The sequence below is a fragment of the Capsicum annuum genome, chromosome 4 (assembly GCF_002878395.1).
Source record: "Capsicum annuum cultivar UCD-10X-F1 chromosome 4, UCD10Xv1.1, whole genome shotgun sequence".
In the NCBI taxonomy this organism is placed as follows: domain Eukaryota; kingdom Viridiplantae; phylum Streptophyta; class Magnoliopsida; order Solanales; family Solanaceae; genus Capsicum; species Capsicum annuum.
In genome coordinates, this window is record NC_061114.1 from 169601579 (window position 1) to 169673667 (window position 72089).

General features: G+C 36.4%; 2 protein-coding genes across 4 annotated transcripts; both read left to right on the forward strand.

The window, feature by feature from the left end:
• Window positions 1-2294: 2294 nt before the first annotated feature.
• LOC107853331 (probable inactive ATP-dependent zinc metalloprotease FTSHI 4, chloroplastic) lies at window positions 2295-31039 on the forward strand. Of its 2 annotated transcripts, none has more exons than XM_016698334.2 (17): window positions 2295-2582; window positions 4827-5082; window positions 5679-6054; window positions 7400-7658; window positions 21848-21979; window positions 23756-23830; window positions 23913-24038; window positions 24147-24256; window positions 24327-24405; window positions 24492-24629; window positions 24728-24839; window positions 27046-27209; window positions 27287-27392; window positions 27543-27619; window positions 28871-29014; window positions 29096-29259; window positions 30506-31039. In XM_016698334.2, exons 1-16 carry the CDS (start codon window positions 2379-2381, stop codon window positions 29237-29239), a joined length of 2502 nt encoding a protein of 833 aa, XP_016553820.1. In that variant the 5' UTR covers window positions 2295-2378; the 3' UTR covers window positions 29240-29259; window positions 30506-31039. The 2 variants fall into 2 exon arrangements, with proteins under 2 accessions (XP_016553820.1, XP_016553819.1); XM_016698333.2 differs by having other exon boundaries at window positions 2308-2582; window positions 30502-31039.
• Window positions 31040-41900: 10861 nt separating this feature from the next.
• LOC107853338 (serine/threonine-protein kinase CDG1) lies at window positions 41901-49546 on the forward strand. Of its 2 annotated transcripts, XM_016698347.2 has the most exons (11): window positions 41901-42698; window positions 44024-44160; window positions 45147-45244; window positions 45717-45841; window positions 45938-46045; window positions 46743-47192; window positions 47266-47426; window positions 47654-47727; window positions 47831-47978; window positions 48113-48262; window positions 49294-49546. In XM_016698347.2, exons 1-11 carry the CDS (start codon window positions 42491-42493, stop codon window positions 49381-49383), a joined length of 1749 nt encoding a protein of 582 aa, XP_016553833.1. In that variant the 5' UTR covers window positions 41901-42490; the 3' UTR covers window positions 49384-49546. The 2 variants fall into 2 exon arrangements, with proteins under 2 accessions (XP_016553833.1, XP_016553831.1); XM_016698345.2 differs by having other exon boundaries at window positions 41909-42698; window positions 45717-46045.
• The last annotated feature ends 22543 nt before the right edge of the window (window positions 49547-72089 follow it).

Here is a 72089-nt window from a genome sequence, read left to right on the forward strand (position 1 = left end):
TGGGGGTGGGGTGGGGGAGCAATTTTCTTTTCTTTTTCTATTTCTTTTCTTTTCTATTTCTATTATATCGAAGAGGTGGTTTCGACCACCTCTTATACAATTACCAAAAAATCTCTCTATTTCCACTTAATTATATATCATACCTCAATATATAATAATTTTATTGTTTCATAATAATGGTTTAAATATTTAATATATTTTATTAATTTATATTAATTAACTATAACTACATATTGGAAGTAAATTTTTTTTTATTTAATTGGTTATCATGTTCAAAACTAATTTGTTACCACAAATCACAATAATTAATAATTTAAAATATTTAAAAGATATATAGAAATTTTATTGACTCTCATTATTTTAGCAATGCCACATAAATTGAGATAAAAGAAAAAGTACTGCAAATCATAATAATTAACAACTTAAAATATTTAAAAGATATATAAAATTTTAGTTGACTCTCAAAATTGAATCGAAACCACATAAATTGGGACACAAGGAGTAAATATATTATTTGATAAATACGTAAAAATTATTATAAATCACAATAATTAACAAGTTGAAATACTTTTTTTAAAATAGATAAAAGTTCTATTCAACTCTCAAAATTTTATCGATGCAGCATAAATCATGAAAAAAAAATTATTTTAATTAATTGCAACTAAAAGTAAATCAATTTTATTATTTTAATTGACTTTTATATAGAAAATTAATATTTTTATTTATTTATTTATTTAGTAAATTTAAATTTTAAAATTATTTTTTCTTATATTGAAATACTAATATTTAAATTTAACTTTAAATTTTGAAAGTACAAAATTAACAAATTTAATTTCTAATGAATATTTTCTTAGAATTTATGTTGGCTCAATATGTATCAAATTAAAAAGAAATAAAGAAAAATATATAGTAAAAATTTATTATTGTGAAAGATAAATATAAGACACTATCCAATAATGTGTAATAATATTATATTTTGCATATGCAAATATAGCATCCCATATTTAATTAATATACTATTTCGGTGAATTATCGATGATTACTATTGAATATGATAAAATTATATTAATTTTTATAATAATAACATAATCAATCGCTCTTAATTAATTATTATGAGTTATCTAGGTATTAAGAAAATAAATAATATTTAATAAAAAATAAAATAGACATAAAATGTGAAATTAACTCTTAATGTTTTAAATTAAATTTTCGTCTTTCGAATAATGATTTTACTATATCACTCCTTATTATAAGTCATTTATATATTAGAAAAATAAGAATAACAAAATAATATGTCAACATAAAATATTTGATTGACTATCAAAATTATATTAGTGCCACATAAATTGGGACGAAACAAAAGAAGATATAAAGTAACATATATTATTTGGAAAGAAAAAGGTCCGCTCTTATAGAAGAGCTGCAGAGGCGGATGTGGATTTAATCCGAGCTAAGTTCATAGATATTTTAAATAAAAAGTATTGTAAATAACAATAATTAACAAAAAAAATTAAAAATTGACTGATTTCTACTTCAGCTGCTTCAATCGTGATTTTAATATACAGTGATGTTTAAAGAAGGTAAAATGACACAATGAGATTTAAAAAGGATAAAATGTATGTAGTAAAGTTTGAGAAGAATAAAACATAAGTAAATTTTATTACTATATTTTAAAGAAATTAAAGAAAAAAAGTATAAAAATTATTTGCAAAAGATTTTTACAAACTAATTTAAATATAAATAAAGTAAATTTAGGTACAAAAAACGTGTATCTATCACAAATTTGCTACCAAATACTTCACACTTTCTTAACATTAGCAAATTTTCTATCAAATATGTCTAGCCATCTTTCTCAACTTTTTACAGCTCCTCAATATTAATTAATATTTCTCCGCTTTAAAAATAAAACAAAGAAAAGAAAATCTAAACTCTTCCTTCTTTATTAAAAAACAACACTCTTTTCCTATGTTAAAAATAATAATTAAATAAAACAATAGCGAATGTAAGGTGTGTATTCTCTTTATCAGGTAAGTTTACATGATTCTTAATTTTTGCTCTGTTGAAAATCAATAATCTACTGAATATTTGATTTAAGCCATTTTATTAGATTTAAGCCTCTTCTTTCTTTATATTTTTTATCGTAAAATTCAACAAGAAGATTAAAAAAAAATTTCAATTGTGATACCCACGGCTCAATTGTAATAATTAAAATATTTTAATGGTCAAACTTTCGAAAACTTAAAAATTGCAATCACGTGTTCTACTTTTGTCTTGCACTTCTAATTACGTATAGAAGTGAAGTTGAGTTGTATTTTTTCATTTTCAGAAAAGATAAAGAGGGAGAAGGGAGGTATGAGCCTATGAGGTAATGTTAGAAGATGACATCGAATATTCATTTGGTTAAACCCTCCTTCCCTCCTAAAATCCTACCAAGCAGATATCCTCCATCTCCATTCACCGCTTTTAATTTGCACCTTAAACTTCGTCGGAATCCCCTATCTATTCGCTCCAATCTCCAACTTTGTCAAGCTGCCTCCACTTCCAATTCTGATGAAGATGAATCAGCTCAGCAGTTTTTTGAGGTTTTTTTTTTTTTTTTTTTTGGTTAAAAAAAATAATAATAATAATTTGGTTTTGCGCCTACTTGCATTGATGCATATGTGAAGAATCTGTTTTAGTTTTAGCTTTTTCCTGCCTTTTTTAAAATAATAACTTGGCTTTCAAGGTAAAAAATTATGGAATTTGGCAGTCGATTGATTAACATAACACTCCGATATACTTGTTTTTTTGCTTGCTGCGGAAACAATTTCACAATTGTAATCCCAAGGGTGTGGCCTTGTGGTGAATGAAGTGTTTGAGAAACACAGAGTTCTTATATTCAGATTTCAATAGAGACAAAAACATTAGGTGATTTCTTCCCATTTGTCTTAACAACCTTGGTGGACAGAGTTAGTTAGTACTTGTTGTTGTTGGGAGGTGGTAGGTAAGCCGTGAAATTAGTCAAAGTGCGTGCACAAGCTGCCTTGCAAATCACGGTTGTATAAAAATATAGTACTTATGACAATTTGTCATTTCAAAATCCCTATAAGTGTGAAGAAGATAGCATGAATTATTTTGTTGAAAGAATTCCATGAAACTTAACACAAAGTTGAGTCCTTTTCGTTTCCAAATACTCCAGTCTGTTGAAGAATTTATCAGTTTAGGCGTAATTACCTTTACAGGGAAGAGTGTTAGTTTTTGCTTGTTTTTTCTCTGCTAATTTGCCGATTGGTATGCTTTCAAGTGTACTATCTTGGCGTTCAAGGTCACAATCACAGAATTTGACCATCGAATAATTAATTAAGTCTCCTGATGTAATTGTTTTTATTCTTTCTGCCGAAACATAGTACTCCCTTTGTTTCAGTTTGTTTGTCTGGTTTTGGCTTGGCAAGGAGTTTTGAGAAAATTAAGAGCATTTTTAATTTTGTGATCTCAAATTGAAGATATGCAAGAATGTACCAAAATGCTTTTTAATCATGTGGTCTTAAACATGTGATAAAACTAAGTGTGTATCAAGAGATTCAAGCCAACACAAGGACAACAAGATGATCAACAAAGTGCTAGTGAATCGAAAAGGGCCACACACGGCTTCACTAGTCTTCCAACACTTGGTTTTGTAACTAGAAAATGAGTTTACCAACAAGAACCACAATAACAGCAATGCTAGTGAATCGAAAGAGCCCCACACGACTTCACTAGACTTTTAGATTCAACAACACAATGATAACAAGATTACAAGAGATAGAAACTTGACACACAATATTCAATGATCTAAGAACCCTAACAAGAGAAAGAACCCTAAGATTAATGAATATCAATACCAAGTTCTTACTTGGACCAAGAGGAACTCAAAGAACCCCGAGATCCTAGTTTCTAGTCAAGATAAAACACTAGTATTACTCTACTAGTGAGTTTCAGTTTTGGCCTCTCCAAATGAGAAAGAGAAGTCTCAAAATATTACAAGTGTTTGTTGTCTTCAAAATATGAATGAACTAAAGAGGACTAGCCCTAACACATGGCTTATGTAGTCAATTACAAAAGAGGGACAAAAGACCAAGACACCCTTGGCATTAAGTGGGTGGGTTTGGGGTGCTTTGGTGGGCCTCTTCACACTTTAATAAGTATAGGCCCTTAGATGTGCTCACAAGGGCCTCACACACGGCCAAGGATGTGAAGAAGGCTTGGAGTCGTTGCAACTCACGTGCTTGGCTTCGTGTGAAAGGTCTCGAGCTAGGAATTCCCCTATCAACATGCCTTATGGAAAGTAGAAATTAAAGAGTTGTCAAAAACAGAAAGAGGCGTTCTTTTTGAAATGGTCTAAAAAGGGAATTAAGACAGACAAATTGAAACGGAGTGAGTAGTTATCACAATTGGGCAACTGAAAACCCCTGTGTGAAGGAGATTGCATAAATTATTTTGTTGAAAGAATTCCATGAAACTTGATACAAAGTTGTTCCTTTTGGTTTCCGAATACTCTAGTCTATTGCAGAATTTGTATGTTTTTGGGTAATCCCTTTACAGGGAGGTGGTAGCTTTTCAATCCCTATAATAATTTGGAAAAAAAGAAAAATTCTTGTTGTAATTTCGATTGTATATTTAACAATTTCAAGTATGATTATGATTCCCGAGATAACCATATTTTACAGGAAATTTTACATTATTTGGATTAAAAGTATGTGGTAAAACAATTATGGCTTAACGAAAAAAAAAAGCAATGATGACTTGTTGCTTCAGGTTACATACAGGAAATTGCTTTTAATACTATGTTTTGTTTAATGGGATCTCAGAAACTGAAGGAGGCAGAGCGTGAACGGATAAATAATTTAGAGGAGTTTGAAAGAAAGGCAAATGTTCAATTGGAGAGGCAGCTTGTGTTGGCTTCAGAATGGAGTAGGAAATTGCTGTCCATGCAGGGAAAGCTGAAGGGGACAGAGTGGGATCCTGAACATTCTCATAGGATAGACTACAGTGAATTTCAAAACCTTCTGAATGCAAACAATGTGCAGTTCATGGAGTATTCGAACTACGGGCAGACAGTATCAGGTTAACTATTCTCAATTTGTTTCTTGTTTTCATATTGTTTGATGATAGATCGAGATTGTACGCCATATGCCAAGCAATAAGAGGTCTTGATGCCTTTGAGCATCTAAAAGAATTTATTTCTTGGTAGAAGACAACTTTCCTGTCCAGTACACATGGTAAAAATTGGGTGCATGTGGTTGGAGCAACTCTCGTATGGTTGCACCTTCCAAGAAAATTAACAGATCGCCAAACTAAGCTACTGTCTGTGCATTTGGGTAGCAGGTGTACAAATTGAAATAATATAATTCTAGGTATTAGTACCTTTGGTAACCTCTGATAAAATTCTAGGTACTGGAAGGTTTCATTGTTACTATCTATTGTTAATTACTCGAGCCGAAGGTCTTTCGGAAACAACCTCTCTACCTCCACGAGATAGGGGTAATCGTGGGTAAGGTTTGCGCACACTCTACCTTCTCCAGACCCAATGGGACTACACTGGGTTTGTTGTTTTTGTTGTAAGATGTTTTTTCACTAATTATCAGTTATGCAATATTATCTGTAACTAATATCTTACAGATTTCCCAAGTTTGTTTATTTGGTTTCCGGTCTATTTGTAGTGATTCTGCCATATTACAAGGATGGAAAAGCAAATCGTTCAGGAGGGGACACTAAAAAGGAAATTGTTTTCAAGCGTCATATTGTTGACCGGATGCCAATAGATAGCTGGAATGATGTTTGGAGGAAGTTGCATCAACAGCTTGTAAATGTTGACGTGTATAATGCGAATACCATCCCTGCTGAAGTTTACTCTACTGTCGCGACAGCAGTTGTGTGGTCTATGCGGCTGGCCCTTTCAGTTCTATTGTACATTTGGATTGATAATAAGATGAGACCAATTTATTCGAAACTAATACCTTGCGATTTGGGAAGCCCTCCCAAAAAGATAAGAGAGCCACTCAAGCAGCGTGCGCTTGGTTCATTAGGAAAGAGCCGGTAATTGAAAACTTTTGCTGCTTGTTATCTGTTTATTGGCTTTGAACTTCCTTTCAATTTTTGTATGTTCTAGAGAAGTTGAATTTATACCTTTCCTCACATTTTATCCAGTTTCGTCTTTGTCACTGTAAGGCTTGAAATTATGTATGTTTTGAATCAGATCGGTTTTACTGTGAGCATTGATAGGTCATCGTTTTCTTTTAGGACCAGTTTCCTGAAAACTTTTGACTTGTCTATGGAAGTTAAAAAAATCTGAAATGCTGCACAAATTCAAAGTTCACATGGGGAGAATTTACCGATAATGTGGCATTTAGAGTAGGAGGTGGAGGAGAGTAAGCTTTTGGAGATATAAGTAGTGAGGGGATAGTGCTTTGTACATTACATACCCCAACTTATATAGATTCGAGCCAAAAGGAGATGACTTCCAGCGAGTTTGGAAATTACAAGATGGGGAAGCTATTGGGAATTTGCAGTTTAGGAGAAATTTTTTTGAGACTAGGAAGAGGTGGAGTTCCTAAATTTATTAGATTTGCTACACAAACAAGGATGCTCACTGAGGGGACATGATGTATGGGATGGGATTGGGGAACAATAGAATCTCTTATGTCAAGTCACATTGTGAGAATATGTTGACCAGGAAGGAGATTGACTTCCCTTATGGTTTGATTTGGATTTCTACGGTTCCAAGTGATGTGTGTTTTTTTTTTTCACACGGTTAGCAGATAGAGGGGTGATCTTGACGCCAGGAATTTAAGAAAGAGAAACTCTCTTATATCAGTTAGTGGTATATGGGCAGGGTTTGGGTAAAGATGTTGGCCATCTACTTCTTCATTGCTGGTGTGTCTCGACTCTTGAGATTGTGATGGGAAATTCTGGCATGGTTTGGAGCACAATGGATGATGTCTGTCACTATGAAAGCAATGTTTGTCCAGCTGTAATTGTGGCAGAGGGAGGAAAAGGCATACGGCTTGGAACGTAGCTCCATTAACACTTAGTGGGTTGTGTGGAGAGAGAAATAGGATTGTTTTTGAAGGGATGATGATGAATTTAGTGTTGAAGACTAGCCTCTTATCCCTTATTGCTTTTTGGTGCACCCATGAGATCCCGTAGGTATAGAAGATTGGGTGCCTTTGTAGAAAAATATTTGTTTCTGTAGATTTTCTACTTTTTGTCATGTCTTTTGTGTTGTATGGGCGTTTGTTTTTTTCCTGAACATCAATAAAATCTTTATTACTTTATAGAAAAACACTGTGCAATTCATAACCCCCCTACCACCACTTAGACTGCAGTTTGACCCCATAACTCAGTATTAAATTCTAATTTTCTTTTTACCATCTGCCATCAGTGCAAAATTCATATCAGCAGAAGAAAAAACTGGTATAACTTTTGATGATTTTGCTGGCCAAGAATATATTAAGAGAGAACTTCAAGAGATTGTTCGGATACTGAGGAATGAAGAAGAGTTTCAAGACAAAGGGATTTATTGCCCAAAAGGTGTGCTTCTCCATGGTCCTCCTGGAACTGGCAAAACACTTCTGGCAAAAGCTATAGCTGGAGAAGCAGGACTACCTTTTTTTGCTGCTAATGGTACTGATTTTGTCGAGGTGAGAAGTACTTGCAATTTGCAACCTTCAAATACACTTAAATGGAAGAGTAAATTCCAACAGCTGCAAGATTATTAAAGTTTCTTTAGTGGATTTTTGTTTTGGGTAACAACATCTACTTACAGGGTTAAACGCAGCATCTATGACTATCTGCTATAGTGGACTCTCAAAATGAAAGCTACATTCCACTTATGTTTGGCAAAACCAGATATAGCATTTTCCTGATTTCCCTGTTGATCTGGGTAATTGCTTGTTAAAGATATATCAAGGTTTTTTACTTTACATTTCAAAATAGACTAAGAAAAGATAACAAGGTTTCATTAGCTTCTTTTTCTTGAACCTGTTTCGTATTTCTTGTAAGCACTTGCTAGTTTGTTCATTTCTCTCTTTGTTAACCTATAAACCTCGTTTCACTTTTCAATTTTGATTTAGCTTATTGTCTATAGGTCCTTTAGATCTGAAAGAAACATTGTGGGATATCTTTTTGGATGCTATGATTTAGCACGTCTCAATTAATGTCTTAAGTTATTCCTTCCTGCTAATTGACTTTTCGTAAACATTTACATGCCTTTTGCACTATATTTGCGATGCTAAAAGCTGGGCTGTGGACCTTCAACTATCAATATTAGCTCCCCGCAAAAGCAGGGATATACTCTAATATGGGTTCTTGTAAAGCATAAAGATGATTCTTTGATGGCCAGTCCTATGTTGTGGTTTCCCGGGGCATGATATAATTGTTAATGTCCAAAAGCTCCTCAGAAATAATAACCTCATGTGTGTCTGATGATCAGTTAGCAAAACCAAAACATCTAAAATATGTGTGAACATTGTCTTTACTTTCTATACTACATCTCTAGGAAAATTCACCCAATGGCTAACCTATGTTTGGTGTGGAAGTATTTGTGCATTCAATCCAAGACATTAAGGTTAAGGATGAAGTGACTTGGGATATTTTCAACCCTCGCACAACTAATGAGGAAGAAATGTATACTCTTAACTCACTCCTTACACATGAACTGAAGAATTTTCTTGTTACTATTAGTTTTTGAAGAGAGAGAGAGTAATGGGTGTGTTTGGAACAGTTTTAGTGGCTCAATGGGTTGAATTGACAGAGAGATATAAAAGCCCAGAATAGCTTCTTAGGCTGTATTGAGAGAGAGAGTGAAGCCATAACGATAGAACAAGAAGAGAGAAAGCAACTGGCTCAAGTGTTCTAAATGGAGAGGGACAAGCCAAGTGCCATAGGAGAGAGAGAGAGAGAATAATGGGTGTGTTTGGAACAGTTTTAGTGGCTCGATGGGTTGAATTGGCAGAGAGATATAAAAGTGCAGAATAGCATCGTGGGCTGTATTGAGAGAGAGAGAAGCCATAACGATAGAACTTTATATCTCTCAATCTCCCCACTTGGCTGGAATTTCACTGTGTATACCCATTTACATTTAGATCCCACAGTCTTCTTTCCCGGAGGTAAATCAACAATCTCCCATGTCTCATTCTTCTTAGAAGAGAGAAAGCAAGTGGCTCGATGGTCCTACATTGAGAGAGACAAGCCAAGTGCGATAGGACATGAATATAGAAAATGGTTGTAAAAACGAGTTCTCTCCGTTGTGGTTTCATGATTAAAAAACGGTGGACTTTGTGCTTAAATCAACCTCAAAAGTTAGCTCATCTGATGTTGCCCAAGACTGTATAAGGAGATGATGATGCATTCTATCTACCAATTGTTGTAGACCATGTATAAGAGTCAAGCCCAAAATACTAGTTTAAGATGATTATAGATTTCAACATGGTATCAAAGCAGCTAAGAGATAATGGTTCAAATTTCTCACTCGCTCAAAAAATGCTTTTTTCCTCTTATTTGGCCCATGAAAAAAGAATCTGACATTAGGAGGCGTGTTGGGACATAACAATAGAGTAACTAAAGTTGTGCTCTTTCTAATAGTTCAAGCTTGAAGATGAGATGGTCGCTCAATTTACTTAGTTGGGGATTGTAAAGAGTAAGGGTTTGAGGAGTGGAAGTAAATGTGGGAGGGGAAGGATCACTTCCTACATTTGGCAAAGAATATAAAAAGGAGGTGGCTAAAGTAGAGACTTTGGGTAGCATCAGTCGTCTTCTATTTTGAAGAGCTTGTTTACTAGAATGTTGTGTACAAGTTCCTTACATCTCCAGGAGAGTGTTACATTCTATTTTATAATACATCTTGTCTCATTCATGCAGACATCTAAGGCTTCGATATGATTGAAACTGGTAATATTTCGTATTGGGGCTGGTTGGTTGAAATAAAGGCTCGCTTCGGGAGTTTTATGTGATAAGAAGGTGCCCCGAAGCTTAAAGGGAAGTTCTACAGAGTGGTAGTTTGTCCAACATTGTTGTATGGAGCGAAGTGTTAGCCAATTAAGAACTCCCACATCCAAAAGTTGAAGGTGACAGAGATGAGGATGTTGCGATGGATATGTGGCCATACCAAGAAAGATAGGGTAAGGAATAAGATTATTCGGGAGAAGGTGGGAGTGGCCTCGGTAGAGGACAAGATGCTAGAGGTAAGGTTACGTTGGTTCGGGCATGTGATAAGGAGGGACTCTGATGCTCCAGTGCGGAGGTGTGAGACACTGGCTATGATGGCTTTAGGCGGGGTAGAGGTAGGCTGAAGAAATATTGGAAGGAGGTGATTAGGCATGATATGGAGCAGTTACAACTTACAGAGGACATGACCCTTGATAGGAAGGTGTGGAGAACGCGGATTAGGGTAGAGGCTTAAGGGGTGAGAGTACGTTGGTAACAATAGGGGGCGGTCTTTATTTGTGTCTGAAGTTTCTTGTTCGTGGTGTTGAGTGTTGTCTATGGTTTCAGATAGATAATTTTTAGTATTATCTTGTGGTTGTAGTATTATTTTATGGCTAATGACATTAGTTTATTTTGCAGATTATACTAGTTTATATGCATTTATGTTTAGTGTTTGTTATATTGCTGTCGGTGCTAAGCCGGGGTTCTATCAGAAACAACCTCTCTACTTCATCTGAGGTCGTAGTATGGTCTACGTACACTCTACCCTCCTCAGACCCCACTGTGTAGGAATACACTGGGTATGTTGTTGTTGAATTGCCTATTTGAAAGTGCATGTGGGTCCGAAAAAGGTGACAGAATTTTCCACCTTTATATCCCCTGCCACTATGAATAGGTAACAGTTTTCTTTGATATTCTCCTTTGCGTGTTGGAGCTTGGGCGTGCTCTGTTAGTCAGAATTCCTTATTTGTCTGTCTGTATGTATAGGTAACAGTTTTCTTTGCTTCTCCTTTGCGCGGTGGAGCTTGGGCATGCTCTGTTAGTCAGAATTCCTTGTTTGTCTGTCTGTAATAGAGATGCATCATGTCCTCAAAATAATGTACCTATTCTCCCAAATATTAGTATATTTTGCTCTCCTTGTCAAACTGAGTTGGTGACTTCAGGAAATATGCTTTTAACAGTCGAACCTTCAACAATGTGTAGCCAAAGATAGGAAAAGGAAGTGGGGGGAAAGTAGAAAAAAACAGTAGCATGTTTCTTAAGGCCCTTAGTGTTCTAGTAAGGTCATTTGGCCAACTCAAGATGAGAATATGAACATATAACTAAGTTATAGTACAACAAGTTTATCCATGCTTAACAAATATACACTTAGCATACATAACCTTCTGTATTTCCGTAGTATGCCCGCCTCTCCTAAATAAGTGGTGTTTTCAGCTTGGAAACACCCCTTAAGAAACTACTCATTCCTGGAAAACAAATAGTGTTTTTACAAACTTATCCTTAATAATACCTTGAAAAAGATTTCTCTTTAGTAGTTCCTTGGTTATGTATACCCACTTAGCTCTCTAACGGCTCTCTCTCTTCCTCTACCCTCTCTCTTGCTCGCACCGGTCACCGGCCACCGTCGCCGTCGCCGACCGTCGGCGCCGACCGACCCGATCTCCGGTCCCGACCTCAGGTCCCCGGCGCCGACCTCCGGCGCCGCCCTCTGACGCCGCCCTAACGGTTCTCCCTCTCTCCAACGACTCTCTCTCTCTCTCCCTACCCTCTCTCCCTCTCTCTCGCACCGGTCCCCGGTCCCCGGCGCCGTCGCTGACCTTCGGCGCCGACCCGACCCGACCGCCGGCCCCGACCCCCGTCGCCGCTCCCCGCGACCCTCCGGCGCCGACCTCCGGTTCCAAGCCGTTCCCCCCCCCCCCCCCCCGGTGTTCATACCCCCCACCCCTCCTTCTCCGGTGGGGTACACCAGCCCCCTCCCCCACCTCGGCCTTCAGCCAGCCGCCGCCCGGTCTCCAGCCGTCAACTCGGTCTCCAATAGCCGAAGCTCGGTCTTCAGCCGCAACTTCGTCTGCACCCGCTGCTCCGTCTCCAGCAGCCGCAGCTCCAAGCGAAATCCGGTGACTTCTAACCTTTGTTATTTCGTTATTTCATATCTCATTTTATTTCATTATTTCATATTCCATTCTTAGTATTATGCTAGTAGTAGCCCCTGTACCTTGACTTGCGTGGGATTTGTGGACATTGTCTGTTGTTGCTGTTGCTGTGGTCGTTTCTTCCACTGCTTTGGATTGGGTTATTGGCTGGGAACCTGTATTTGGGGCTGTGGGTGTTGAGTCCAGCGGTGTTTGCCCCCTAATTGAGTATAGTTTTGTTTCGGGAGTATTCCTTTGAATTTGTGTGAGCCTTGTATTTCCTTGCTGCTGCTTTGATACTACCACCGTGTATATCTTTATATTTTCCTATACTTTCGTGCAGTTGTGGCTGTGGGCGGTAATGGGTGGATAGGGTCATGTCCGAGGGGGTTGGGGCGTGGGGCCGTGGTGGGGGCGGGGGATGAGGAGAGGGCGGGAGTAGGAGGGAGGCCAAGGTTTGGCCGCGGGGGGGGGGGGTAGTGGAGGGCGTGTGGAGAGTGACGGTAGGCTGAGGGTTGGGTCTTGGAATATAGGGACCCTTCAGGGTAAGTCCATAGAGCTTGTGAAGATTCTTAGGAAGAGGAGGATCAACATTGCGTGTGTCCAAGAGATCAAGTGGGTAGGGTCTAAGGCTAGGGATGTGGATGGTTACAAGCTGTGGTACTCTGGGAGCGAGAGGCGTAGGAATGGAGTTGGCATCTTAGTAGATGAAGAGCTTAGAGGTCAGGTAGTGGAGGTGAAGAGGATCAACGATAGGTTGATGACTATTAAGTTGGTCATTCGGGGGTTTACCCTGAACGTGTGTAGTGCTTATGCGCCGCAAGTGGGATCGGAGGGGGAGGAGAAGATGCGGTTTTGGGAGGCTTTGGAAGAGGTGGTGAGAGGCGTGCCTAGTTCGGAGAAGATTGTTGTAGCAGGGGATTTCAACGGGCACATCGGGGCGCTACCGGGAGGCTTTGGTGATGTGCATGGTGGTTTTGGTTTTGGGGAGAGAAATGAAGAGGGGGCGACCCTATTGGAGTTTGCGAGGGCCTTTGGGCTGGTGGTGGTGAACTCGGGCTTCCCGAAGAAGGACAAGCACCTGATTACCTTTCGAAGCGCGATAGCCAGGACTCAGATTGACTTTTTGTTGCTTAGGAAAGGGGATAGGGCGTTGTGTAAGGACTGTAAAGTCATCCCGATTGAGAATCTTTCGACCCAGCATAGGCTCTTGGTTATGGATTTGGGTATAAAGAAGGATAGAAAGAGGAGGAGTAAGGAGTGTAGACCGAGAATTAAGTGGGGGCGGCCTGACGCCAGTGAATGCGTAGGAGATAGGGGAGAGGTTGGCGGGAATGGGGGTGTGGGAGTGTAGGGGGGACGTGGATAGTATGTGGGACAGGGCGGCAAGGTGCATCAGGAAGAATGCAAGTGTGGTGTTGGGTGTTTCTAGGGGCCGGGCCGGGCACTATCGGGGGGATTGGTGGTGGAATGAAGAGGTGGAGAAGAAAGTGGGGACCAAGAAAGGGGCGTATGCTAAGTTGGTGGAAAGTAAGGACAAAGAAGAGAAGCGGATAAACAGGAAAGAGTACAAGCTAGCGAGGAAGGAGGCGAAGTCAGCAGTCACGGCAGCTAAGACGGCCGCTTTTGAGAGCTTGTATGCAGGGTTACAGGGGAAAAGAGGGGAGAAAAAGTTGTTTAGACTCGCCATGGCTAGGGAGAGGAAGGGTCGTGACCTCGATCAGGTGAGGTGCATTAAGGGGGAAGACGGTAGAGTGTTGGTGGAGGACGGCCACATTAAGAAGAGATGGCAGTCGTACTTCCATAGGCTCTTGAATGACGAAGGGGATAGAGCTATTGTGTTAGGGGAACTGGAGCACTCAGAGGGGTGTCGGGATTTTAGCTATTGTAGATGTTTTAAGGTAGAAGAGGTTAGACAGGCTGTCCGCAGGATGCGAAGGGGTAGGGCGACGGGGCCGGATGAGATACCGGTGGAGTTTTGGAAGTTCGTTGGAGAGGCTGGTGTAAGGTGGTTGACTGGATTGTTTAATGAAATCTTCAGGTGGAGTACCATGATCCCTCTCTATAAGAATAAGGGGGACATTCAGAGTTGCAATAACTATAGAGGGATTAAGTTATTGAGTCACTCTATGAAGATCTGGGAGAGAGTGGTCGAGGTGAGGCTAAGACGGATAGTGTCTATTTCGGAAACCCAGTTCGGATTTATGCCCGGCCGCTCGACGACGGAGGCAATCCACCTGGTACGGAGGTTGGTGAGCAGTATAGGGAAAGGAAGAAGGATCTGCACATGGTGTTTATCGACCTGGAAAAAGCTTACGACAAAGTCCCCAGGGAGGTGCTTTGGAGATGCTTGGAGGTGAGTGGAGTACCGCAGGCATATATCAGAGTAATTAAGGATATGTATGATGGAGCGAAAACCCAGGTGAGGACGGCGGGAGGAGACTCAGAGCATTTCACTGTCCTGACAGGATTGCATCAGGGATCTACTCTTAGTCCCTTTTTGTTTGCGTTGGTGATGGATGTGTTGACGCGGCGTATTCAAGGGGAGGTGCCGTGGTGTTTGCTTTTTGCGGACGATGTAGTTCTGATAGATGAGACTCGAGGGGGTGTGAATGACAAATTAGAGGTGTGGAGGCGAACTCTTGAGTGAAGCTGGAAGCACAGGAGGTATGTAAGAGGAATAAGTTCAAGTATCTTGGGTCCGTGATCCAGAGTAACGGTGAGATTGACGAGGATGTCTCGCACCGTATTGGGGCGGGATGGATGAAGTGGAAACTCGCGTCGGGGGTGCTGTGTGATAAGAAGGTGCCGCCCAAGCTTAAAGGCAAATTCTACAGGGTGGTAGTCCGTCCGGCCTTGCTGTATGGAGCGGAGTGTTGGCCAGTTAAGAACTCCCACATTCAAAAAATGAAGGTGGCAGAAATGCAGATGTTGCGCTGGATGTGTGGACTGACTAGAGAGGATAGAGTTCGGAATGAGACTATCCGGGAGAAGGTTGGTGTGACTTCAGTGGAGTGCAAGATGCGGGAAGCACGATTGAGATGGTTCGGACACGTGAAGAGGAGGGGCATGGATTCCTCGGTCCGTAGGTGTGAGAGGCTAGCGTTGGATGGTTTTAGGCGGGGTAGGGGTAGGCCGAAGAAGTACTGGGGTGAGGTGATTAGGCGGGACATGGAACAGTTACAGCTCACCGAGGACATGGCCCTAGATAGGAAGATCTGGAAGACGCGAATTATGGCAGAGGATTAGGGCCAGTTTGCGTCGCTAGTGTAGGGAATTACTTGGTGGGGGTTTTATTCCTGTTATGATTCCGTGTTCCGTGCTCCATGTTTTATTACGAATCTGTGTGCTTTCCTCTGCTTTCCTCTGTTTTATAATACTTTTGGGTGCCGTATTTATGTTATGTAATCTGTTTCTGTGCTTTACTATGTGTTTGTGTGGTATCTCGTGCCTTGAGCCGGGGGTCTTTCGGAAACAGCCTTTCTACTTCATCAGAGGTAGAGGTATGGACTACATACATCTTACCCCCCCAGACCCCACTAGGTGGGAATACACTGGGTTTGTTGTTGTTGTTGTTGTAGTTCCTTGGTTATGTAAAACTCTCTTTATGTAATGGGGAAGAAAAGGATAGTCAAAAACCAATTGCTGGACTGGAAAACAGACATTGTTTGCTTGCAAGAAACAAAACTAGAAGGAGATTGTAAAAGATCACTTCAATCAGATTGGGGGAGGAAGATGGTCAAGATTTGCGACCCTGGAAGCTAGTGGAACAAGAGGGGGGATAATTATGATATGGGATTATCGAGTATGGAAGGGTGAAGTACTGCAGATTGGTGCATACTCTTAAACCTGCAGATTTGAATCTCTTCTACAAGATTTCTCAGGTCACATACTGGCGTGTATGCACCAAATGGCCAAGTGGAAAGAAGACTAGTATGGGATGAACTAGGGGCTGTGAGAGCTCTAATGGAGGGCCCTTGGGCGATCTGTGGTGATTTTAATGTTTGTAGATTCTTGAAAAAAGAAATTGCAGCAGGAGATCATCAACAATGCATCAACAATGCTGGAATTCTCGGATTTCATTGTGGATATGGAGCTAGTTGACACACAACTTCAAGGTGGAACATCTACATGGTTCAAAGGAGACAACCTAGAGGTTGCTTCAAGAATAGATAAAATCCTCCTCTCTCCTGTATGGGATGAGTGCTTCAGAAACATTAAGCAAATTCCATCACATAGGCTAATAGCTGACCATGTGCCTATTGCACTTCAATGTGGTAGTTGCGAAGTAACAAAATCCTATTTCAAGTTCCAAAATTGGTGGCTGACAACTGAAGGCTTTGTGGATAAGGTTAGTGTCTGGTGGAGTTTTTTTGAGTTTACTGGGAGGCCTGATTTTATTTTAGCTTCCAAACTCAAAGCACTCAAAGCAAAGCTTAAAGAGTGGAGTAAGAGTGAATAAGGAAATTTGAAAATGCAAAAGTCTAGATTGATCAATCAAATGGAAGAACTTGAATCTATCTTGGAAACCAAGTCTTTGACAGAGGAGAAATCATCTAAGAAGTCGGAGACTTTCCTATAGTTGGAGGAAGTTCCGAAAAAATGAAGAGAATGCCTGGGGATAAAAACACCAAGTTTTTTCACCAAGTTGCTAATGCTCACTAGAGGTACAACCGCATAGACCAACTTGATGTGCAAGGGAAATTATAACAAAGCCATCAAGAATCAAAGAGGAGATGGTAAAGTTTTACAGAAAGCTATACACTGAAGAGGAAGAGTGGAGACCAACAAGAAATATAAGCAATTTCCCCACCATCTCAGAAGCAGAGAAAGCAACTTTACAGGAGAAATTTGATGAACAGGAAGTGTATAATTGCCTCAAACTGGGTGCAATAGACAAAGCCCCAGGCCCTGATGGATACACAATGGGATTCTACCTAAAGTGCTGGGAGGCATTTAAGTATGACATTACGGAGGCTTTTCATAATTTCGATATTCAAGAAATGTTTGAAAGATGCTTCAATGCTACTTTCATAGCTTTGATCCCAAGAAGAAAGGGGCCAAAGAACTAAAAGATTTCAGACCAATAAGTCTTATGGGAGTTTCTACAAACTGATTTCGAAGGTACTAACAGAAAGGTTGGAAAAGTGGTGGAATCTTTAGTTGACTCTCAACAGATGGCCTTCATTAGAGGAAGACAAATTATGGATGCAATTTTGATTACTAGTGAAGCTGTAGATTCCTGAATTTCACAAGGGAAGCCAGGATACTATGTAAAATTGATATCGAAAAAGCTTATAATCAAGTCAATTGGGGTTACATCCTAGCAGTCTTAGGGCAAATGGGCTTTGGTGCTAAGTGGATCAACTGGGTGTAATACTGTATCTATTGTGAAATTCTCAATTCATGTTAATAGAGAACTTGAAGGATTTTTTGATGCTCAAGGGGGGATCAGACAAGGTGACCCCCTGTCCCCTTTTCTCTTTATCTTGGCAATGGAAGGGCTCAATAGCATGATTAAGGGGGCCAATACTCATGGTTGGATGCAAGGCTTTGAAGTGGCTAGAAACAACAATCAAAGTATGGAGATAACCCACCTTCAGTATGCTGATGACACCTTAATTTTTTGCGATTCAAAAGAAGCGCAACTGAAGTTTTTGAGGGTGATTTTAATCTTATTTGAAGCTTTATCAAGTCTCCACATTAACTACATTAACTGGAGAAAGAGTCACATTTACCCCATTAACATGTGCCAAACATAGAACAACTAGCCATTATTCTAAGAGAAGTGGGTTGTCTTCCCACTATCTACTTGGGTATGCCGCTGCGAGTAAAGTCAAAATCCAAAGGGATATGGGATTAAATTCTGGAGAAATGTGAGAAAAAACTCTCAAGGTGGAAGCCTCAGTATCTATCCATAGGGAGAGATTAACTCTGATAAATGCAGTCTTAGATGCATTACCTACGTATATGCTATCACTCTTTCCTATTCCATCAAGTGTTATTCAAAGACTAGACAAGATCAGGAGGTCCTTCCTATGGCAAGGAAACAAGGAGAAAGGAGCTTTTCATATAGTTACATGGAAGGACATCATAAGAAGCAAAAAACAAGGTGGCCTTGGCATTAGGAATCCCAAACATCAGTGCAAAGCTTTGAAGAAGAAATGGCTATGGAGATATGCAAAAGAACCCCAAACTTTATGGGGCAGTGTCATTAAAAGAAATTATGGAGAAGAAGATTGTCGGGTATCAAGGGAGGTCACAACACCTTATGGAGTCGGTCTGTGGAGATCAATCAGGGCCTTCTGGTTCCTTAAAAATCATTTGAAGGTCAGTGTGCACAATGGAGCCAAGACTTGTTTCTGCAAAGACAAATGGATAGGGACAAGGTCTTTATAAGATCTGTTCCCTGATTTACTTGACCTGGCCCTATTTCAGCACATAACAGTTGCTTAAGTGTGGACACTACAGGGATGGGACCTGAGATTCAGAAGAGGATGAATGATTAATGATTGGGAGATCCCATGAGTGGTTGAAATATTCAAGCATCTAGAAAGCTTCCAAGGGATCCAAGAAGGTGTAAACTGCTAGTGGCGGAATAGACACCCCAAAGGATTGTATAAAGTCAGTTCAGGGTACAAACAACAACTGAATCACATAGAATCACAGATTACCATGCGGCCATGGAAACACATCTGGAAGATTAAGATTCCTTAGAAAGTAGCATGTTCTACTTGGCTTCTTGCTAAAGGAGCTGTCTTGACTCATGAGAATTTGCTTAAGAGGAAATATCACTTTGCTCAAGGTGTTTCTTATGTGAAAAAAGAAGCTGAGACAGTGAATCACCTATTCGTGCACTGCAGCATCACAGATCAACTATGGAAGATTTTCATCAATCTCAGGGGCATTAATTGGGTAATGCCAAGAAAGATTGCTGGCACTCTTTTTAGCTGGGAGGAAGATGGAGCTGGAGCAAGGAACAAGGAGAGATGAGGATCATTCCTTCATGTATATGGTGGACAATTTGGAAGGAAAGGAATGATAAGATATTTTGAGAATAGAAGCAATTCAACACAATAGATTTTTTTTGAACTTGGTTACTTTGTATGATATCACCAAACAGTACATAGGTTGTACTGAAACCTTATCTACTAGTGGTCCCCAAATCTTACTGCTTTATGACTAGATTGAGTCTAAAACATCAATTATAGAGACAGTATCATTTGAGTACAACTGATTACACCAAAAACATAACAGTAGAATGCAGTTAAGCTTCACATTCTGGACACTATTCTCTATGCTCTCAAAACACCTAAAATTTCTCTCTTTCCATATTGCCCACTATATAGCAGCAGGGATAAGTCTCCATCTGTCTCTGTCCTTTGCCTGTTCTCCTGCTTCTTCCTAGCTCTTTAAAGCCTCAGAAACTTTCCTGGGCATAGTCCAGGAAATGCCTTTAAGACTAAAAAAAATTCTCCATAATTGTTGAGTGTACTTACAGTGTAGAAACAGATAGTTAATAGTCTCTAATGTTTCCCCACAAAGAAAGCATCTAGAGCATAAAGTATCTAGAGCATAAAGTTATCCCTCTCTTCATAACATTATCTTGAGTTAGGACTGCTTTTTTGGCCAGCAACCAGACTATGCATGATACTTTGTGTGGTATTCTACTTTTTCAGATATGTTTCCATGGCCAATTTATATTCTGCTGATTTGCCTGATCCATCAACTTATAAGCTCTATTCACTTTGTATACTCCTCTATTGTTTCCTTTCCACCAAAAGATATCCTCCCTTGTTTGGAGTCCGTTGAATGGTTCCATTGTGTTGACAAATTTAGCTATCCTCTGAACTTTTCAGTCATTAAGTTGTTTCCTGAAGTTGAAGTTCCAGCCCTGCATTGTCCATAAATCTGCTATATACCCTTGCTGAAATGTGACTAAGCTGTAGATGTCAGGAAATAACTCTTCCAAGTTGCCTTTCTCATGCCAGTTATCCTTCCAGAACTTGGTCTTGGCCCCATCTAACACTTTCACCTTTGAGTTGCTTTTCACTTCATCCCACAGGTTCTTGATGGATTTCCAAAGGCTGACCCCATAGGGAGAAGTCACGACTTTGGTCATCCATTTGTCTTCTGCTACATATTTAGCCCTAATCACCCTTTTCCATAACAATTGGTTACCATTGCATACTTCCATAACCATTTCATTCTAAGAGCTTTACTTTGCAAGTTTAGGTTCTTAATCCCCAGACCACCATTCTTCTTCCCAGTTATCACTGATTTCCACTTTACCAAGTGAAATCCTTTCTTTTCCTTATTGCCCTGCCACAAAAATTTTCTCCTAATGCTGTTCAACCTCTTGATCACCTTTACTAGAATGGGGAAAAGGAACATCATGTAAGTTGGAAAAGCGTCAAGTACCGAATTGATTAGTGTCGATCTTCCACCCATAGACAATTATTGTGATTTCCACCTGGATAGTTTTTGCTCACACTTCTCAATTACACTGTTTCATATATCTATGGATTTAGATTTAGCTCCCAAAGGTAATCCCAAGTATGTAGTTGGCAGAGTGCCAATTTCACCACCAAGGATTGTTGCTAATCAGCTCATATTGTTGACTTGATTAATAGGGTACATTAGAGTCTTTCTCCAATTAATATGCAAACCAGAAACCCCTTCAAACAAAATCAAGATTACCCTTAAATGCTTAAGTTGATCTTCTTCGGCATCACAAAAGATAAGTGTGTCATCCGCATATTGAAGGTGTGTCACTTCCAGGCTATCTACCCCTTCTCTGGCTACTCCAAAACCCCTCATCCAACCTCTCAATTTCTCTGTCTTGATCATATTATTCAGTCCTTCCATAGCAATTAGGAACAAGAAAGGTGACAAAGGATCACCTTGCCTGAGTCGAGAACCATTGACTAGAACTGAAAAGCTTACTGTTGAGATATATTGCTTCATCCATTTCAACCACTTCTGCCCAAAACCCATCATTTCTAATACTTTCACAGGGTATCTCCAGTTAACATGGTCATATGCTTTCTCTATGTCCAGCTTGCAAAGAATGCCTGGTTTCTTCTGCTTAACTCTGGAATCAACAGCTTCGTTGGCAATCAGGACTGCATCAATGATTTGTCTCCCTTTAATGAATGCCATTTGTTGAGAATCTACCAACTTGCTAATCACCCTTTTCAGTCTCTCAGTCAGTACTTTAGAAAGCAACTTGTAAATACTGCCAATTAGACTTATAGGTCTAAAATCTCTCAACTCTTTGGCACCTAGATTGAGCTAAAATTCTTGATTATCTAAAATCTATTCAACACAATAGATTAAGCTAAATTGTATTTTGTTATTTTGCTTTTGGTGTACTAAGTTGTACTCGGGTGATACAGAATCGATCCTAGATGTCCTAGATACAATTTAGGTTTGATTTGTTTTTGGTATACTCTGTATCTAACCTTATTCTTGTAAATATGGTTTTTAGTACTACCTAAGTACTGGCATGAATTCAAAATGTTACCTGTTTCAAAAAAAATGAAACTCTCTTTATGTAAAGAAGGGTAAAATTAGAAGTGCATCATTAATGTCCTCTTGATTATCTAAATAACCACTTATTTAGGAACAAAATGAAAAGGCTAAAACACCACTTATTTAGGAACAAAGGGAGTATGTAGATACCATCTATGTTCACACTCCGATATTTGATTCAGGAATTTCTCCTTTAGTTTGGTAGCATTTCTAGCTTCTAACCTTTTGCATCTATGCAGATGTTTGTTGGTGTGGCTGCTTCACGTGTGAAGGACCTCTTTTCCAGCGCCAGGTCATTTGCTCCTTCTATTATTTTCATTGACGAGATAGATGCAATTGGCAGCAAACGTGGTGGACCTGATATTGGCGGGGTATGATACACACACATTTTTTTTTTTTTCATTTTGCATATTAGAAAACTTATTCTCCCAGAAGCAATTTTGATTTTGAGGAATTACTCTTCGCTGGTAATTATTGTATGAAATGACGTTTAGGTTCATATGAAACTTGGATGCATGTAATCGTAACCTATTTGCATATGTTTCCATGCCCTTCTTCTATCTCTGTTCCTGCATGTTATTCTGTATTTTGCTTCGAAACCCATACAACCAACATACCTGAAAGGCAAGAAAGAGAGGGTGAGTTTTTTAGTGTGGCGGTTTAAATCAAGGGCCTAGATTAACTAAACGTATCTAGTGGAGAGTTTTTTTTCAGGTGCTTCTTTGTGAATTTGATGATCTTCTTTACTTTGACTATTATTCACCATTTTTGTATCGACAAATGCAATATATGATGTTATCACTACTACAATAACTATACTTCACTCCAGAACTAGTTGGGTTTGGAAATAGGTCTGCTCCATTGGACCCGTTTCCTTTCAATAGTTGTCTTTACAGATAAATTAGGGGTTTTCTAATGCTGGAGGTTCTCTGCATTACCAACATACAGTTCTCCTCTAAACAATCTAAAAAGAATCTTGAGTCTTGAGGAACACCAGATTTGATGCAAGTGTATCAACATTACGAAGCCTTAATCCCAACAAGTGGTACAACAACAAAATACCAGTGTATTCCCACAAAGTAGGTTCCGGAGAGGGTAGAGTGTAAGTCCTTAACTCTACCTCATAAGTGAGGTAGAGAGGCTGTTTCCAGTAGACCCTCGGCTCAAGGCAAAAACGGTCTAGAAAATTATGCAATGGAAGTACAAGAGACAATAGGTAGTAAAAGACACCAGATAGTAGCAGACAATACAACAACAACAGCATACCCAGTGTATTCCCACATAGTGGGGTCTGGGGAGGGTAGAGTGTACGTAGACCATTCCACTACCTCCGAAGAAGTAGATAGTAGCAGACAATACTACAACAAAATCATATTACAATCGAACTATAAAGGTCTTTTGCTTATAATGTAAGTTTTCTCCAAGTTTGCACGGACACTGGGAGATTGTAGCCAAACTTCTTCATTACACATGACTTTAGGTCTATCTCGTCTCGTTCTTAACACTTTTAATTATCATAATGTCATACTTATGGACCGGTATATTTAGAAACCTACACAGAGTATAGCCGAGCCATCTCAGACTTACCTTCTCGTTTTAGCCTTTGTATTTGCTACTTGTAGCTGCTATTGACTGTAATCTTTTCTAGTCATGTCTAATCTACAACCTTACATTTATTTTAACACCTGCATTTCTACAACACACATCTTTTAAATGTGTTGGGCCTTCTAGACTCAACACTCACCTCGTATAGCATTGCAGATCTCACAATTGTTTTTTAAATTTGCCTTTCACCCAGATAAATATCTTCCTGTTGCACCCTTCTATTTCAGCCATTCTATTTTATCTGTTATCACTTGATCTGTCATGCCAGTCATCCAGAATACCGAATTTAGATATCTGAATTGTCTAATTTAGGTACCAATCCTATCTAATCTCATTTCGGCTTTATTCTTGTTTTAACCTTTAGGTAGCTAAATTTAGAATGCATATATTCTGTATTACTTCTGATACTAAAACCCTTTTTCTCTAGAGGGCTTCTCTATAGCAATTTCTCAGTTGGTTCCTCACTAAATCATTAATAAACATATACCTGGGCTGTATTAGAATAATTTTATATAGTAAACGACACATATATTCTATCTTAGGGTGGTGCAGAGAGGGAACAAGGGCTTCTTCAGATTCTGACAGAAATGGATGGATTTAAAGTGTCAACATCACAGGTACATTATAGTTAAGATGATAGTTTCCCGTAAAGAAGTAATGGGAGCTTCTCAGGTTTTCTGTTAAATGCTGGGTTATCAGGTCTTAGTTATTGGTGCAACCAATAGATTGGATATTCTTGATCCTGCCCTGTTACGAAAAGGTCGTTTTGACAAGATTATTAGGGTTGGTTTGCCCTCAAAAGATGGTAGATTGGCCATATTGAAGGTATGTGTCGCTGCTCACTCGTGATTTGAGATCCGTTGATCATTTGAAGATTGTCTGGATTTCTCGTGTCAGTATGTTTTGTCTTGATTTTCATTTCAAATATCTCAGGTGCATGCTCGAAACAAATTTTTCCTGTCCGAAGGGGAAAAGGACACTCTATTGCAGGAAATTGCAGAGCAAACAGAAGATTTTACTGGAGCTGAACTTCAAAATATATTGTACATAATCCTTAACTTTTATTCGTTTTGATTCTTCATTTGGACGTACCAGCTTACACCTTCTGTGCAGGAATGAAGCTGGAATTTTGACTGCGAGGAAAGACTTGGACTATATAGGACGAGATGAACTACTTGAGGCATTAAAGAGGGTAGGTGCTAAAAATTGAGAAATGCAGCATCTGTTATATGTTTGAATTAGTACATTATGCTCATGTTATATCATTCAATATTACAGCAAAAGGGCACATTTGAAACGGGTCAAGAAGATAGTACTGAGGTACCTGAGGAGTTAACTCTAAGACTAGCTTACAGAGAAGCTGCTGTTGCAGTACTTGCATGTCACCTTCCAGATCCCCACCGACCATTCAGTGAGGTTATATTCATATAAATATCATATTAGTCAATCTTAAATATTTCTTAAATTTATGACATGCTCACATTTCTGCCAATTTGGTTGCGATATAATGACAGACGGATATCAAATCCATCCGTAGTCAACCCAATATGCAATTCGTGGAGATTGGAGGCAGAGTGTTTAAAAGGAAAGCAGATTATGTGAACTCAATAGTCCGTGCATGTGCTCGTAAGTTGGAAAATAAAATAGTATTTCAGCTCAATATTTCTGTTCTATAAACACTTAAGTGAATCTCTCTCATGGATCTTATGTTTAAAATCTCTGTTTCTCGTATTCACTGTAATCTCTGTTTCTCGTACACTGTAATCTCTGTTTCTTGTATTCACTGTTCCTATCCAACAAAGATATTTTACAATAAGACAGTTAAGTGATTTCTTACGTTTTCTGCAGATTCCTTCAACTTTATTATTTAGATAAAGGGAATATCAACGGAAAAACCTTCTTTTTTTTTTTTGATACGGTAACATTTCATATTGATTCCAAAGAAACCATGAAGGTTATATATAATCACAAGCTATATCTAGGCTTGGTTAGCAAAAGTAAAAAATCTATAGGGACTGTAGAAACTGTACCTGTGTCCTGGTATCTACTATAAACATTCCAAATGCAAAAATTGAATACAATTATGCTTTTTCTTCTGGGTGGAGTTGCTAATGTTTTCAAAACCTCTTAAGTTCCTTTCCTTCCAGATGGTCCAACATATGCATCCTGGGATCATTTTCCAGATCTTCTTTTGGGCTCTAGTTCCTCCTCTCCTGCTCCAACTGTTGAGTACATCCAGTGTATTGAGGGGCATTGTCCAGCTTAAACCAATATTAGCTAGAAAGATGTCCCACAATTGATTAGTCACTCTGCAATGGAAAAAGAGATGGTCGTTTGTTTCTGCATATTCCCCTCATAGAAGGCAGATAGAGCATAGATGTATTCCTCTTCTTCGCGTCCTATCTTGAGTCAAACAAGCCCTTTTAACTACTAACCATACAAAGCATGCTACTTTATATGGTATGTTTGCCTTCCATAGCTGCCTCCAGGCCCATTGTGACTGCATGTTTGTTGTAATTTCTCCATTGATATGCTGATCAACGGAGAAATCTTCGAAGGCTGTTTTTAGAGTAGGACAGGCCATAAATAATGATGGGTCTTTATGTTGATGGGAGATGCTTATATTGGCGGAGCATCTTTTATAATAGTGAGTAAAAAGTAAGGGAAAAATATTAGTCTGTGTTGGACGATGGACGTAAATTTTATGTTCAGAAACCTTCTTTTACATCTAAAGTTGGGTGACTCTTTTCCTGAATCTATGTTTCAACTCCTGTTCATTTTACATCGTAAGAATAATGTCTATCTCTGATAACCACTCCAAATAGTGATCTCCACCAATGTTAATCTTCAAGCATATCAGCTATGAGCTTGTCAAGAATTAAGCTGTGGAACAAGCTTACCCATTAGAGCCAAGGCGTTTGCTGGATTGAGCACGAAGGCCTTAACCCCCGTCCTTCTATGTTGACTCCTGGAGCTCTCTGTCTGAAAAATTTGACTGTAATTTTATATGGAACTCGAAAATTGAAAGCTTTTGAGATTCGTAACTTCTTGGTTATGTTACTGCTGCTGTAAGGAATTCAAATTAAACCAAAATGTAGATGTTCAAAGATTCAGATGTCAAGAAAACAGATAGTCTTAATTATTTATTATTCATATCTTAATAATCAGATGTTCATCAGATTCAGACATCTAAATTTTATTGCATGTGTTAATAATCAGACGTGCATTCAGATTCAAACATCTTAATCTTAATGAAAATAAATGAGGCCTAAGACTCTTCGTAGATCTGAACGGATCAGATGTCTTTAGACCCAATAAGTGATAGAATCTTAAAAAACAAATGCACTAATGGGCTGAGATCTGAATAATTCAGATTCAAACCTCTATTAAGTGCGAACAAATGAGGCCTAAGTCTATGCTTTATTGCATCGTTTTCAAAATTGCATACTACGATGCATAAGTCTAATACCCGATAGTTCACACAAGTTCGAGCATCTCCCTTGTTATATACTAGACTTGTACGTTTCATATATGATGTTTTTCCAAAATATGTGTTTTAAATTGGCAAGTCCCTAATTTAAAAGAGACTTCTGAATATTAGACTGCAGTTTTAACTGTACTTGCTTTATTTGCTTTGAGAGAGTATGCACTGTTAGATGATGTAGATTCAATACAATGATATGAACATGATGCCAAGACAAACCCATGGAAATACCCCTTATATGTGACAATATCGACCTGCCTAAAGGGCCACTCTTTTTGTATCTTTGTTTTTTTCTATTTTTCTTGGTTTGATTCCTTCATGTGGGATACTGATAGATTGAATCTATAGCCAGAGTAATTGAGGAAGAAATGTTTGGAGTTGACAATCTATGTTGGATCTCTGCAAAAGCAACTTTAGAAGCTTCCAGGCTTGCAGAATTTTTGATACTGCAGACAGGGTTGACTGCCTTGGGAAAGGCTTATTACAGATACCAGAGAGATCTCTTACCAAATGTCAGTATATATTAGATCTTATAAACGTTAAATATATTAAACGACTAATTTTTAATTCAAGTTATTGTGTTTTGCAGCTAGCTGCTAAAATTGAAGCACTTAGAGATGAGTACATGCGATTTGCTGTGGAGAAATGTTTATCGATTTTAAGGGAGAACCACGAAGCTGTAGAGACAATTACAGGTAAAGTTATTTAACCTTGATTGTCTAGTCACTTAAGTATTGTCTTCCCTGAACTGCCGCCGAGTTCATGAGTAAGGCTTGTAAAATTGTGCGGCTGGTATTGGCTAATTACTGTTGATTGTCTTATGCTTGCGTGTGCCTGTTGATCAGATGTGTTGCTTGAGAAAGGAGAGATCAAAGCGGATGAAATTTGGAGCATTTACAAAAGCTCGCCTAAAAGTCCTCAGGTGATTTCTTACTTCTCTATCCAGTGTTTTTAATGACACGATTAAGGAAGATTAATGCAGTTTTGTTCTTCTTTTTTTCCCTCCCGAAGAAAAAGGAAAAAGTCAAGGATGAGCCACTTATGTCATTAGTAAATTTTGGAGGAGTACATTTTGGTGGTCTTTGGAGTAGACTTGGCATATAGACAAACTGCGCTTGTATCCAAACACTTGGAAAACGTGTTGCATATTTAGAGATCTTGAATACCTGTTCACTCAGAAAAGCTGTTCTGTTTTCTGGCCGAGGCATTTAGGCAACGACTTCTTGCCTTCTTTTCGGTGAAGAAAGTAGGATTTTCGGTTCTTGCCTTTTCTCTGCTGTCTAGATTGACTAGTCTGATTTAACCACTTCACTGGAGCGGTTTTTGAAATAAAGCTGGTAATTCTGTTGATCAAAGTATAGAACTTTGGGGCTGAATTCCCTTTCTTGAGGGAATGCCTTTGCTCGTTCGCAGCCTTGATGTCTGCGTCTAGACGTTGTCCTTCTCTATATGCTGCTTAGTCTTATAGGAGGGATCAACATTCAGGTAAGTCACGTTACCTGGGTGTGCGACTGGACTTGTATCCAGGCTCTTGGGTTACATGGTGCATCGTTTAAGAGAACTAGCACACCTGTTCAATTTTGGAAAATGCAGTGTGGCATGGGACAATATGACCTGCCTTATTATGATTACTTACAGCTGTTTTTGTTTTGATTCACCATTCTGCTGCTGTCAGCATCCTATATATATTTGTCCATGTAACTAGATCAATTACCGCAACCTCCTTCCCTTTTTTTGGGTTAGTTTATTTATATGCTTATTTCCTCGCAGCAGATTTAGATTGCAATCGATGTCGGGTGAGGATTAGCGCAGTGACAGGAATGGAAAGAGGAGACTCAAAGGGGGAAGACGGGGAGGGAGAGGGAGATGTGGAGATTAAGGGAAAGTAGGGAGATTAGAAAGTTGAAGTCCTCTAGGGTGGTGGTCGTTAGGGGGAGTAATGAAGATGCTCCTCCCCCCCTTAATTCCCATTACATAAATCCTATTGCTGCACATATGCGGAAAGTTAATTTTCCGGAGTACAAACTAGATTATTCAGGGGGGAAATGGTCAATGAACAAGCTACTATCATCGCATGCAGTGGGTTACAGCTCGTTCTTACATGAGTACTCTTTTACTTGCATGTTGTTAGCATAATAGCATTTATAGTATTAAAGTTTCTTACATTTCTCAGCCTACTGTGAGTCCGATCGATGAATATGGATCCCTTATATATGCTGGACGGTGGGGAGTCCATGGAGTTTCACTTCCAGGGAGGGTGACATTTGCACCTGGAAATGTTGGATTTGCAACTTTTGGTGCACCACGACCCATGGAGGTAAGCATGATGGATGCCTTTTTTTATTGATCTTTATGATGAATACTCTATGTATTGATGTCATTTCATGTTTTTATGCAGACCCAGATAATTAGTGATGAAACATGGAAGCTGATTGATGGCATATGGGATAAAAGGGTTGAGGAAATGAAAGCAGATGCATCACTAGAAATTGAAGAAAAGGAGGAGAAGCCAAAACTTCTGATGGCCAGTCATTTCCTATAGCATCCAAATATCCGATACAGGTGTTGCACTAGTCTCTGAACGGTATATATTGTGCAGCTGTGGCTTTATAGTTTATATTGGCTGCTTCAATTCCATGGGGATGTGACATCATTTCCTGATTGCCTGATTTTGAAGGGCAGACCGGGTTAGCTGGTAAAGCTTGCATTGTGCTGGGCCCCAATTTATTGGAAAATAAATGAGCATTATTGGACCGAAAGGGGGTGGGGTGGTTAGGTGTAGATCCTGACTGGTTCACTGAAAGCAAAGATCAAAATGAAGCACGTGGACTGTTGCCTTATCATAAGCTAAAAGTGGACTTTTAAACTTCCTTACATTTCTTAAACTTGACTTTAGGATATGAAGTGCATGCTTACTGTAGATTTTTTCTTGACAAAAGCTAAGGGGCATGCCTGCTGTTAAACCTGTAATTGCCTAGAATATTGTAGAGAGGACTCCGCCTATGGACATTGAAATTGTATACAATTCCCAGAATTGAGCTAACATTTACAAAACTAAGCTTTTCCCCTCTTCTATTTTGCTTTGTTTCCCAAAAACTGTCAGTTTCTTTCCCTTCCAGGTAAGGTATGTGGCCGAAATTGACACAATGAGTTCTTAGATTTATTATCTTATTCCTCGTGTCCAAAATCCTCCAACTAGAAATTTTTAAATGTGTGAAACAAGAATTACTTTAAAAAGATGAGCCACAGAAAAGCAACCCAAAAAAAAAAGAGAAACAAAAAACGTCTTTTACTAATGACCCAATGAACTTAGGTATCTATATAAAGATGGTAAACGAAAACTTTGGCCTTACTGAGTTGTAAGCATGTGACTATTCCTCAACCTTCATCTTAGCTGGAATAACTTGCCATTAATGGTGTAGTGACTGGAGATGCAATACGGAAACACACATCATTATTAATTTATTATAGCACAATCAAATTTGTTTGGGAAATATTTTACATCTGCCTCTGTCCAAAAGTGGTTATGATACTTTCCTTTTGAGATGCCCAACAGTGTTCCCTTTCCTTGGGTGAAATTTTAGTACATTTTGAAATACCCCAAAATGTTTTGGCATATAGATTTTTCCTCGTATCATTCTGCTGCATAGAAAGTCATAATATGACTTTAACATATTTTTCAACAAATAACTAAATATTTATGCTTCTCTTATTAATTATTGAAAGTCAAAAGTGCGGCAGGTGAATTGGATGGAGGAGGTATTAATCAACGTTCTTTGTTCTGATTGATATAATTGGTTGTAGGCAGGCTGCTGGACTCTTCAATCATTGTTTGTTCTAGATACAAGCCGCCAAGCACTCACGTGTCACAAAGAAGTGTCTTGACATCTGTAGCATATTCAGTTTTTTTGAGAAGAGCTAGTCTCTCGGCTCCGGCTACGCTATGCGTATATTCATGTGAGGGTTGGATGATGATAAATTGTTTCAACGAGGCTAATTTAAAAGCTAGTCGCGTATGGAGTGCTTTGGAGAAACACCGAGCTGAAAACTAACATCCCCAGTAGCACAAGGAACAGGAGCTCAAGAGGGGTGAAGAACGTATTCTATATAATGGTTTGTAGTCCAATCCGTCAATCAACTCACCTGGGTTCCCAAACAGGTTGTGAATGTGCCTTTTAGTTAAATTTTGTAAATTATTCCTACACCAGCTCCAACCCCTTTCCCTGTCCACTAAAGTCCTGTCGAGAATTTTGTAATGTCTGGAGATTCAACTTCCTCTGCTTCAGAATATTGTTGCAGGGATTATAATGATGATACTGTCGTCATAATAAAATTTTGGTAAGTCGCGGTGTCAGTTTTACTATATTCTGAACTCAAATTCGTTGCGATCTGCCTCTCTCTCATCAGCTACCACGATTAAATTCGATACTTACTATTGTTATCTGGCTCACCCTGTGAGAACTGAGAAAGGAAAAACACAAAAAAGGTGCAACTTCATCAGCATCACTAATTAATCTGAAGACTCGACGCCAAGAACTTTTGGACATGGTTAACGTTGCTCAATATTAGGTCTTTAAAGGATTGCCTTGAATTATTTCCCCTTGCTCCAGCTCTCTCCAGTTTTTTTCACTTTCCATCCATTCCTCTATTGTGGCCCGTCCCTTTCCTAGACCCCGTGCATTGTATGCACCAGACTGCCCTTTATCCATTCCTCTCTTGGCATTCTTCCACATAAATTAAAGGTATTCGGAGTAAATAAGTGACTCTAATAACTAAAATGCTACAGATATTTCATTTTGTGAAAAATAGTGGCCCTTAATAATAAAGGAAGCTTGTAGGGCAAATTAATTAAGGGTGACAAAAAAGTTTCAAAACTAAAAGAGAGTGACATAAGTTTTAAATATTGAGTAGAGGTGATAATTTTAAGATTAGTGTTAATAATATTAATTTTAAAACCCTCAAGTTTTATTATTTACACAAAGATTCCTACACCATCACCACCACTCCTCCTCTTGCACCCTTTTTGTTGCCGTCGCCGCCACCTCCTCTTTCTCCACTATCATTATCACTGCCATTGTCATCTCTTTCAGATTCACCATTATTTTCTTCCTTTACATAACTATCGCCTATTTTTCTTTTTTCTCCTCCACCACCATCGCTATCAACACCACAACAAATGTCATCTTCTTATTTGACGTCACCATCAGCACCACCACCTCCATTTTTACCATAAATATCACCTTTTCGTGGGTTCCTCCTCCAATCAGATTTTTTTTCAGAAATTAAGTATCGAAGTTGCTGCAGCTACAATTGAAGTTGCTGCAGCAATTTCGATAGTTGCTGTAGCAACAACCGAAGTTGCTGCAGCAATTTGGATAGTTGTTGCAACAACTAATAATAGTTGTTGAGGCAACTACGAAGAAACTCTCGTAATTGCTGAATTTGCTGTATTATTTCTTCATTCATTTTTAAAAGAAATCAAAATTTTCTTTTCAAACTTTTTTTTAAAAAAAAAAAAAATAGTCCATGAAAATTAAAAAAGAAAGAAGAACGAAATGAAAGGAGAAAGAAAAAGAAGAAGAGAAGATGAAAGAAAAGGAATACTAGAGAGAGGGAAAAAAATAAGGAAGAAGATGCAGAGAAAGAAATTTAGATAGAGAAAAATAAAAGAAGAAAGATTGAAAGATAAGAAAAAGGGAAAAATTGTAAAATTTGAAATTTGGAGTTGGACTTTTTAAAAAATTTAAAATTTTTTAAAAATTACACTTTACACCCCAATTAACTTAATTACAATTTAAATGAAGCTTTGATCGTAGCTGGTTAAAATTGTCATCATTTTTAATTTAGAGACTTTTTTGTCACCCCCAACTAATTTTCTCAAGCTTGCACCCAACAACAGAGCTAGCTTGGAAAAAAGAATTCGATTGAGTTCCCTTCAGCTGAAAAAATGTAATGTTCAAACATTGCTTTTTTGGTTGTTGACGAACCCTTGACATTAGGAAAAATTCTAGTGAAGTACTAATAGAGTTCCATAATTAGTTTATAATATAGGTTCAAATACTCCGTTAAATTCTCCCATATAAAATACGTCACTTGCACCTCTAGTTTCATAAGTTGCTTTCAAATTTTGACCCCAAATAAAAATATTTTATAAAAATAGCCTTCAGCTATAAAGTGATATATTTTCAAACAAGATTATCTTTGATCAATGGAGTAAATTAACCAACCACCCAGATGAGACTCTCCCTGAAAAACATTTTTTTTCCGACAAAACCCGAAATGATCCACATAATGGAAAACAATTCTATACTTATTCATCATTCATTTTTTTTTCTTTTTTTAATCCTACTTTGATTTTTATGTTTTCTTTTCTTTTTTTATTTTTTATTTTTCTCAAGCCTTACTTTTTTTTTCTTTTCTCCTCTCAACTTTTTTTAAAAGAATTTTACTTTGATATTTTATTTTATTTTTCTTTTTGTTTTTGTTCTTTTTAGCTTTTCTCGACCCTTATTCTTTTTTTCCTTTACTCCTCTCAACGTCTATTTTTATTTTTTTAAAAAAAAAAATTTAATTTTTAATTTTTTCTTTCCTTTTTTACTTTTAAAATTTTTCTCATCCTTTATTTTTATTTTATCTTTATTTTTAAATTTTTCTAAACCTCTATTTTTTTTCATTCTCTCTCACTTCTACATTTTCTTTGATTTTTATTTTTTAAAATATTTTTCTTCATTTTCTTTGTTTTCGCAATTTTTATTATTTATTTTTTTCTTCGATTTCTTCCAATCAAGTTACATACCATGAGCAAAAGTTGACACTATCATATTATAGAGGCAAGATTTATGACTTTCAAACAATAAGTTACGTTTCATGGGCAAGAGTTGACACTACCACATTGTAGAGGCATAACTTATGACTTTCAAACAACAAGTTATGTTTCATGGGCAAGAGTTGACACTACCACATTATGTTTTGATTTATAAGATGTTCTATAACTCTTACCTTAGAGGCAAGACTTAGCTCAAGGATTTTCAAACCACAAATTATGCCCCACGGGCAAGAGTTGACTCTACCACATTATGTTTTCATTTATGAGATGTTCTGCAACTATTTCCTTAGAGGCAAGACTTAGCTCAAGGACTTTTTGTAACACCCCATATTCAAGTACGTGTATTGACGTATTCAAGTACGTGTATTGGTCTTATTTATATGGAATTAATTTTTTTTATTATTATTTATACTGGAATTTGCCCGTCGATGGTTCCATGCGAAGGTTATTGAATAAGCTTTCCAACGATATAAAGATTTCCAAAAACGGATATGTTTCGGATATAATCGAGCACGTTCGAAACTATAAAACGGTTGCTGGAATATTTGGGAATAATAAATGTGCATGAAAATTTCCTGCACACAAACTACTGAGGCCAGTCGAATTTTTGGGTCAACTTCGAACGATCATAAATCCCTTAATATAATGAACTGGGAGAGCTGCGACCTATGAAAAGAAAGATCTTTGAGTCTTCTTTCCAATGCAATTGGTTTCATCCAAATCCAACGTCTAAGTAAGGAGTTATACTCATTTTACTTCAGCCTATCAAAACATATTTTTAAGGTCAACTTCAAACGACCATAACTCCTTGTACAGGACGAACTGGGTGGCCTACTTTATATGAAATTAAATACCTTTGAATTATCCTTCCAACGATACCAATTTCACCCAAATCCGATATCGGAGCAAAGAGTTATGGTCGATCTACTTTAGCTTACTAAAACAGTCCACCAAAGGACAGATTTGACATTATTTAAATTTTAAAGGCATTTTGGTCATTTTCTATTATATTATGGATGAGAATATGTGTATATATACATGTATATGAGTTCAAAAACTCATTTTCATCATCAATCATTGAGAAAGAACAAACCCTAGCCAAATTTGACCTTTAAATTACTTTTGATTCAACCGTAGAAATTCCAAAGTAATCCGATAACTGTGTTTGTCATCTCGAGAGCTTCGAACGGCACCTATTATTTGTGCAAACAAGATTGCATAATCAAGAGGTGAATTCTAAGGTATGAATATTGTTTGCCTTTGTTCTTTTCCATATGTATATATGTGATAGAGGATTATATGTATTGGTTGTTATTGAAAGGTGATGGAAACAGGGTTATGAACTATTTTGCATGGTTTGGTTGTACTGAATTGTGGAAGGTGGATATGGTGATATACTATTGAATTGATGATTATTTATGTCCATGGCTTAATTTGGTTTAATGGATTGGTTGGAAGGATAAATGAATCCAAACTTGATATTGGAGGATATTGTATGAATATGCATGGCATGTAAATGTAATTGAAGTATAAGAGGGTTAAAGTGACACCCTTTATGGTGTAATTAAGGCTTACTACTTAACCACTAGTTTGGTGAATTCAAATAATTGAATTGTGATGTTTGGTTGCTAATACTAGATTGCTATATATGTTTATTGTAGATAAGTAACCCGAAAAGACGGAAAGTCCATTTGGGACTAGTATTGAAGGTTGACAGTCAGGTATGTAAAACATACTCTATACCATATCTTTGGTATGAAAGTGAACAATTGTTCTATTAAGAAAGTTTCCAAAGTTATTCAATAACATGTGATCCATAATGGTTTTGTATGATGTCCTACGTTACCAATGAACTTGTTTCCACCCTACAAGATGTCAAGACATTCCAATACTTACTTGTTTTCGAAATCTTACATGTTTATTGCACTAATGAATGTCAGAAGGTATTCGGTTACTCAAACAAGATCCATGTGCTATTAATGACTCCAAAACATTTCATTGATATACCAATAAGTTCCTACTTCATTGTTATGGCATTGATGACTCCAAAACACTTCATTGATGTGCCAATGAGTTCTTACTTCATTGTTATTGCATTGATGGTCTATTTATATGTCTCTTATTGATGTATCATTGTTTCAAAGTATCAAAAATGCGGTGGCGACCGAAATAACAATCTCAAAGACTAATTGAACTAAGTAATAGAAGTTCTCTCTTATCGGGTGGTATCCCAGGGCATAAGCCTATCATGGGTCGATCCCTATTTATGTGTTTATGGGTGGTATCCCAGGGGCATAAGCCTATCATGGGTCGATCCTAGTTGATATGTACTGGAGGCAGCCTAATGGTCACAGTACAGTACAGTAATGATTACAAAGATGATAAGAACGAAGGTAAAGTTATTGAATAAATACAATGTACAGGTTGTCACAAGTTTTAGTAAGTGTGGTCCACTCCTATTACGATTTATTCACTTGTTTCTAATTTTTATTGAGCTCTTATATCATATGTGATTATCTACAGCTTTACATACTCAGTACATATTTCGTACTGACGTCCCCCACGGGGGACCTGCATTTTATGCTGCAGGCACAGGAACCTCAGCTTATACACCGCACAAGTAGCAGCCAGGATATCCAACTGCTTTTGGTGAGCTCTAGTTTGCTTTGGGACTTTTCGTGTCATATCCAGTCACTTTTGGTATTGTATAGAAGTTAGTTATATGGCAGGGTGTGTCCCAACCTTAGTTAAACTCTGTGTATTGTCTAGAGGCTTTGTAGACCTAATGTACAGTCAAGGTGGTGTTTTGTTAATAGACGTGATGGTTCCAACGGCTAAGTATTATATATATATATGTGTGTGTGTGTGCTCGAGCTTATACAGGTGATTATTTCCTTTTATATGCGACATGATGCTGTCCGAATTTCGGGTTGTCATAGAGGTATGCATGGGAAGTATAAGGTTATGAGCTGATTCTCCCGGGCCTCCTCGGTTACGGGTTCCAGTTTGCCCCAATAGGATTTGAGGCGTGACACTTTTAAACTATAAATTACGCCCCACGGGCAAGAGTTAACACTACCACGTTATGTCTTCATTTATGGGATGTTCTACTCTTGTCTTAGAGGCAAGACTTAGCTCAAGAACTTTTAAACAACAAATTGCGCCCCACGGGTAAGAGTTGACATTACCACGTTATGTCTTTATTTATGAGATATTCTACAACTCTCGCCTTAGAGGCACGACTGATCCAAAAAATTATCAAATAAGTTACATACATTGGGTAAGAGTCAACACTAACACATTGTGTCTTTTACTTATGAAATGCTATATAACTTTTGTCTTAGAGGTAAGACCCAGCCTAAAGACCATCAAACAACAAGTTATGTCTCATGGGCAATAGTTGACACCACCACATTGTGTATTGATTTATGAGATATTTTATAACTCTTTCTTTAGAGACAATACTTAGACCAAGGTCTTTCAAGTAACAAGTTGTGCCCCATGGACAATAGTTGACATTACCACATTGTGTTTTGATTTATGAGATATTCTATAACTCTTGCCTTAGAGGCAAAACTTAACTCAAGGACTTTCATACAACAAGTTACGCCCCATAGGTAAGAGTTGACACTATCACTTTATGTTTTGATTTATGAGATATTCTATAACTCTTGCCTTAGAGGCAAGACTTAGCCCAATGACTTTTAAACAACAAGTTATGTTGCATAGGTAAGAGTTGACTGTAATACCCCGTACTTTTCCTAGCTTAAATTCATCCCTAGAATATCAAAGATTTGCTTCAAAGATAAATATCTTTTGTTACATATGAAATTTTCCGGATTTAGACCTTCCATTGTGTGGAAAATTGAATAAGCTTTCCATCGATATTAAATTCGCCAAAATCCGACACTCGGTGAAGAAGTTAGGACATTTTTAGTAAAATAGTGTGCCACCTGGGCAACCACCGCATCGCGGTGTAGGGAAAATTCCCAATTGTCACATTTCAGTGGACCTTCGCGATTTTCCCGCATTGCGAAGAGGTCCAATTTTCCAATTGTCAAATTTCAGTAACCCAACGTGATCTTACTGCGTCGCGTTGGTGGCCAAAATGGCATTCCAATAGAGTACCGTGATGGTGGATCATCGCGAAGAACTTCCAGTTCCCACTCATCATTTTCCAGTGAGCCATCGCGATAGCGGCGCGGCACGGTGGCCTACAAAATGGGAAAAATATTGCTTTTTCAGTTTTGAATAAAAGTTTAAAGGGGGTATTTTGGTCTATCCACAAGGCCCCAATTTGTCCAAGATAAGGAATTAAACATATTCAAAGCATTTTATGCTTATTCTCATCCATTTTCTCTCAAAGCAAAACCCTAGAGCTCCAAAGCTTCTTCTCCAAGAAATCAAAATCCTTTATAGTTTTTTCAAGAAAGCTCTAAATTGAGGATTCCCGAGATAAGATAATCAAGAACTTATCTCCAAGAACTCAAATAGAAATCAATAATTAAAAATTCTTCATCTAATCATCTACCAAGGTATGTGGGGTTTATGAACAAGGATCTTCTTTCATCCTTGTGCCCAAAATCAAGTTTTAATTACAAATTCATATGATTTTGAATGTTTATACATAAATTTTTAATTAGGGTTCATACCCATTATTGCTATTTGCAAGATTATGAGTTTTTGAGAGATTTTGAAGATGAATTGCATGTCTATTTTCATATTTTCATGCCTATTGCAGTAATTTCCAGATTTTGAGATGAATTATCATTGTTTTCATTATCAAGCATGACTATTATGATGTTTTGACATGAACTTGATGCATGGGTTATTAAGCCCAAGATTATATGTGATATTTCAAGAAAGATAATGCTTTAAGCATCCTATTATCAGTTTATTTTTAGGTTTTCAGTAAAGCTTTGATCTTTTGATCCTCAGTTTAGTTATGGAATCCACTTTACAGAATTTCTACAGTTTAAAGAATTCAGATCAGCTTTATTTACAGAATAACTCAGATAAATGCATAATTGTTTTTTTAATAACCCTTATGCTAGTTTTTAAAGTGAATTTCCAATAGAATGAGCGTAGTAAATAAAAAGGGAGTAGTATTTAGCACTGAGCAGAAAATGTGGGATTAGCGTTCCCTATCTTCCACAGAACTACGTAGCCAACGTAGGTACAGATTATCATTTTATTTCCATGTCTATATGGATGACAGTTACAGATGTGATCATTTAGCTCAGGTTATACTCCTTGGTAAGTGTATATGACACCTCTCCCCATCGTGAGGTTTTCCCTATAGGAGAATAAGACGTTGAACTCCATGTTAGCTCATATGATTTATGTCAGTTAGAAGAACCTCCCTTTAGATTACAGATTTCAGAATGGAATAATCTTAACGGAAAAGCTTTTAGAAAACTAAGTGTAAAGGCTCGCAAATTTTACTCAGATTATGCTTTACAGAAAAATATTAGCTTCAAATTTCAGCTTTCAGATTTTAGATTCAGAAGTGAGCTCTTTTTACACTTAGAAAGTATGATTCAGAAGTGATTTGCTGCTCATTTATTACAAATTTCAGTATTTCAGGTATTCCAGCTTATGTGAGTCTTACATTTAGAATGCATTGTTGTACAAATTATGATGATGAGATAATGTTTTTACTTATGTATTCACCCCATATACTCAGTACATTATCAAAGTACTGATCCACATATATGTCTATATGCTACATGTCTCATAATGTGGGTTCAGGTGCTTAGTATCAGCAGCGTAAGTAGTTCGAGCATCTCCATCTACATCTGACAGTTGGTGAGTCCTCATAGTTCGGGGACTTATTCATTCAGATTTTACAGCTTATTAGTTTATATGACTTAGCATTCTTTTCAGACAGTTCGAGTTAGCTGGGGGTTTGTCCCAGTGACTCTCTAGTTATTAGTAGTAGAGGCTTGTCAGACTACTAGTTTTGATTCATATTATTCCGTATTGATGTTTCAGCTATTATTCTCAGATATTTCAGTCAGCTTTCCGCATTTAGCAAGATTGTACATCTATATTTCTTTTATTATGAGATTCAGACTCAGTAGTAGGCAAACAGGATTAGCTTAAGGCTACTCGTAGTCTTGAGCACCGTGTGACGTATCGGGATCAGATTTCGGGGCATTACATTGACACTACCACATTATATTTTTATTTGTAAGATATTCTATAACTCTTGCCTTAGAGGCATGAATTAGTTCAAGGACTTTCAAACAACAAGTTATTCCCTATGCGCAAAAGTTGACACTATCATAGCGTGTCTTAATTTATGAGATATTCTATAACTCTTGCCTTAGAGACAAGACTTAGCCGACAAGTTATGCCCCATGGATAAGAGTTGATACTATCATATTGTGTCTTGATTATGTGATGCTCTATTATTAATCTTGCCTCTAAGACAAAACTTAGCCCAAGAACCTTCCAAAAGAACAAGTTACGCCCAATGGACAATTATTGACACTACCTCATTGTTTCTTGATTTATTAGATGTTCTATAACTCTTGCCTTAGAGGCAAGACTTAACTGACAAGTTACGCCCCATAGCTAAGAGTTGATACTATCATATTGTGTCTTGATTATGTGATGCTCTATTATTAAAATTGTCTCTAAGACAAGACGTAGCTCAAGAACCTCCCAAAAGAACAAGTTACGCCCAATGGACAAGTATTTACACTATCACATTGTTTCTTGATTTATTAGATGTTCTATAACTCTTACCTTAGAAACAAGATTTAACTCAAGAATTTTCAAAGAACAAGTTATGCTCCACAAGCAAGACTTGACACTACCACATTGTACCTTGATTTATGAGTTGTTCTATAATTTTTGCTTTAGAAGCAAAACTTATCCCAAAGAACTTCCTAACAACAATTCATGCCCTTAAATTTGCTTTGATGTCCACAAAAGAAGATCCCTTTGCGGATTATTCAACTTTTTATTTGTTAGCAAAATATAATAGTAGTTGAGAAAAAAGAAAAAAAAAAAGAACAAACAAAACAGAGAAATAAAAAAAGAGATTGAAAAAAAAAAAAGGTTGAGACAAATGAATTAAAACAAGAAAATAAAAATAAAAAAGTGAAAATAATAAAAATAAAAATAGAATTTGAAAAAGAAATAAGTATGAAAAGTTTAAAAATATCTGAGGTATAGAGGGACAAAAATATATTTATACTGTACTTAAAAAAGAAGAAAAACTAGTTTTTAAAAACTTTTCTTATTAGAGTAAAAAATCCAAACTCAACCACTATTTTCCTATACCATGTAATTTGCTGATAATTTAGTGTTGCAATTCTACCTATAATCTAACCATTTTAATTAAGTTGTTTTATGTGTATCACGTTTACTCATTTCTAAATTTAAATTTTAAGACATATCTCTCTTTTCTTTTCTATTTTTTGCTATCGAAAAGAGACTTGTATTTGAAAGAAAATTAAGGTACTGCATAAAGGAACTAATTCTGAAGATTCAATTCCATAACGATTTTGGGTAATTTAAATATAATAGGCAGGAATTTAAGATTTGAAACTTGTAGGCTTTGAATTTTGAAACTGAATCAATGCAAGCATTGTTGTTCCTTCCACATGCCTATTCATTCATATTTGGATGGATTCCTCGGGATTCATATAGGTATTTCTTCTAAACAAAAAGAATTATTGAACTGGTTTATTAATAATCTTTGTTCTTTCTTAATCCCCACTATTGTTAGTGGTCAAATGACTACTAAAATGAGTTTGACGCTATGCGGGTGCGGAATGGGTTGAAGTAATCTTTCTTGAAACTTATATGGGGCGCTTGACAGAATTAAGCAGACTTGCCATAGAATAGAGTTATTAAAGTAAAAAATATATGGTAGAACAACCTTTCCATTTGTTCATAGGCACAAACAATTAATACTGAAAAATACCGTCTCCGTATATAAACGTACATACATTAAATTTTTCAAGGAACGTAATTCGTAGTGTTATTGATATTAGTCCTGTCTACCAGCATATTAGTCCCTCTGTAAATTCGCTGAGATTTTCAATGAACAAGCAGTTACTACCAAGTAGTTCCAAATGTATGTGTCATTTCTTAATCTTACAGAGAGTTAAAGCACTATCGGAGTTTAAGAGGCAAATGTTGGTGAAAAAGGTGTCACAAGAAATGCCCAGCTAAGTTGAATATTTTCTTGTCTTGTTGCACTTTGGCACCATTTCTTCTTTGCTCCTTCATAGCCGGCTCAGTTTCCGGCCATGCAAATATTCAGAATATACCAAATATACTGTAATTATTCCCCTCTACTCTTCCTCAAGCACCCACTAATTTCTTAATTTGACCGGTGACACAAACAATTAATCATCTTAGACGTAATACAAAAAACAATACACTCAAACTTGGTTTTTAGCTGGCAAATAAACACTCTTTGACTTTGAGAGTGCACATCGAGACACCTCAACTGGCAACTAAATACTTCAATTCGTCCTTATTGTGTCTAATGGACATCTAATGATGACATGACACAATAATTTTAGAGGTGTCTAGATGATTATTTTATAAGTTAAGAGTGTTCTACGGACATAATAGAGACGACGAGTTGAGTGTCTAGATGTAGATGTGAATAGTATTACTTCTCAGCTGAGGCCAACTTTGAATGTTTGTTTATGTATTACGTCATCATTTTAACCAAAAAAGAGTTTGTAAAACAAAAAGTAGCTTATTGGGGCAAAATTTGATTTGTCCATCTCTCATTCTCACGTTTATTTGATTATTACTGTTTTTCTCCAGCAGCTCCAACACCTTTATATGTGCTTGAGGTTCATCACTCGTCACTGCTCTAATCAATTGAGTGTACTTTAGTACTTTTGAACTGCCAATAGAATATACCCTTGTTTTCTAGATTACTTTTTGTTTTCAATTGAAAGGAAGAGAATAAGACTGCTATTGTTGTGTGTAATGGCATCATCCGTGAGCAACAGTAATAGTCATACAGATGCTGATAGTCTCATAACGGGTCGTATTGTTATAGCTTTAGACGCAACCAGGGATCACCCTGAACAGGAATTCAAGCAAACTATCAATGAGATCAGATCACAAGGCAACATCATTCACGGAGGCGATACCATTATTGTGCTTGGGGTGTTGCATAAGTATCTTCATCCTAGTGAGTACCTGTCTCGCCTTTTCATACAATTATCTCACTTTTCTATTCGATGATTGCTATTTTTAGTGCTCGAGTTGGAGGGAGATAGAACACTTTATCTTTGAGTAGATTCTGTGACAGTGAAACTTCATGTCCATATGTTGAAGAAGGCATGAATGAATGAGAAAAGAAAATATTACCAATTGTAGCTACATTTGAATCAACATATAGCGTCCACGTTTAGGGGGTTGCTCTTGACAATTTTTACTCGATAAATAAGGTTATCTACTACTGTGGGTTTTCATAATTCTAAGATGATGAATGAGTCCTCTGAACCATATGATCCAACTTTGGGTTCAACTCAAACTTTTGAAATCACTACATCGGGCCTAAAATTTATATGTTCAATTAAAGTAAATGGATCCAAATCAAGGTGATGTTTGAACACGTGGAAAGACGAACTTGTTTCCCGTTTTAAGCTTACATGGAGATGCATTATGCTTTCTGTGAGGTTGCACTTTGACATGATAGATGCTATTTTCTCCCTGCAGGATATGTCTAAAACATGTTTCTGTGGTTTAAGAAATTCTTTCTCCTCTAATAGCATCTGAAGAAAGATCTATAGGCCACAAAATTCTGCAGTGATGCATATAGAGATTTTCCATGAATTAGATTAAAGTATGATGTGGGTGTAGTTTATCATGTTCAACAAATGCCTGAACCAAAATATTTTATTACTATGGGAGCCTGTGCAATTACAGGCGGGATGTTCAGTACCGATTCATCTTGCTTTTGGTGTCCTCTACTGTTCATAAACTAGTGTCTTAAGAATGAACAATAAAAATTTCTACTTTCTTCACTTATCAGTTAGTTCCATGACACGTAAACAAGGATATATCTGTTAATCATATTTCACTCTTTCATGTTGCTTGCTAATGCCTTGTAGCAGTTTTCAATTTTAACCATTTCTGGTTCACCAGATGAACTTTCCATTTTGATAGTTAATGGGTTCAAATGATTTTGTTCATCAAGGATTGATTTTGTTTATCACTGCTACGTTATGACCGAAGTCACTTCAATGGGGAGCCATCTGTCGGTTCATGACAGTTTATAACTCCAGCAGTACAATATTATGAACGTTTCTGTTTTCCTGTGACTGTTGAAGTGTATATAAAGAATATGTAGTTTCTACATATTATGCCATTTTTATGGTAAAGGTGGAACTGTTGTTTCCAGTATTAGCTGAATGGTTAGATGTGTGATTGACCACTGTCCTTAACTGACTTCTTATCTTTTGTATTATACATGCTTACAGTATGTTTTGTTAACTCATTTTTTGTGTACAGTGGGTTATCAAATGGAAGCAGAGCCACTGTCCATTTTTGGAACTCACAAACGTGAGATCGAAAAAGAGGTATCAAAGAAGGTTGATGCATACGGGAACATGCTCATGCAAAGTGCCCTAGACTGTGAAGATGAAGGGGTAACATATACACTTAATCCTCTTACTGTAATGCAATCAACTGTTAACTGAATATATCTTAGAAATGCGGCTAAGGAATTATCCACAGAAGTCATTCGTTAGAAAATCTTGGAATTTTTAACAATCCACTGGGCCAGCAAGTATTGCTTCACTGTGGAGGCACGTTGTCGAGTCAGATTTACTACATTACAGTATCTTTTACTTTAGTTCAAATCAGTATGATAGCATATTCGATAAAATCTAAAAAAATAATCTACTACAGGACAGATTTGCTTTTGAGAAAGTAATTTTCAAATGTTCACAATAGTAGTAGACATTACAGCTCCCAAAAGTATTTGAACTTGGTTTAGAAACTGCTTTTTAAATACTATCTTATCTTCTCAGGATGGAGGGACTACTATAAATAGTATATTCTGGTTTCTCCTTGACAACTTCCTCTTGTAATATTCTTAAATTGTATATGCTTCTTTATCTTAGTTACTTTAATATATACCACAAGTGACTTCAAGGTCATAAATCCTACAGGCTGAATCAGGGGTAGACTGTTTGTTGTATCATGTTGACTCCGGTTTATATTTTGATGAAGCAGTGATTAACATTACTTTGCACTTCCATTTAATTGTCGTCTTTGTTATTTAACTGGGCACTAGGTGGCTGCTATCGTCTCCCCTACATAATTGAGGTTTATTTAGATTGTATCATCCCATGTTTAATTCGTTTATGATATGATAGCTATCATCTTAAAAGGAGGAGGATGTGAGCAGCCCATATTCTTATTTTGAGGTTTCTCTATATAATGTTCTTAGGATATCCATGGGTTCTTTGCTTATCCAGCCAGGCGGAATATCTAGGAGTTTCAGGATTTTCTTGGAATTGGTCTTCTTATCTAAGAAGCTTTGGCATGGCCTATCATGTTCTTCTTTTATATATTTGGATCTCCCTTATAATTTTTTTCTTGCTATAAATTTATTATAAATTGTGCTTAGGTCGACATTGAAGTCAAAATTACTGCTGGAACTCCAGTAAGGAAGGTAGTTGTACAAGAGGTTGCAACTATCAATGCGACATGTGTTGTGCTAGATAGGTATGTTCTCTGATGTGACCATGGTAGCTCCAGTTTCTGTAGTTCACATATTGTCTCCTTCTTTTGGAGCTAAAGTTTACTAAGCCTTGAAACAGCAATAAATTAGTGGGGAAATGTAAACGACAAACTATGCTACGCAAAACCTCGTCGTTCTAATAGGCTTTTAAACAAGATGGATAAATAAACATCACAAAGAGCAAATAGTTTCTGGTCTTAGTGTTGCTACTACCTGTTATCACAACATTGCAATGTGGTTGGTCTATAGGAAAGTAATCCCTCCTGCATGGCTATTTTATAAAGATAAGTATATCGCTTAATTTCTGCCAAAACGTTAAAGATCAGTTGGAATCTAATCTATAATGCAAATAGAGCATCTTTGCTCAGATTAGGTTTTCAACTATTCCTCTAAATATATGTTTGACTCTGACATTGTTATCTATTCTCTAGTTATGACAAGGTTTTACCCTTACAGGCACCTCAGGCGGGATTTGACGTATTACCTTAAACACATTCCTTGCAAAGTTGCATTACTTGGTGATAACTTATATGTGAAGGTTGTGAGACCTTATTCCATAGTCGATGCTGACAGCATAGAGCGTAAGTTATACTTTTCTTTGTCCAAGCAAGTACCGTTGGCACCTCCTCCAACTGCAGAGAACATGGAGCAGTCTGTTGTTTCAATCAATTATTCAGGTTCCGTGGAAAGCTCTGACATACAAGAGAATTTGGTGATGTACAAACAACCAGAGAATAGCACTTCAAACGAAGATTTTAGTGACAATTCTATTCAGGAAAGATCAGGTGAGCTAGCATGATGATGATTATAAAAAATGCAACCATTTAGGAATTGTTAACCATGTCTCTAGTTACCATGCTGTATATCATTAACCCTGTTTAGTTAGAGTGTTGTTCTTCTCTTTTTAGTTTCCCCGATATCCTTGAAGGGACAAGTAAAACAGACCCTTCATTCTAAAGTCAGCAAGTCCGCCTATACATCATGTACCTGAAAGCAACAAAAAGGATGCATGAATTCTTTTCTAATTCCAGAATACATTTTTGCTGCAGTGTTACGAATCTCTAATATTGTGTTCATGGATACAATTTTGTTGTAAAATAAGCTGGTTCTTCATTTTTTATTGTTCTTGCATATGAACTGCTCATTAAGAATTTGGTAAATCATCAAGTTTTTCAGTAACGGTTTTCGTGCTGATAATTTTAACTTGTGGAAGAACATTGTCATCCAACTTTGAGGATTTGTTCTCCGTTTCTGATTTGAATCCTACTAAACATAGTAGAGAGAGGTCAGAAGAGGAATTCTTGACGATACCTTTCCTTTCAATTGTCATGATTAGTTGAAATATGCATCTGATATAGTATTGGCCTCTATGATTTTGGTGAAAGATGTCACAATCTCTTGTGTAAAGCTATAAGGGTTTTGATACAAAGTAGGGAATCGTTTCCTGTTCTTCGTGCTTTAATTGTCTGACAATTTTAACAGGCAGGTCTGCCAGAGGGGACTCTAAGCATTCAATCCCTCCCGTTTTCCAGAAAGAGCGAAGACCACCTACATCATGGAGATCCTCTAATACACCATTTCTTTGTATTGCTTGTGGAGCAAAGACAGAACTATATATCAAGGATTCAATGAGATTCAGTTTCTCAGAAGTACAGCTGGCAACAGATGATTTTTCAAAGGATAACTTGCTTGGAGAAGGTGGATATGGTCATGTATATAAAGGTCGGTTAAAAGATGGTCAGGTCATTGCTGCAAAGGTGCGGAAGGAAGCAAGCACACAAGGCTTTTCCGAGTTTCATTCGGAAGTTTATGTTTTGAGCTTTGCGCGTCACAGAAATATTGTGATGCTTTTGGGTTATTGCTGCAAGGAAAATGTTAACATCTTAGTCTATGAATACATCTGCAATAAATCTCTTGAATGGCACTTATTCGGTACGTATAATTATGATAATCAAACACAGCTCCACATAAATCTCAATAAATAATTTGGGTAATATCTTGGCAGAGAATGCGGAGAATGTTCTTGAGTGGCACCGCAGATATGCTATTGCCATTGGCACTGCAAAGGGCTTGCGTTTTCTGCATGAAGAATGCCGTGGAGGTCCAATTATTCATCGTGACCTGAGGCCAAGCAATATACTGCTCACTCATGACTATGTTCCCATGGTAAATCTACACATTTTGATTCAAATGTGTAGGGAGCCTGTTTGATCATTAGAATAAGCAGAATGAACATATACTTTTTAGTTGCTATATTTGCCCCACCCCCCCTCCCTGTCGCTCCTCTACTTCTGGTCCTCCAAGCTGGACTGTGACCTGAATAAAAACACTTGGAAGCTGATATTAATTCTGTTCCTCCTATGGATGATTCTGTTTGTTTTCATTTCTCATAGCTAGGTGACTTTGGCCTGGCTAAGTGGAAGACAAATGAGGATAAGATATACACAAGAATACTTGGCACATTGGGGTGTGAGCAAGTTTTATTATTCATTGTTTCACAGAATGTTATACTGTTATAGGTTACATCTTTGAGTATGATATTCACCAAAAGCTTCTCTTACTTTATGCAGATATCTTGCTCCTGAATATGCTGAGAATGGCATTGTGTCTGTAAGAACAGATGTCTATGCATTCGGCATTGTTCTTATACAACTAATTTCAGGACGCAAAGCTGTAGATTCAATGAGAGAAGACAGTCATCATTCCCTTAGACAATGGGTGTGTTCTTTTGTTTTCTTTACTTGGGATCGCAGACAAATGCGATTCCCTTCAAAGATCTAGCTAGTTTAGGGAACTTCCATTTTAAAAATTTCATTGCTAGTTTAGCAGAAGTTGCACTTTTGCATTTTCAGGCAATTCCACTCATTGAAAGGCTTGCATTACATGAGCTTATTGATCCCCGCATATGTGATTCGTACGACACATTTGAAGTGTACCACATGGCTAGAACAGCATTCTTGTGTGTGCAGAATGACCCTGAGCTGCGGCCATCAACGGGAGAGGTAAATTTTTTTATTTTAAGAAGTTAATCTGTTGATGCAGGGGCGGACCTACGTTGTATTTTGGGGTGCTCCGGCACCCACTAAACTCGACGCGAAATAGGTATAATTATATAGAAAATATATGAAAATAGGTATAAAATATATAAAAGTACCCACTATAATAAAAAGTTGGTTGGGTGCATTGGCATTTGGGTTTATCTTAAGGACATTCATTGGAAGGAGGTCCCAGGTTCGAACCTCGGTCATTCATTGGAAGGAGGTCCCAGGTTCGAACCTCATTGAGGTAATCTTTTTTAAAAATAATTTGAAGTACCCATTATTCTTAAAACTTGGGTCCGCCACTGTGTTGATGAACTTCTTAGTAATAGAAGAACACTGAACATATCATCGCCCTGCCAATCCGCGCTAAAGATATTATTCGTTAATTTTAAGTACCCATTATTCTTAAAACCTGGGTCCGCCACTGTGTTGATGAACTGCTTAGTAATAGAAGAACACTAAACATATCATCGCCCTGCCAATCCGCGCTGAAGATATTATTCGTTCCATATTAAGTTTCACACAACGCTTCATCTTTATTCTCTTTCTTTTTTTGCCTTATGCAAATTGAAGAAACATGAACTATAAATATAGGATTCTTCGGTTGAAATTCAGTCGATGTTATAACAGTGAGTCAGTTGTACTTTACACAGTAGTGATATTCTTGAACCTCAAAGTCAGAAGTCAAATCTATTCTGTCTTAATTTGGACTTAAAACTTTGTTCTGTCTTTGTGATGAGTTTTCTGCTACAAGGTTGTGTCTGTTAAATTCACGCACCAGAGCACGCTTCTGCATTTTTCCTACTGTTCAAAAGTGTCAAAACTCGCCTGAGCCACTCGGATACACATATGTAATCTTAAACACAACTTAATTTTAGTAACAAAGTAACCTGATGTAACCACACGAATCTTGCCTATTGAATATGAATATCATATCTTCTTTATAATTTCAGTCAATGTGGTAAACTAGCCGGTTGCAAACATTAATGCAGGTCTTGCGTCTTCTTCAAGGGGAGTTAGACCATCTCCACCAGATTGCGGAGCAGTTTGTGCCTCAATTTGTTCCACATTTTAGTAAATAGAAATTTGATCACCAATGTTGTTTAATTTGTTGCTGCAAATGTCTTGAGATGTTCTACATTTCTGTTTGGTACAACACTTTATGATACAAGTAATACTTTTATAAGTTTTTCTAGTATAAAGTCCGATTTATCTTGTTACGCTCTCATACATTTGAAAATTAAATTTTAGTTTTGGTATGTGTCTATTTATTTGATGCCTCTTGGATTTGATTTATTTTTGCATCGTGATATTCATTTGTTAGTCTGTGTAGCTGCTGCCCGGTTCTTTTTTGTGCTTATGTTTGAGGTGTCGTCTCCATTCAAATAGACTGGGGGCGTTGATTGGGTATTTCTTCCGCTACTACCTTTTATCGTGTAATTGTATTGTTCGTTTTTCCTAACAACTACAATATTCCACGAATAAGAGCCAGTTTGATCATTTTTCATCTCCCACACACTCACTGAGTCATACTCAGCCAAAAAAAAAGTAGTAAAACACCTCTTTACAACACTCCATCACTAAGGTAAGATTATTAAAGCTTAGCTACGTTGTTATCCTCTCCATTTATTACCTCTTTTAACATCCAAAAACATGGATCATGACTAGATTTTCCAATTTTCCCAAATCAACCCATCAGCTAAATAAAGTACATTCAAGTGTTGGATATATAAGTGATTAATCCAAGAACCATTAATGTTTCGGGGGCGAGAAAAGAAAGAGAGGGATGGGGTTTCTCACGCTTTTGACATAGTTGGCGACAGTGGGAGGCTCACATGATGGGCTATTAGCTCAGCGGTAAAGCGCACCCATGATAATTGTGTTGTTATGCCAAGGGTTGTGAGATAATTGTGTTGTTATGCCAAGGGTTGTGAGAGCCCTCAGCCAGCCACATGGATAGTTCAATGTGCTCATTGACACTTGACCTGAGATGGGGATCATCCAAGGCAAAATTGTTTTTGGATTTTGATCACTAATGTCTAACAATATTATCCATTTTTAATTCTTTTTGCATTTGCCCTCTAAATATCATACACACTAAATTAATACACGCCTTCAAAGATGTGTTTGTCAAATTGCATAAATGAATTTGAACTCATCACCTAGTTCTGACTTATATTCTCTAACCAATGAAAGAAATTCTATAAATTTGCATCACTTTATTTAAAGCTTTCTTACCATGATGTGTTTGAATATAGCAACCTGAAGATGAAGATGATCATGTTTTCACGGAAAGAAATTTCTGGAACGCTTTTAGAGGGAGTATGATATTTGACATGATTTTAGGTGGAAACTTTTGCCTTCTAAAGAGTGAATGTTTTCTTAAGTTCGGGTGATTTTATGGATACAAAATAAAGTTGAATGACTTTGTTACATAATTCCTCGTACCCCCTCTTAATTTGTGTAACAACAGCCCTAGCTTCTTACTTATACCAATTTTGATATGACTTCTACCAGATTACATATATCATTTTATACGAAAAAAGTAGTGATATTAAAATATGCATACAAGGAATATGTGGATATATTAAAATATGCATACAAGGAATATGTGGATAAGTATTTTGGAAAAAATGCCTAAAGTTAGAAAACTCATACATAAACAACTCATGTATTATTATTTATTGTATAAATAATCCAGCTTGTATTATAATTCCTGCATAACTTGATCGTAAACCAAATGACTCTGGGAAACAAGCAACGAAGACTCAATAGTGGAGCCATGATTTTCATTAAGGAGATTCAAAATATGTAGTAAGCACACAAACTAACCGAAGGGATCGAAAAATCAACATCTATAATATGAATATAAAAAATAATTTTGATCATATATAAATATCGTAATTTTTCATTGATGGGTTCGCACGAACCCCTAGCTCGCCCATCACTCTCAACATGTGCTAAGGTCAAATAGTATTTTTATAAATACTAGTCTAATTGCACGTGTCTTGCACGTGTAACGATTGATTATTTAAAATTAAATAATTTTATTTATTATGAAGATTTTTAATGAAATTTAAAGTTAAAATCACTTTTCAAAGATTTTTCAAAGTTATTATAGATATAAATATAGATATAGATATAGATATAGACGTTGCAGTTTGGCTTAGACGAGCTTTTTCTTTTGGAACTTAAAAAAAAAATTCCACTCAGGCAGTTGGCAAAGTGTGATTAGTTTACACTTTCGTCTGATTTAATAATATTGTGTCTACAGGTCAAATAGTATTTTTATAAATATACATTAAATCTTAAAAACGGCTCCTTCCATTCTTAGAGATTTATCATACTAAACGGATGTCTAAATTGCGTAGAAAGAATGAACTGTTCTTAGAAGAACCTTCAAACATAAAATATATATAGGATAGTATATAGCTGTAATTGTGATTCATTTGCCATATCAAGGGTTATCGTCATTTTTAATGGTTTTATCTCGAAATTATTAAGAAAAAGAAAAAGGGCATACAGTAACATAGCTATTGAATGAGTGTAGGTGTTGTATACAAGATTAAGCTGCCATGCTTTCTTAAATGTTGCGAGAAGTTAAATGGTACCTCATAATTTGAAACGAAAAAGTGAGCAATATCCAAGAAGAAAGTAATAGAGAATATGATTTTTTTTTTTTTTTTTTCCTGCTGACTATCCCATGAACTAAACAGCCGGGAATGCTATTTGAAAGCATCAATCAAAGATAAATAATGGGGACAGGAGAATAAAAACGAGTCTATTTATTTATATAAACCGAAATGGGACTAAATACCCTTTAAATATTGGAATTGACTCTAAAATACTCTCTGTTAACCTATTGGCTTTAAAATACTCCTTCATCATGATCCAACTTTATCCTCACCACTAACGGACCTCATTTTAGCGTTAATTAAAAATTTCATTTATTATGTGGAAGTTTTCTATTAGTTAAAAATTAAATTAATTAAAATGTTGTTATCCCTTATGTTAGGATCGCTAACCCGGTCGGAATTTAGTCAAGCAAAATTATAATACAATAACAAGTTAATAATAACAATAATTAAAGAAAATAAAGAAGACACAAATTTAACGTGATTCGCTCGGTGTGACCTACGCCCGCAAGCAAAGAGAAGCAATTTCACTATATCAATAAGAGTATAATAGAAAGGGTACAAAAGTTAGAGTAGTTACTCTAATTAACCCAAATATACCAAGAGAACAACCTCACAAGATCACTCCAAAAGAAGGGCTCACACAAGTGTTTTCCAACATCCACTCTCTAACTAAATAATCTAATATAAAGGGAGAAGAAAGACAAGAGAATGAAAGAAAACTCTCGAAAATGATATGTTATGAATAAGAAAAAAGGTCCCTATTTATAGAGATGAGAATGGACTTGTTGATGTCATCCATGATGTTAATGGAAGATGTAAATTTCAACATTTTTAAGAGAATTATAATTATTCAACTGTAAAATCCATTGACAACTGATTACTTTGATAATGGCAACAAACAACCTTCCTTAAATCTTGGGTTGGCTTTTACCAGGTGTGAACCCAAAGAAAACAAAGGTCACATTACAAATCTCCACCTTGACCTGAGTTTGATTAATATAGTAAATTTATTTTCTCTTCGCAAAAAATCATATGGGCTAAATCATTCTTCACAAGCAACAACCATGTTCAAGCAAAGCTTGAACTTGCTGACTGGAAGAGACTCTGTGAACATGTCAACAGGATTGTCTCTAGTGTTGATCTTTTGAACAAAGACCTTTCCTTCAACAATAGTTTTTCGAATAAAATGATACTTGATGTCAATATGCTTCATCCTTTCAGGATACACTTGATCTTTAGTTAAGTGAATGACACTTTGACCATCACAGAAAATTAACACCACCTTGGTGTGGACTGATTTTAGCAAATAGACCCTTCAACCATAAGGATCTTTGATCGCCTTGGTCCTGCCATATATACTGCTTCGATAGTAGATCAAACTACTACGTGTTATAATGTAGCTTTCAACTGATAGCACAACCACCAATGCAAAATACGTAGCCAATTAGTGAACTTCTTATCAAGATCACCTGCATAATCTGAGTCTACAAAGCAACCAAAGTGTTAGTATTTCTTTCGAACCCCAAACATGCATTTGAAGTGCCTCGTAAGTATCTGAGAATCTATTTCACCGCCTTTCAATGCATTTTTCAGAATAAATCATAGATTGACTTACCACACTTATACTGCCAACTACACTTTTGGATCATGCATTTTTCTGAACGTGCACATATCATTACATACATAATATTGCCAACTACACTAGAATATGGTACCTGTGCCATATACCTTTCTTTTTCCTCTAACTGCAATGATTGAGCAGCTAATAACTTAAAATGAGCAACAAAAGAAGTACTTGCTGATTTAGCATTTTTCATGCCAAACCTCTCCAAGACCTTCTCAAAGTACTTTTTTTGGATCAAGAATAGTTATTGGCTTCTCGATCTCTTTTGATCTCTGTGCCAAGAGTGTTCTTAGCTGCTTCTATATCTTTCATTTCAAATTCACTTTTAAACTAACTTTTCAAATTGTGAATTTCTGTCAAATCCTTAGCAGTAATGAGCATGTCATCAAAATATAACAGTAAGTAAATAAATAAACCACCATTTGACTTTTGGAATTAAAAACAACTATGATACATGTTTCTTAAATAGCCATGACTCAACATAGATGAATCAAACCTCTTGCACATTGCCTTGGAGACTGTTTTAATCCATACAAGGATTTCTTTAACAATTAAACATGATTTTCCTTTCCTTCAATTTCAAATCTTTTAGGTTGATGCATGTGTATTTGTTCCTCAAGTTCACCATGTAAGAAAGTTGTCTTAACATCAAGTTGTTCTAATTTCAAGTCATATATAGAAACTAAGTCAAGCAAGACACGAATAGAGATAGGTTTAACAACTGGTGAGAAAATATTATTAAAATCAACTCTGTTTACCTTATGATATCCCTTTGCAACTAATTGTGCCTTATACCTTACATCTTTAACCCCTAGAATTCCATCTCTTTCTTGAAGACCCATTTGAAGCCAATGATTTTATTTTTCGATAGTGGCTTCATAAGAGACCAAGTACCATTCGTACATAGAGATTCAATTTATTTATTCATTACAATAAGCCTTTTGGTTGAATCAGCACCAAAAACTACTTTTGAATAACTTGATGGTTCTCCAATTTCTTTAATTTCTTTTGCAACTGAAAAAGCAAAAACAACGTAATCTCCATAACTTCCTAGTTTGAGAATTTGTCTTCTTGGTCTATGCATTTCTATGAAATACTCATTTGGTTCAACTTCAGGAGTTAAAACTTCTGGCTTAACTTCTGAAGTTTCAATTGTATTTTGTTTAACAGTTAATGAGCTTGGCTTGAAAGGTATGCCAAGATCAACCTCAACCTATTCATACATATCATGCTCTTTGTTTTTGTTACAAGAACTGAAAGACTCTTTTTTTGAAATAAAACATAGAGGATTCATCAAAGGTTACATCTCTGCTTATTATAAATTTTGGTGACTTGGGATCATATGACCCAAGTCTATATCCTTTCATCTTGGATGTATATTAAAGAAAACTACACCTTTTAGCCCTTGTCTCTAAATTTCTATCATTACATGCATGTGTGCAGGACAACCAAAAACTTTTAATTCAGAATAATTAGTAGGTATACCAGACCATATTTTCTTTGGAGTCTTAAAGTTCAAAGGTGTAGAAGGAGCACGGTTGACAATATAACAAGCTGTAGAGATAGCCTTTGTCCAAAAAGCATTTGTCAATCCAACATTTGAAATCATGCAATGAGCTCTCTCCAGAAGAGTATTGTTCATTCTTTTTGTAATATCATTTTATTGAGGTGTCATCCTCACAATGTGATGTCGAGAAATTCCTTTATTTTTACAAAATTCATTGGACTCGTCATTAGAAAATTTCAAGCCATTATCTGTTCTAAGCCGCTTGACCTATTTTCCTGTTTGCCTCTCAATCAAAATTTTTCATTGTTTGAAAGTTAATAAAACATCACTTTTGTTATTCATGAAATAAAACCAAACCTTTCTTGAATAATCAATCATTAATGAAAGTTAACATATACCTGACACCATCTTTTGATGGGATACGAGGAGGACCCCAAAAATCTAAATGAATGTCGTCCAAAGTGCCTTTTGTTCGATGAATTGTTAAAGATTTGAAGTTGACTCTTTTCTGCTTTACAAACATACAGTGTTTGTAGAATTCCAGTTTTGGGTACTTTGTCCATATAGAAGACCTATTTTGCTGAGGATGAAAAGATTTTTCTCATTCATATAACCCAATTGCATATGCTACAAGTTGGCAATGTCAGGATCAGATTGATTTTAAGAGGAAACTACAACTGCACCTATAATGGTGGATCCCAATTAAGTGTACAACGTACCTGATCTGCGTGCTTTCATTATCACAAGAGCACCTAGGGAAACTTTTAAAACTCCATCTTCACCTGTGTATTTGCACCTAGAAATTACAGAGTGTCCAATGAAATACAATTTTTCTTTAAGTCAGGAACATATCTAACATCGGTGAGAGTTATCACCACACTATTATGTATTTTAATTTGAAATGTACCTTTACCAAAAAATTTGCAAAGAGCATTGTTACCCATCAATACAACTCCACCTCCAACATATTTAAATGTAGTAAACAAATCCCTATTGGGACACATATGATAAGACCAACCCGAATACAAAACCCACTCATCATTAGATTTAAAACTATGTTAGTATCTAAAAATATTATTCCCTCAAACTAATCAATAGCTATACTTGCTTCGGTGGGGTCAGCATTTTGGTGCTCATTTTTATTTTTCTTATGTTTTGCTTTGTTTTTCAACTTATAGTATTTAGAAATAATATGACCTTTCTTATGACAGTATTTGCACACTAAATTTCTATATTTAGACTTTGACCTTGATTTAGGTTTCTCACTAATTGATTCTTTCTTATTAGATCTGCCTCTTACAAATAATTCGTCAACATGGGTTGTGCTAATTTTTCCATTAATATCTCTATCTATATGTTCCTTTTATTGTAAGATAAATTTGATTTCTCCATTAGAGATATTATCCTTTTCATAAAGCATAGTGTAAAACCCCAGGTTTTAGCCTCTGAAAATTTCTAGATTTTTCCATTACTATTTGGGATACAACCCAGTTGACGAGTCGTATTCACTCTATATGATTCATATAGTTCCACTCGTACTCCAACCATTAAGGTTGTCCAGTGTTTCTATTGGAGTCACGACTTACCCCTCACGAGTTGTAAGGTTTGGTCACGAGTCATAGGGTGTGACTCATGACCATTCCAGTGAGGTGGCCCTGAGTTTCTGCCCATGCTACTAGTCGTGGTGGAGAGTCGTGGTGACTACAAGTCGTTACCTGATCGGTAGCAACTGGGCGCTTTATTTTTTGCACATTTTCATTAAGGGCATTATGATCTTTTTCTCTTCTCCTACTATTTCCATGACTTAAAACCCTTTCTTTGCCACTATTTTCATTAATTAAAATACATAAACATTACTCTCTTCCCTCTAAAATTCCAAACTTAAGAACAAGCCAGGGTTTCAAGGACTTGATTATCTAGGCTTCCATTGGTGGTCTTTTCTCCAAAATTCTTGGTGTCTCCAGGCATGTATCTCTTTTCTTTAATTTTATACAAAATCATGTGCTTAATTATTAATTATATGATTTACGTTGTTGGGTTTTGAATATGGGTTGAGGGATTTGGAATAGTTGTTACATGAATTGAGTTTCCATGGTTTTGAATTGGACATTTATGTTTTATTCTCATGATTTTGACCTAAATAAATGCATGGGTGTGGGAATTGGAATGGGAGATATGGTTTCCCTAAATTTTGTGGTTTAATAGTTTTAGAGTTGGCTTTAACCTCAACCCAATTTGTGTAATAGGTTTTGAAACATGGATACATGCATAATTGAACTTACTTTTGGAACCTTGCATTGCACAAAAGGTTAATAGAACTTAAAACGGTTTTTAGAAGGCCTTGGTGACCATGGATTGGATTTAATTGGAACTTTGGAGTCAAATTAGCTAAATGGTTTTGGTATGACATAAACAGAATTTGCTTGCAAACTTAACTTTATTTTGTATGACGATACCAATGGTAAATTTCTAATTAAAAAACTCTTTGGTTAATGGATAAAAATGTGTGTAAATGATTTTAATTTGGGCTTAAAAGGGGTTGTGTAGTTTATTGTGGAAGATGGAGGTCCCGGGGGGACTAATACTGAAAATCATATTTTCCAGTGGGGGTCTTTATGACCATGTGCATAATCCACAATTTATATATATATTTGGAATAACTGGGGTCATGGCCTGGCCCTTACTCGAATTTTGCTGGTTCGTGCGACTAACACGTATTGGGACCCTTTCAATAGAGTGATTTGAACCCACATAGCCAATGGGTGCCCTTAGGATGGTTAGAGTTATACAGTCCAAGTTAATGGTTTTAAATCTCACGTTTAAACCTTGTTCCCTATAACGACATCATATATATATATATATATATATATATATATATATATATATAAAAATGTGTGCGTATAGTTTTTGAATGATTTTGGACATGGTATTATTTTATCTCTTTTCTAAATTATATGCTAGTGCTCTTTCTACTAACCGTCCTTAGACGTTGCATCGTTTCATGATGTAGGGTCCTAGGGGTTCTTTGATTACCTTGTGCAGAGTTGGGTAATTCTAGTTTATCTGTTGAGTTGGTGTAAAGTGGTGAGCTTTCATCCTTCAGAAGGTCTTATCACTTCCATTGGTTTCTTTTCATATTTTAGATTTTCTTTGGCTATGGTCGGGGGCATGTCCCGACCTAGTTGGATATTTGATTTTGTTAGAGTCTTTTGTGGACAACTATAGATTGGGTTATTAATTTTGAATTCTTAGACCTTTGTCTGGGGTTACTTATCTATCTTATATATATACTATTTGGTTTGCCTTCTGATAATTATTTTGATTATAATATGTTGGCTATGCTAAGGGGGTGGTCTCCGACCCTCGGTGGCCTTGAGATACCCATTACAACTAAGCCTTGGTTCAAGTTGTGACAAGCTTGGTATTAGAGCACGATTTAGGGTCTTTGGGTGTCCACAAATCCTTGTCGAGTAGAGTTTCTTTTATAAGTGTATAACATGCCACACTTATAAGGAGAGGCTACAAGGTATTTAGGAATGTTTTCTTTTTTGTGGTCTAATTTGAGCTATAGATTTTGGTGTCTTGAATTTCACTAACTCTGAGTTACTCGCATTTCAGATCATGCCTTCTTGAAGATCTGATATTAGTAGAAACTCTACCGGATCCTCTACCCTACCTAAGGATATTGTAGGTAAAACTCGACCTGCTTATGTACAAACTTGGTCTAAGATCCCTGCTTCCGAGTGTACTACTTCACGTGGAGTTTAACCTATCCCTACTGGTCCTCTGATGCTCCCTAAGCTAGCAAAACTTATGATCATCCGCCTCAGGGAGATATCTCTACTGCGGAGTTTCACCAATTTATCCATTTGGTTACTCCGTTGGTGACCTCTCAGTCTCGTCAGTCATATTATATTGGTTTTATTTCTCCTTCTTCTGAGGTCACTCAAGTTGGCCAGTTTATAAGGTTGTATCTCCCATTCTTTACTAGATCTAAGGTTGAGGAGGATCCTCAAGGGTTTGTAGATAAGATAGAGAAGGTATTCAGGGTGATGCATATTACTGATTTTAAAGATGTAGAGTTTGTTGTCTATCAACTAAGCTTATCAGTGGTATGAAGAGTGAAAGAAGCTGAGAGGTGATGATGCTGAGTCAACTAGGTGGGATGAGTTTTTAGGGTCTTTCCTTGAGCATTTATTTCCTCAGGAGTTGAGGGAGTCTAAGGTAGAAGAATATGTGAACTTGAAGCAGGGTAAGATTAGTGTAAAGGAGCCTACCCTGAATTTTAGTAGTTGTCTTAGTATGCACTAGAGTTAGTGTTTAGCCAGAGATCTAAGATTAGAAAGTTTTCTTCTGGGTTGTCCCATTATTTAGTACTAGAGTGTAAGACTGCAATATTGAATATTGACATAGATATCTCTAGGCTCGTGGTGCATATGCAACAGGTAGAGGATGAGAAGAAGAAGCAAACAAAGATGGGTGAAAGACATAGGGTGCCCAATCTCAAGCTAGTTAAGCCCAGTCAGCCCCTTATCCTAAGTCATCTGGTGATCATTGTTTTCAGGATAACAATGGTTCTACAGTACAGGGTGCCCAATCTCAAGCTAGTTAAGCTCAGTCAGCCCCACCTTATCCTTCGTATAGATTTTGCGGTCAGCTTTACCGTGGGTAATATGATGAGGGGAGAAATTAGTGCTTTAATTATGGCCAACTTCGTCACATACACGAGACTGTACTACAACTAAAGTAGCCACTGAGTCTAATAAAGTTTCGGTCACCACTTATTTGGCTTCTATACCAAAGGCTACTTCTGGGACTGACACTGGTCGAAATCGTCTATATACACTTTCTACCGATCAGGAATCTGAGGCATCTCCTAATATTGTCACTGGTATTCTACAACTCTTCTCTCATAAGGTGTATTATTTACTTGACTTGGGGTCTACCTTTTCTTATGTGACCTCTTATGTGGTTGTGCATTTTGGTTTAGGTCCTGGAAGTATTTTTGACTCCTTATCTATGTCTATTCCAGTGGGTGATTCTGTAGTTGCTAGAAAGATCTATGAGGGTTGTCTGGTGTCAATCTTTTATAGAGAGACACTGGTTAATTTAGTAGATCTTGATATGGTAGACTCTGATGTGATCTTAGGGATGGACTGGCTTCAATCATGCTATGCGTCTCTGGATTGTAGGACACGAAAGGTCAATTTTCAATTTCCTAATAATCCAGTAATTGAATGGGAGGAAAGTTCCTTAGTGCCTAAAGGGAGGTTTACCTCTTATCTTAGAGCTTGTAAGTTGATTTCCAAAGGATTTATGTATCACCTAGTCTGGGTTAAGGATTCAAATTCTGAGGGTCCCTCTTTCCAATCTGTCCCTGTTGTTAATAAGTTTCCTGAAGTATTTTTTAATGATTTTCCTGGGATTCCTCCCGATAGAGAAATAGACTTTGGGATTGATCTTCTATCGGATACCCATCCTATTTCCATTCCTCCTTATAGAATAGCTTCAGCTGAGCTAAGGGAGTTAAAAGACCTTCTGATAAGGGTTTTATTCCTCCTAGAGCTTTTTTGTGGGGTTTGATCAAAAAAATTTTTTCCAAACATGTCTGTAAAAGGAGATTCATACTCTAACCCCTATCACTTTTCATCATTTTAATCTTTTTATCTAATTGATTTTCAACTCAGTTTTATATTGTCTAAGTGCTTTTATTGCCCCATGCTTACAATTCAGCAAATAAACACAACACTATCTAGTGCAATCGTCAATAAAAGTTATGAAATATTTCTTTACATCACGAGATAGTGTTGACTTCATATCACAAATATTTGCGTGAATTTACTCTATGAGATTGGAATTTCTTTCAACAAACTTAACGGGTGCTTGGCATACTTAGATTCCACACATGTTTGACGCTTTGATTTATTGCACTCAAAGTTAAGCAATACTTCCAAACTAATTAATTTTCGCAAGGTGTTATAATTGACATGTCCTAAATGTTCATACTGTAAATTATTTAACTTAAGTAAGTAAGAAGAACCAGAGTTTTTATTCATATCAATTGTTATTACATTGATCTTAAATAGGCCCTTAGTGGGGTAACCTTTACCTACATACACTTTACCCTTGCTTATTGCAACTTTGTCAGAAATAAATACATATTTGAATTTATTCTTAGTTAAAAATGAAGTAGAAACAAATTTCTTTCATAACTTCGAAACATGAAGGACATTGTTTAGTGTCATCACCTTACTAAATGTCATCTTTAAGCAAATCTTACTTGTTTTTTCTATCTTTATCGTAGCGGAGTTTGTTATGAATAATTTTTCATCAGCTTGAGTCAGAGCATATGATCCAAATAGTACTTTGTTGGCGCACTCGTGATGGGAGGCACCAAATCAACCTTCCACTCTCTGGGATTACTAACTAGATTGCATTCCGAAAGCATGACACAAAGATTATCCTTTTCTTCTTTGGATTCAACCATCTTTGCTTGATCCCTTTTTTGAAGATCGAAAATCTACAGACTTGTGTCGAATTTTACCACTATTGAAGTAATTTATTTTTAATTTCTTCTTTGGAGGATTGCTTGTTGTCCTGATATTTTCTTTTCTTCTTTAATGTAGTGGGATCACCTTCAACTATATTTGCTCTATTCATTGCAGAATTACCATGAAATTTCTTTTCTACTGCCTTATTGTCCTCTTCAATCCTCAACATCACAATGAAATCTTTGACCGATATCTCTTTGCGTTTATGCTTCAAGTCATTTTTGAAATTCTTCTACAAAGGTTATAACTTCTCGATTATTACAACCTCTTGAAATGCATCATTCACAATCAAACCTACAACCAAGTTTAAGTGATTATTTAGAACATTCTTAGAAAATTAATAAAGGTATTAAATGAAATTCTACCTTCAACAAGGGGATCGTTGATTATGACTTACAACTCTTGGACTTCAGTAACAACCACTTTACTTTCTACTATCTTGAAGTCCAAAATTTTTACAACAATGAATTTCTTCATTTTGACATCCTCTGATTTGTACTTTTTTCTAAAGCATCCGAGAGTTCCTTCGAGGTCTTCATGTTGCTGTACACATTGTACAAATTATCTTGTAGGCCATTCAGAATGTAATTCTTATATAAAAAATTTGAGTGCTTTCAAGCTTTAGTTACTTAAAGTAACATTCTTTTTTTGGAGTTTTTTCTGACAATTCATGAATTCTTCTCATGATGAACCTTTGCAGATTTAAGGTAGTCAAATAAAATAATATCTTCTCCTGTCATCTTTTTAAATCAACACTAGATTTTTTTTAAATTTTTTTGCCGATGCCATGACATGAGCAGCATTCAAACGACTTGAAGTAACAATGTTAGTTGTTGCAACATTCCCCATTCCATCATTGGTTTAATTTTAAGAAGTCATTTTGCTATCATAAATTGACAATCAATTTAATATCACAAATACTAACAATAAAGTATTAAACTTTAAACAACTTATTTTTAGTTTAGCAACAAAGTTTTTATGTTCTTATAATTGCCAATCAAATAGACTTTGACTTGTGATGAATTTATTATATCTTCAATTCACTATCAATTTCAAATAGAGTAGAAAATCAAAAGGATTTAATCTTCAAAAATCAAAATAGAGATAAATTAAATTTCTTAAGATTGTTGTTTTTCAGGTACAATCTGTATTTACAATATGAACTTCAACAACAAGTTCAAGAACAACTTCAAAAACAACAAAGAAGTTCAACTATTTTCTAGAAAAATAGAAAAACCATAAGAAATAAATGATGAAAGAAAGAGTCAAGTCCACTGAATTCACAATGTGTCCTTAAGAAATTTATTCTCTTAAAGTACCTGAGGTTAATGGAATATATCCTCCATGATAAAATGATTCACTTCAGCAAATAGTGGTACTTCAAATTTGCCAAGCTATGAACTCACTCAACGATTTATAAATCATACTTGAGTTTTTTCAAGAAGAAGAGAGTGTTTTTACTTCAAAATTTTGTGTCAATACCGAAAGAAAAATCAGGTATTTATAGCCAAAATATCTTGCTTCTAGAAAGAAAGAAATAATTCATAAAAAGGTGCAACTTTTTGAAACTTCGGGCCGAACTGTAACCGAAGATGGCAACCTGCATTCGTAGGTCATATGTTTACCCGAAACAGAAAGTTTCATTTCACGCACGACCCTCATCTGCGTCTACATAGAATGACCTGAACCAGCAGGTCACTTTTTTATTTTGAAGTCACTTTTTTATTTTCAAGTAGTGCCTCAAAGGCCCGTGTTCCTTCAATGTGCATTATGACATGCATCCACACATGCTCGTATACGTTCACAAATAGAAAAAAAATTGTGTTGTATTTTTGGATTACAACATCACTAATTTTTAAGTTTTTAATAAATATGTTCAAAAAAAACCTCTGATCGATAATTTTTCGAAGCCAAAATCGAGCGAGCGAGCGATGATGATGAAGGTGTGAGGTTTGTCTTTTTCTTCCCTCACTATCAACATGAAGGAATACTTCTTAGTTTAAGCATAAGAATATTCCTTTCTTCCACCAATGTGGGAGAAACACTTTTTTATAAAGTGAACTTATATTTTTACTTTTTCCTCCACTTTTCATTCACATTTCATCCCTTACAACCACCAATTGATTCACTTATTTCACCATATTTTTAAGAAGATGAAATCATGGATCTTGAATCTCAACACACAGAGGTACTTTGTACTTTATACTGTAACTCCTAAATATTGAATTCCCACTCTATTTCCTACCTGAGAGCATAGAGAAAATCACTTATATGTACTTTGCGTAAAAGCTTTGATGGAATTATGGTTGAATTTCACGTGCTTCTTTTCAGTTACCATCTATTATAGATTTCTCTATTGGAAAACTAGTAGTATGAAGTTTTTCAGGAAAAATAAAAAGCAGCTTTATTTCAGCTAGCAACATAATGTAAAGCAACTCTATAAAAGCTATTATTTTGCTACGCTTTAGGATCATGTAAGGGTCTATCTTTGTTATTTTAGTGAGATCATAAATACCAAGTTAGGTAACAAAAATAATAGAATGAACAAACACTTGAACAATCATGTATTTTTGAATCATATCTTTGGTCTGAGTTTGGTCATAAGGTGTAATGTGGCCTTTGTTTTCTTCGATTCACACTTGGTAAAAGCCAACCCAAGATTTAGGGAAGGTTGTTTATTGCCATTTTCAAAGTAATCATCTGCCAATGAATTTTGTAGCTGAATAATTCTTTACTCACAAGGAAATGTTGAAATTTACATCTTCCATTAACATTATGGATGACATCAACAAGTCTATTCTCATATCTATAAATAGGAACTTTTTTTTCTCATTCATAGCAGATTATTTTATAGAGTTTTCTTTCATTCTCTTGTCTTTCTTCTCCCTTTCTATTAGAGTATTTAGTTAGAGAGTGGGTGTTGAAAAATACTTGTGTGAACCCTTCTTTTAGAGTATCTTGTGTGTTCTCTAGGGATATTTGGATTAATTAGAGAACTACTTTAAGTTTTAAAACCTCTCTATTATACTCTTGTTAATATAGTGTAATTGCTCATCTCCGCTTATGGATATACGTCACACTGACCGAACCATATTAAATTAGTGTCTTCTTTATTTTTCATAATTACCGTTATTATCAACTTGTTATTGTAATTATAACATTGTTTGGATAAATTTTACAATAATATAATTAGCTATCCTAACAAATTGGTATTAACGTCGAACCTAATCAGGTTAGTTTCAGCAGTCAAAATGATAATAACAAAGATTTATGTTGAGAAATTTGATCGAAGTGCAAACTTTGGGATGTGAAAATTAAATATGAAAGTTATCCTAATTCAGAATAACCTAGATATGGCTCTTGAAAGAAAGGTGAAAAGCCAGAAAATATGACAGATTTGGAGTTTCCTGTCATAGACAAAAAAAGAAAAAAGAGTATCATTATAAATCTCTCAAATGAGGTTTTACGTGAAGTATCTACAGAAATACAGTGAAATACATATGGAAAAAAATTAAAAATCTTGTATATGAAGAGGAAAGTGGAAAACAAACTTTACCTAAAGCAAAAACTTTACATATTTCGTATGATTGAAGGTACTTCTATACTCTCATATCTTGATGCATTTTATTCTATTCTTATGGATTTGAGTAATATAGATGATAAATTTAATGATTGAGATCAAGCCGTCTTATTAATTATTTTCTTACCCCAGTCATTTAAGCATATTAGAGATACTATGTGTCACGGACCGAATCAGGGCCTAGTCACGACGGGTATCTCAATCCCACCAAGGGTCGGAGATCACCCCTTATCATAGCAAATAGATCATAACCAAAATAAATAGCGGAAGACAAACACCCCAAGTCTTGTACCCTTGTAAAATTTTCTTTCTTTTGGACTTACTAAACCTGGTACGACTCAAGGGTACCAATCGTACCCTTGGATACAAGTTAGGGGGAGACTTGGTGGTTCACTCGTACACTAAGCACTGTGTTTGGTGTATTTACTTCCCAAGATATGACTCATCTTGGTATGAGTCATACAGGAACATACGAGTGGTGCAAGGAAAGTCGTATGGTGCTTTTTTGGATTGCCTTGTAAAATCTGCCCAAGGTACAGTTAGTGGATATGATTGAGTGTACCACTCATACTCTTAGGTATGAGTTAGGGAGGTGTGATCTATATAGAAACCAGTAGGTAGGGTCTTTACAAGGTCTTAGGTACGAGTTGGGGTACCACTCGTGCCCTAGGATACAGATGGTATATGTGAGTCATACCCCTAGACGTGGATGGTTTTTAATTTTAAGTGAAGGGTAGTCCAGACATTTCCTACTTCACATACCTTATATCCTCACGTTATATAATCCTTGGTGTCCCTTCATAACACTTGTTAAAGGATTAAAATACTTTAAATACTCTCTCAAACTTACTCTTGAAGAGTGGAGGCTAGGGTTTCTTCATGCGTTCTTCAAAGTGCTTAAGAGTCGTGTTTCTCTTCGAAATGTTCTTATATAAGGCATGTACTCCTTCCCTTATTGTTATTTCCAACTAAAGGAATGTAATTATGTTTTAAACATTGATTTATTAATCATGAATGGTAGTTTTTGAAATATATGTAGAGGGTCTTGATGCATATCGTTTGGTATTGGTTTAAACTATGTTTTACATAATTTTGGTAATGGTTTGCATATGTTCGCACTTGTTGGTTATGGTTTAACAAATGGTTCTTGAGTAACCCTATTATGGTAGTTTATGCATTAGTTTTGGTCTTGGTAAAGGTATGCCCTCAACACGTTTGATAAAATTCCTAAAAGAATACTTTCACTATAATATTTGTTTTTTATTGGAACTCTTGCATGGTTTGGTTTGGTAATGGAACCCTAAATGGATTTCAAAGGTTTTGCATGATTTAAATGGTTTAAATGATATAAATGCTTTAAATGTTTGGCATGGTCATAAATGGTTTGGACTGGTTTTAAATAGTATAAATGGTGTACCTGGTTTGGAAAGATTAAATGGTAAAGCCCTGGTGGCTATGAATTGGTTATGCTTGTGGGGTACGTGGGAATCCCCCAAGTGGTTTAATATGGTTAATGAAAGGGTACATGGAATCCCTTAAACCTATATATGGTTGGATATGGACAAAACTTGCAAGTATAGTCGATATGACGATACCATTATTAATGGCCTTGGTTAATAAATAGTTAATGAATTGGTTGGTTACTTGGTAATGGCTTTAATTGGGCAATATTTGCAGGGTATGTAGCAAAGCCGTGGACGGTGGAGGTCCCGGGGAGACCAAAACTGGAAACTCATATTTGTCGATGTAAGGTTTGGTCATGGTGATGGTGTGCATGATGCCATACTTTATATTTGGGGGATGTACTAGTTAGCCCAGGTTTTCTTCCCTGGTCGTGCGGCTTCATACACTAGGGCCCTTTCAGTAGGGGGAGCTAGACCCATATAGCCCATGGATGATTTAGGATGGCCTAGCTACACAACCCAGATAAATGTTTTAATGGCATGCTAAACCTGATTCTATTTCCCCGCATAGTTATATATATATGTGTATGCTTGTATGCATTATGGATGGTTTTTCTTGGTTTTGTAAATGGAATTATTTTACCCTTATATTGAGTGCATGGTAGTGTTCACCCACTAATCGATCTTCGGGCGGCTGTATACCTACGTTATGTAGGGACCAACCATTCTACTTCTCCTGCTTAGTGATCGTTTTGGGGGACAACCGATGTTGGATTGAAGTCGTGAGCTTCCATAGTTCGTAAGACATCTGTTTTATGTCATGGGTTACTTTACATATTTTCTTATCCTTCATAGACTTTGGTTTTTGGCTATGGTCGAGGGCATTTCCCAACTAGGTACTCTTTGGTTGGTCTAGAGGCTTTGTATGGACAACTGTGGACTTGCGTATGGCATGGACTGGTTATGTTTCATCAATATATATATATATATATATATATACATGCATCAAATTATTATAATTAGTTTTGGTTTATCGGTTTTAACATTGGTTTGGTTAGTCATTGGGTGGTTGGACTTAGTTGGGTTGGTCTCGGATATAGACTTATCATAGAGTCACCACATGGTTGGATACGCTACCTTATTATATGTTCGGACTTCATCCAATTCAAGATATGCATTTGATGGTTGGGTTAGGTAACGGGGGCGGTTCCCAGTCCTGATTGGGCTTGGGATTGCCCATTACGACAAGGCCCTGGTTCGGGTCTTGTCTAGTGTCTATATAAGATAGAAAAGTAACCCAAGACAAAGATTCTAAGAATTAAAAATAAATAACCCAATCCATAGTTGTCCACAAAAGCCTCGAATAAAACCGAATATCCAATTAGGTCGGGACATGCCCCAGACCATGGACAAAGAAAATCTAAAATATGAAAAAAAAATTGATGGAAATAATAAGACCTTCCGAGGGATGGAAGCTCACCACTTCACAGCAACTCAACAGACGAACCAAAATCACCTAACTTTGCACAAGGTAACCGAAGAACCCCTAGGACCCTACATCACGAAATAATGCAGCGTCCGGGGACGGTTAGTGGGATAAGCACTAGTATGTAACTCAAGAAATGGATAATATATATATATATATATATATATATATAAGTTGTCGATATAGGTAACAAGGTTTAAACATGAGATTTAAAACCATTATCCTGGACTGTGTAGCTCTAACCATCCTAAGGGTACCCACAGGCTATGTGGGTTCAGCTTCCCTTGCTGAAAAGGTCCCAATGGGTGTTAGCCGCACGATCCAGGAAAATCCGAGGAAGGGCCAGGGAATCCACGAACTCAGCCATTCTAAATATATATAAAGTGTGAACTATGCACACGGTCGTAAAGACCCCCCCCCCCATACTTCCAACTATAATAAGGTTCTACTATTTATAAATCATAAGACTCTAGGTTCATAATATCCCTCGAATGCACACTATATTTAACAGTCTAGGTTCATACTATCTCCTCTCATGAGCATTATCTGTACAAAAAAAAGGGGTAACTGGCAATCTGAATACTTATCTAATTCTGTCTCAACTGAACAACTCATAAGAATGAGGGCATAGCTTTCAACTTGAGGGACTTATAACGCACTAGAGAGCTCCTTTCAAGCCCTTTGTATGAATTCTTAAATTTTTGCTAGTAAATCTAAGAACATTATCTGGGGAGGAACTGGAACTTGCTAATTATATTATCTCAAGAATAATACATAGATGAGGAATTTTAGGGTAACACACAAATAGACAGAAGATTCGGAGAAAATAACTTTACTGCATAATCTAGAGTAGGAAAGAAAGGAAACTTTTCTTAAATTCCTCGTAGCCTCTCGAAGAAAAGTACAGACGTCTTCGTACCATTCTGCAAGACTCTACTAGACAAGGCTTCGAAGACACCCTAGGACACTTGAACCTTGTGCTCTGATAATAAGTTTGTAATGCCCCAAAAATGGGTCCCGAGACATCACACGATGCTCAGGGTCATAAGTGACCCTAAGCTAACCCTTCTAATGGCATAACTTATAAGCAAATGAATAAAATAGATAAATCTGTACAAAATCAGTGGAAGATAACTCTTTTCTGAATCTGATCAATACAAAACTGAATTCACATGATTGCAACTCTACTTTTACAGCAAAACTGAAATCAAATATATTAAATCTACTGATTGTCTATGAGGTCTCTACTAGTATTGACAATAAGTAGCCAGGACATGGATCCTAACTATCCCAATTCAATACGACTGAATAACGAAAATAAAATATTACTCAAAATGCATAACTGACTCTAGCCCTTGAATCAAAAGGACTCATCACCTGCTGAGCGAAAGCTGCAAACTGACTGAATATGGTATGCGTGCTACAAACCGTACCTACATTATGAGACAATATAGCAGATCGACATATATGTGGATAGTACTTTGAGGATATACTGAGTATATGGGGGTGAATGCATAAGTAAAAACATATCTCATAATCATTATTTATAAAATAATGCATGCTAAATATAAGTGACTCACATAAGCTGAAATATCTGAAATACTAAAATATGTAGCAATAAGAAGCGAAGCATGCTTTATAAATCTCGTGAGCCACAACATTTAGTCTAAAAATTGTACTTATATTCTCTCTTTAATCATACAGCCTAAGTATAGAAAGGACTCACTCTTAAATCTGAAATCTAAAAGCTGAAATTTGAAGCTACTATCTTTCTTTAAAACATAATCTGAGTAAAACTTGTGAGCTTCTACACTTAGTTTTCTAAAAGTTTTTCTGTAAGACTCTTCTCTTTTGGAAAACACTTTAAAACTATACTGTAAGGGAAAATACTTTAAAACAATACTGCAAGGAAAAATACTTTAAAACTATTCTGAAAAGTCTTTTCTATTAGGAAAGTACTTTAAAACTATGTTGCAAGAGAGGTTCTCTTAACCGACATAAACTATGCGAGTTGTATAGAGTCCAACATCTCATCCTCCTAAGAAGGAAACCTTACATTGGGAGAGGGGCCATACTCTTTCCAAGGGAGTATAACTTGCCCATGTGATCGATCACAAGCTAAATCTGTCATCTATATAGAAATGGGAACAAACTGATAATCTGTACCTACATTGGCTACGTAGTTCTGTGGAAGTAGGATGCGCTAAACCCACATTTCCCGGTCGGTACTAAATACTACTCCCTTTTTATTTGCTACACTCATTCTATTGAAAATCCACTTTAAAACTAGCATAAGGGTTTATCTAAAACCAATTATGTATTTATCTGATGAAATTTGTAAATCAAGCTGAGCTAAATTCTGTACTCAAATCAGTAATCTGTAATAAATTTTGAAAAGTGGATTCCATAGCTAAACTGAGGATCCAAAGATCAAAGCTTTTTTTGAGAATCTGTATACTTTCTTATCAAAGCATGCTAAAAATATATTCTTGAAATATCAAATCCCAATCTTAGGGCTTAAAGCCCATGTTTCAAACTCATGTAAAATCATAGCAAAACATCATGCTCAATATGCTTTTTGAAAATACTTCAACAATATCAGATAATAACTTCAAATCACAATCTCATGCTCAATTCAACAAAAAAGTTGTAAACAATATCTCAAATCATGCTCATGGTATTCAAAATCATAAAAGAGCATTCTTCAATTCAAATTAAACATGGGATTCCATAATTCAATCATATCATACTAAAAATCATCAATAATATACTTTGGGAGAAAACCCCAACTTCAAATCATATGAAATTTGTTGAAAAATATAATTTTGGGCACAAGAACGAAAGGATTGTCCTTATTCAAACCCCACATACCTTAATAGGCTTGATTCTATATAGAAAACTTGAATTTGAAACCTTTGGAGATGATCTTGAAAGCTTTTCTTGAGATTCTTGGGTTAGGGAACCAAATCCTTGATTTTTCTTGAAGGTATTGTAATGAAGTCTTGAACTTCTTGAATGGGGATCAGGGTTTGTTCTTGAGGGAGGCTTGGAGAGAAATTATGGTTAAAGGGGCAAATAATGCTCCCTAAGGTTTTAATTATCTGTTATGGATGAGTTAGGGTGTAGGAAAGGACCTTTTTGCCCTTAAAAATGCGAAAACAGAACCTGAAAATTGGGTGCTTGCGATAGAGCGCGTGTGGTACGCTAATCGTGCTCAGCTATTGCCTCTCTCACAAAAATGGCCATAACTTTTCGCTCGTATATCGAATTTTGACAAAATTGATATAGTTGGAAAGATAATTCAATTATATACAATTTGATAGGTCCTAAGATGAAAATTTTCATATATATATAAAAAGTTATACACGTTTAAAGTAGACCTTTTTAGAATCGAATATCAAATTTTGGACGAATCAAATGATCTTAGCTCAACTTGGCTCTAAATGATTTCTATGAAAATTTTTCACCTCAAAAGAAAATCAAACAGGAGGATAAAGATCATGAAACTTATATTCAGATGAGAACCACTTGGTTTATAGCTTATACACATAAGAACGGCGATTCATAGACTAGCTCAAAAATGCGGGGTATTACAAAAGAAACGCAACTTAAAAAAATTTAAAGTGTAGAGATGTCTAGTCAAGTCCGAATTCCTACACTCAAAAGGGCTATAGACTCTGAACTGTATTTTAATCGGATATGCTATAAGTATTAAAGTATGTCAATTTTTGATTCATAAATCCAAACATCCAGATATTCATAATAATATCATAATTGAATCAGATAATGTTGAGTTCCTTGAACACATTTATCCATATAAAACTAGACATAAGATCTCTAGTGAAAGGTCTAAACGATTTAGGGAAGAACCAAAGGAGAATGCACTTGATAAAGAGAATTCAAGGCGTAGTAAACTTCAAAGGATGTAAATTTTCTTTAGATAAGATTTTGTAAAATTTCTTCTCGAAAATGAGCCTCAAACATTTAGAGAAACAATAT

Bases quoted from the DNA above. Each gene is read 5' to 3' on its own strand.
- LOC107853338 (XM_016698345.2), top strand. From the start codon at position 42,491: ATGGCATCATCCGTGAGCAACAGTAATAGTCATACAGATGCTGATAGT. The intron at 42,699-44,023 runs GTGAGTACCTGT...TTTTGTGTACAG, and splicing joins GCATAAGTATCTTCATCCTA to TGGGTTATCAAATGGAAGCA. The intron at 48,263-49,293 runs GTAAATTTTTTT...ACATTAATGCAG, and splicing joins TGCGGCCATCAACGGGAGAG to GTCTTGCGTCTTCTTCAAGG.
- LOC107853331 (XM_016698334.2), top strand. From the start codon at position 2,379: ATGACATCGAATATTCATTTGGTTAAACCCTCCTTCCCTCCTAAAATC. The intron at 24,840-27,045 runs GTAAGTTGGAAA...TTGAATCTATAG, and splicing joins AATAGTCCGTGCATGTGCTC to CCAGAGTAATTGAGGAAGAA. The intron at 27,210-27,286 runs GTCAGTATATAT...TGTGTTTTGCAG, and splicing joins AGAGAGATCTCTTACCAAAT to CTAGCTGCTAAAATTGAAGC.